This window comes from Pleurodeles waltl, chromosome 9, assembly GCF_031143425.1.
Source record: "Pleurodeles waltl isolate 20211129_DDA chromosome 9, aPleWal1.hap1.20221129, whole genome shotgun sequence".
NCBI lineage: Eukaryota > Metazoa > Chordata > Amphibia > Caudata > Salamandridae > Pleurodeles > Pleurodeles waltl.
In genome coordinates, this window is record NC_090448.1 from 551971933 (window position 1) to 552044021 (window position 72089).

Below are 72089 nucleotides of genomic sequence, written 5' to 3' on the forward strand. Positions count from 1 at the left end.
ACGACAGATCAAATCTACCAGTAGAAATATGGTTGCATCCTAATAAATGCAGAATTTAATGCAGAAGTATTAAGTTATAAAGCAGTTTGTTGTTTCTATTTCCATAGCTTAGAACATCATTTTCTTGGCAGCGAGCAGCCAGTGCTTCCTGTGGTGCAGTGCTATTTAAAGAAAAAACATAGGGCCAGATTTAAGAAAAGTGATGCTGCACCCTGTGCAGCACCACTTTTCTTGCACCCCTTAGTGCCCCCTAATGCCACCATGTGTGAGTTGTATCTAAGATGGGGTACTTAGGGAACTAGCGTCAGAATTTGTGATGCTAGTTCAGAGCTTTGCAGGCTCAGCGTAAAAAATGTTGACGCTAATCCTGTAAAGCTCATTGAGGCCCATTGCAAACAATGGTGTGCCTCCTTTTAACACCTGCTCTGAGCAGGCTATAAAAGTGTAAAAAAAAATGACGCAAAGAAGTGGCAGACTTAAGGAAAGTGGGGCTGCACTCAGACACAAACTCACACATCGATACACACAGTCACACAGCCACTCATATAATATTTCTTACAAATAGTATCACTCATTAGTAGTAGAGAAAGTATAATATTTTATATTTTGTAGTACCTTGGTATATATAGTTAACACTCATAAACTTTTAGAAAAAACTCACACTCACTGGATGATGTCATGAGTGATGTCATATGAGATGCCATTAGTGTTGTCATCAGTGATGTCACTGAACATGTCATGAGTGATGTAATATGTGAGGTCATAAGAAGTGCATTAAGGGGGCGTACGTTATAATTAGCTCATGTAACTATAACTAGCAAATTTCATTGGTTTTGTAAAAGTGAAATGTGAGCCCAACTATAACCTCCCTGTAACCTTGTTTTTTTTCACTGGTTTTTATATATATATATATATATATATGAAACCTAGCGGCCGTCGCCACTAAATAGTTATAGTTAAGATCATGTTTCCATAGAAAAAGCATTTTTTGAATTGCCTATATCTTTGGCACTGTTTGACGAATCCTCATAAAATTTTCAAAAATAAGTGCCCCGGTGCTTCTTGTTGCGCACTGAAAGTTCTGGGGTGATCTGTCAAACGGGAGTGCTGAGTAAAAGAGGGGGGGTCAAAAGAGTTGCATTTACCATGATAATTCCCATAGGACCTTTGAACAAGACTACAGCCCAAACTACTGGACAGAATCACACCAAATTTGGCAAAAAGCTACCTGGCGGTACGCAGATTACACTTTCCCTGATTTGGTGTAAATCCGTTTAGATTTGTATATCTGTGGCCCGACAACTTTGCGAATAATGGCGAGCTTGTGTTGAGAAATGCACAGCTCTGATTGGCCATCTTCAGCTTCAGACGAGTCCCTAAAAAAAAAAACATTTAAAAACCTAAAAGGGGCCAGGTTAGGGACACCCTGACACCTTAGATCTGGTGCTGGGATCCGCCACTTCCTCAGGGCTACAAAAACTATGTTTGCCACCTGGCGCCCCGCAGTCCCGGGGACTGCCACATCCCTGGGGCTTTCAAATAATTTGACCTGGGGAGCCGTTCGGGGACCACCACTTCCACAGGGCTTTAAAGTAATATGATGCACGGGCTGCATGCACCCATGCTGCCCCGGGGACAGCCACCTCCCAGGGGCTTTTCACAAATATGATGCGGCTATGTCCCCCCACCACCTCAGGGACAACCACCTCCCCAGGGCTTTAAAGTAATATGATGCAGGGAGCCACATGCGCCCCCCACGCCCACATCCCCAGGGACCACCTCCTCCCTGGGGCAATGGTCGTTGGAGTTGGGCCACATGGTCCCCCTCGTGGAGCCATAGATGGCCCTGGGGACTGCCCCCCCCACTAGGGCTGGCTCCTGATATGTCTCCGGGTGCTATGGCTCCAGGTGAGCTGACAGCTCCCACCAAGCAAAAGCAAACAAAGGGGGTCATTTTGACCCTGGCGGTACGGGACCGCCAGGGCTAAAACAACGGAAGCACCGCCAACAGGCTGGCGGTGCTTCCAGGCGTATTAAGACTGCGGCAGAAGCGCCGCGGTCGCACCGCCGAGGCCGGCGGTATACCGCCACTTTTGCCCCGGCGGTGATAATCCGCCTGGGCAGCGCTGCTTGCAGCGCTGCCCAGGGGATTACGAGTCCCCGACAGCCAGCCTTTTTCTGGCGGTTTGCACCGCCAGGAAAAGGCTGGCGGAACGGGGAGTCGTGGGGCCCCTGGGGGCCCCATGCAGCTTTTCACTGTCTGCTATGCAGACAGTGAAATGCGCGATGGGTGCAATTGCACCCGTCGCACGGCCGCCACACCGCCGGCTCCATTTGGAGGCCTATGTTGCGGCCGTGATCCCCACTGGGCTGGCGGGCGGAAACCAGGTTTCCGCCCGCCGGCCCAGCGGGGATTTCCAAATGGCCGCGGCGGGGGTGCGGCCGCATTGTTCTCCAACCCCAACGCCAATGCCGTCACGCCCTCACAGGATTTGTGCCAATCCCTCGCCACTTTCTTCCATCGCAAGATCAGCGACCTCCACGACAGCTTCGGACACCAGACCCAACATAACACCACCGAACCCGCACCCCCGGCCATTACCCTCAACAACTGGACCCACAACGACACTGAAGAAACCAAATCCATCATGAACTCTATCCACTCCGGCGCCCCTTCGGACCCCTGCCCTCACTTCATCTTTAACAAAGCCGACGACATCATCGCCCGCACCTCCAGACCGTCATCAACTCTTCTTTTTCTTCTGCTACCTTCCCCGAATGCTGGAAACACGCCGAAGTCAACGCCCTACTAAAGAAACCTACGGCTGACCCGAGCGACCTGAAAAACTTCCGCCCCATCTCTCTTCTGCCTTTCCCAGCCAAGGTAATAGAGAAGACCGTCAACAAACAGCTGACTACCTTCCTGGAAAACAACAACCTGCTCGACCCTTCACAAACCGGATTCCGAACCAACCACAGCACGGAAACCGCCCTCATCTCAGTCACTGACGACATCAGAACCCTGATGGACAACGGTGAAACAGTCGCCCTCATTCTCCTCGACCTCTCGGCTGCCTTCGACACTGTCTGTCACCGCACCCTAATCACCCGCCTCCGCTCCACCGGGATCCAAGGCCAGGCCCTGGACTGGATCGCCTCCTTCCTCTCAAACCGTTCCCAAAGAGTTTACCTCCCTCCGTTTCGCTCAGAACCCACCGAGATCATCTGCGGCGTACCTCAAGGCTCATCGCTCAGCCCGACACTTTTCAATGTCTACATGAGCCCCCTCGCCAACATCGTTCGCAAGCACGACATCATCATCACCTCCTACGCCGACGACACCCAACTTATACTCTCCCTCACCAAGGACCCCGCCAGCGCCAAGACCAACCTACAAGAGGGTATGAAGGACGTCGCAGATTGGATGAGGCTCAGCCGCCTAAAGCTGAACTCTGAAAAAACGGAAGTCCTCATCCTCGGCAACACCCCGTCCACCTGGGACGACTCCTGGTGGCCCACGCCCCTCGGCACCGCACCGACCCCCACAGACCACGCCCGCAACCTCGGCTTCATCTTGGACCCTCTTCTCACCATGACCAAGCAAGTCAACGCCGTGTCCTCCGCCTGCTTCCTCACCCTCCGCATGCTCCGCAAGATCTTCCGCTGGATCCCCGCTGACACTAGAAAAACCGTGACCCACGCCCTCGTCACGAGCCGCCTGGACTATGGCAACACCCTCTACGCCGGGACCACAGCCAAACTCCAAAATCGCCTGCAACGCATTCAAAACGCATCGGCACGCCTCATCCTCGACGTACCCCGCAACAGCCACATCTCCGCACACCTGAGACACCTGCATTGGCTCCCAGTCAGCAAAAGGATCACCTTTCAACTTCTCACCCACGCACAAAAAGCCCTCCACAACAAGGGACTGGATACCTCATTCGACGCCTCAGCTTCTACGTCCCCACCCGCCTCCTCCGTTCCTCTGGTCTCTCACTCGCTGCCGTCCCTCGCATCCGCCGCTCCACGGCGGGTGGGAGATCTTTTTCCTTCCTGGCGGCCAAGACCTGGAACTCCCTCCCCACCAGCCTCAGGACCACCCAGGACCACCCCGCTTTCCGGAGACTCCTAAAAACCTGGCTATTCGAGCAGCAGTAACCCCCCCTTTCCCCTAGCGCCTTGAGACCCGCACGGGTGAGTAGCGCGCTTTATAAATGTTAATGATTTAATGATTGATTTTAATGATTTAATGATTTAATTGGCGGCCGCATGGCGGTCAGATCTTGGCGGGCGGCTGATGCCGCCCGCCAAGGTCGTAATGACCCCCAACGTCTGCTTTCTGACAACGGGAGCGAGTTATAGTTACCTTACGGCATGAGTTATAGTTACTTGAGATAACTCTTACTATAACAGGTGAGTTTCTATGGTCTTGTGCGTTTAAAATGTGAGCCTGACAATACCGTCTCTGTAAGATTTGTTTTTTTAAGTGTGTGTGTGCATATATATATATATATATATATATATATATATATATATATATATATATATATAAATAACCTCCTACTGGCAGGATCATGTTTCCATAGATAAAGCATGTTTTTACTTGCCTATATCTTTGCCAATGTTTGATGAATTGTTATGAAATTTTCCAAAAGAAGTGTGCTGGTGATTCTTATTGTGCGTGGTAAGTTTCAGGGAGATACGTCAAGTGGGGGCTGAGAAAAAAGGGGGGTCCAAAAACCTGCCTTACCCATGTTAATTCCCATAGGAGTTTTGAACATGACTACCGCCTGAATCATTTGACAAAACTACATGAAATTTGGCAGAATGGTAGATTTCTGTATGCAGATTGGGTGTTTGGATATTTGGTGTGAATCTATTCAGTACATTTCAGTGAGATATTAAAGGAGAAATAAATGTGTATATCTAGGGCCGCAGATTTTCATGACGAATTTATGAATGTGTGTGACAGCAGGAATGCTGTTATTGGCTGGCTGCAAACTGACCATAAAGTTGCGCCTGCCATTTTAGGTAACAGGACACGGTCCCCGGGGCCGAAAAATACAATGAAAAGTGGAATAAAGGCGCAGGATGGAGGTCCCCCGACCCCATGGCTGTGATATCGGGGTCTTTAAGGGTCAAATTATGACCTTAAAAAAATTTTTTTTTCCATTCAACGTGATATTCACAAGTACGTCGCAGTGCTCAGCGTGGCACCCTGTGTAACGGTATGCCAAATTTGCGGATATCAGTGAACATTTTTTTTTTAAAGCATTCTCAGATCCATTCATACAGTAAAACATTCACTCATAGAAGCACACAGACACTCATGCACCCACTCACAGACCTACACACAGAGTTAAACACCCACTTTCAGACCGACTCAAACACTCACACATCCACTCAGAGACCCACTCAGATACGCATGCACCTAGTCACAGACCCACTCGGACACTCATGCGCCACTCATAGACACACTCAGACACTCGTTCACCCACTCACAGTCCCACTCAGACCCTCATGCACCCACTGACAGATCCACTCAGACACTTACGCACCCACTCACAGACCCACTCAGACCCTCACGTACCCACTCACAGACCCACTTACTTATGCATCCACTTACAGACCCACTCAGACACTCATACACCCACTCACAGACCCAGACACTCAAGCACCCACTCAGACACCCACTCAGACCCTCACGCATCCATTCAAAGACCCAATTAGTCACTCCCACTTACAGACCCACTCAGAGACCCAGGCACTTACTCACAGACCCACTAAGACTCTCACACACCCACTCACTGACTCACACAGACACTCCCACTCACAGAGACACTCTCACACCCACTCCTACACCCAGAGACACCCTCTCACACCTACTCTCACACTCAGATCGACACTCTCACACCCAGAGACACCCCCTGGCACCTATTTCCACACCCACGGATACAGGACCTATGGCCAACCCCTGCTCACAGACTCACTTAGACACTCGCACACCCACTCACAGTCGCACTGAGACCCTCACGCACCCACTGACAGGCACTTATGCACCCACCCACAGACCCACTTCAACCCTCACGCACCCACTCACACACCCACTCAGACACTTACACACCCACTGACAGACCCACTCAGATTCTCACGAACCCACTCACAGACCCACTCAGACACTGATGCACCCACTCACAGACACATTCAGACACTGACACACCTACTGACAAACCTACAAAGACACTCAGACACCCACTCACACCCCCACTCGCAGACGCAATCAGACACTCACGCACCCATTCACAGACCCACTTAGACACTTACTCTCCCACTTACAGACCCACTCAGAGACTTATGCACTCACTCACAGACTCACTGACTCTCAAACACCAACTCAGACACCCACACAGATGCTAACACACCCCCTCACAGAGACACTCTCACACCCACTCCTACACCCAGAGACACCCTCTTACCCCTACTCTCACACTCAGACAGACACTCTCACACCTACTCTCACACCCAGGGAACACTCATTTACACATATTCTCACACTCAGAGAGGGAGGGGCCCTGTGGCCTACCCCCACTCAGACACTCTGGCACCCACTCACAGTCCCACTAAGACCCTCATGCACCCACTGACAGACCCACTCAAACACTTACGCACCCACTCACGGACACACATGGGGTGGGTGCTTATAGAGGTTGGCCAAACGGCCAGTTATAGGGTCCTGCGTCCAATCTCCGCCACGCACGGGGAGTTGGTAGGATTAACGTATAGTAATTAAAAATACATTACAATAAAAACAAATAGAAATTCTCTGGAAAAACCAAAGGATACAGGGACATTATAGTTAGCCTTGGTTCTGACTGTTCAGGTCTGTCTCAAGTTCTGTGGCTATATTCATGCAAGCCGCCACTTTATTTGCTACCTCAGACACCATTTATTCCTTTTTCATTTTTGCTGTGCAGTCTTCAGTTAATACAGTCAAGTTTCTTATTCATGAGGGATTTAGTGGTGTTATTGATTAACCACTCAAAGGCAAGGGTGTGGAACACAAAAATGGATTATAGTGTATGTTTTACTTTGTTATCCATGTTTCCCAGATGGGCCGTTTTGGTGGATCCTGGCGCTTGAAGTAAGATGAATATCATGCTAGGAGCCACGAGGCTCTTATCGTCAATGCGAAAGATTTAAGATCGGCAACAGCTTATCCATCACCCCCTCAGTCAGAGGGGTTAGTCCCTCACTCCCTCGCCCACCTAGCATACCTCACATTCCAGACCGCGCGCCTCAAAACAAGAAGCGCGCTGTCTGCCCAGGCTAGTGGGCCCTCCAGATGTCCGGGGGAGGCTTCCGTAGCACTGCTCGGTGAGCGATCTGTCAGGGCGGAGGGCTGGAAGAGGTTATATCTGGAGGGCGAACACTGGGGCAAGGGAGGGGTACGCACCGTGCGCTAGGTAGAGGGGTCACTCTTATCTCGGAGGGCAATCTCAGGAGAAGATTAGCGCTGGCAGGAGTTTCCTGCTAACCCTGAGGTAACCCTGACTTGCTGGTGGGAGCAGCATTGATCAATGGGATAGGTTGGAGACCGAAAAAACAGGGACACTGAAGGAAAGGCTTTTGTGTACTAAATTAAACTCACTACCAGCTAATACAGGACCTAAAGCAATAGTATACAATACAAGAATAATTTATTTGCAGGGGATTACAGGTGTTTTAAAGCGTTTGGGGGATAACGGATCTCATTTTCCTTTCAATTTAACCAACACCAACAGTTACTAAACTAGACTTTTCACAAAGGTCTGCCAAGACACAGCGAAATAATCTGACACGAAGGATAGAATGAAATCCTAGAGATGTAAGAAACGAGCAAGCAAAGCAAGAAAGCACTACACTGCAGTGTTACTAGAAAAGGCAATGCTTCAAGTAGGAAAAGGTGAAGGCCTAAAAGGGTCGGTGACTGGGAATCCATTCAAAGAGGTATGCCCTTTGTAATTAAGAGCGTGGCTTAAACCATGTGAACTAAAATCCTGTCACCTGACAGCCATTTGAGATCTCCACTTTAAGTTTTCTGTTACTAAGATCTGTGGAACAGGTGGCCTTCAGAGTGTTTAAGGCCCTCTTGTTCTCTCCTTCACACAGCTTTCTTCTCCAGTCCCTTTCTCTTTCTGAAATACTCCATCGGCATCTCTTACACTTTCCCACACCTGGCACGTATGCAGCTATCAGTCTGTGCACTCTACAGCGAGGCCCAGAATTCGATGTGCATTTTCTCTGTCACCACTATGACCCACTGACCAGCACTGTGAGAAGCTCCCACTGCCTTCTGCCTCACATTCGGAGCTCTCGGCTATGCGCCGTCCTAAACACCCACCCATAGGCTGAACTTACTCAAACACCTGGAGACGACGCTGTTCAAAATATGCTCTACAAAAAGTGATATATTGCATGAAAAGAAACCTTCTGAAACGCATCTTGAAAACATGTTCTTAGGGAATGCAAGATGAAGTAAAACATGTGAAATGTAAATAGGGATTGCATTGCTGATATGGAATACCTTAAGGGTTTTCATAGTCATTTTTGAGAAATGGATCCCTGTTTTTGCTGTTAAAGTTAAAGATACAAATATAAAGCCTGATAGGGACCAGTTTCAAAGTTGCTATTTGTTAGAAATGGGGTCTCTAGTTGGCAGTCGGTTTGCACCCTGTCCAAATAGGGACCCTCACTCTAGTAAGGATGAGGGAGATACCCTCTCAGATAACCCTTTCTCACCCCCTTGGTAGCTTGGCACGAGAAGTCAGGCTTATCTCAGAAACAATGTGTAAAGCATTTGAACATAACACACAGTAATAAGTGAAAACACTACAAAAGGACACAACACCAGTTTTAGAAAAATAGCCAATATTTATCTATATAAAACAAGACCAAATACGATAAAAATCCAACATACAGTAAGAAAAATTTGAATTCTGCAAGATTTACTCAAAACTACAGTTCCTTGAAGTCGATAGCTCCACCTGGGGCTATCATGGCGTCGTGATCAACAAAACCAACAGTTCAGGCCGGCCGCAGCTTTGCGGGCCAGCTACGGTGTTGGTAAAGACCCGCAAACAGTACTTTGGATTTGCAGGGCGTCGTGATCCTCGCGGTGAGCTCTGGAGAGCGGCGTCACTGACATCGCGGTGTCGGTTCCGGAGTCGGTGTAGGAGTCGTCGGGCCCTGGAGGTCACACGCGTTGCAGATCGAACTCCAGGCTGATGAAGTCAGGTGCGCCGGCGTCGATGGCGTTGGGCCTGCGGTGCAAAGCAGGACGATGCCACGTGTGGTGTCCACAGGTCACGGTGCAAGCAGCGGCTTGGTGACGGTGTTCAGCAGCGTCGGTGAGACCAGGGCTGCGGTGTGAAGCGGGGCGGTGCGACGTGCGGTGTCCACAGGTCACGGTGCAGGCAGCGGCGTCGTTGTTGCTGAAGCGATGTCATCGGTAGGCCCAAGCCAGCGGTGCGGGACGGGACGGTTCTTCGTGACCCTCAGGAGCAGTGTCCACAGGCCACGGTGCAGGCAGGATGCCTTGTTACGACATAGGAGTTGATGGTGCTAGCGTCGGTGGACCGGGGCTGCGACGCGGGATGGGACGGTGCTTCGTGTACCCCACAAGCAGTGTCCACAGACCACGGTGCAGGCAGCGGTGCCGGTGTCAGGAGGAGCGTCGTCGTCGGGGATGCCCAGGCTGCAGTGTGAGCAGGCGATGCCAGAGTGCGGGGCCCACAGGTTGCGGTGTGAGCAGCAGCTCGGTGAAGTCGTCCAATGTCGGCGTTGGGGAGACCAGAGTCACTGTGCGAAGCGGGGCAATGCGACTCCGTGTGGCGTCGGCAGGTCATGGTGCAGGCCAGCGGCGTCGTTGGCGGCGTCGCAGTGGCCTCTCCTCTTGAACAGCACAGTTCCCAGTGCTGCAGGTCGAGGAAACTGAAGTCTTTGGTGTCCCTGAGACTTCCAACAGGAGGCAAGCTCTACTCCAAGCCCTTTGAGAATTTTCTCAAGCAGGACACACAGCAAAGTTCACCCTTTGCACTCGTTTCAGGCAGAATTAGCAACTGCAGACCAGTCCAGCAAAGCAACACAGCAAAGGGGCAGTACTCCTCCTTCAGCTCTTCTTCTGGGCAGAGGTTCCTCTTGATTCCAGAAAGATTCTAAAAGTCTGGGGTTTTGGGTCTTCTTCTTACACCCAGTTCTGCCTTTGAAGTTGGCAAACTTCAAAGCGAAGTCTCAGGTGTTTGCGAGATCCTTCCTTGTCCAGGCCAGGCCCCAGACGCACACCGGGGGGTCGGAGACTGCATTGTGTGAGGGCAGGCACAGTCCTTTCAGGTGTGAATGACCACTCCTCCCTCCTCTCTAGCTCTGATGGCTCATCAGGATATGCAGGCTACACCCCGCCCCCTTTTGTGTTACTGTCTAGAGGAGAGGTGTGCTCAACTGTCAAACTGACCCAGACAGACAATCCACAAACAGGCAGAGTAACAGAATGGTATAAGCAAGAAAATGCTGACTTTCTAAAAGTGGTATTTTCAAACAGACAATTTAAAAACCAACTTTACTAAAAGATGTATTTTTAAATTGTGAGTTCAGGGTCCCTAAACTCCACATTTTTATCTACTCTCAAAGGGAATCTGCGCTTTAAGGATATTTAAAGGCAGCCCCCATGTTAACCTATGAGAGAGATAGGCCTTGCACAGTAGAAACCGAATTTGGCAGTATTTCACTGTTAGGACATATAAAACACACTAGTATATGTCCTGCCTTAAACATACACTGCACCCTGCCCCGGGGGCTACCTAGGGCCTAACCTAGGGGTGCCTTACATGTAGTAAAAGGGAAGGTTGAGGCCTGGCAAGTGGGTACACTTGCCAAGTCGAATTGACTGTTTAAAATTGCACACACAGACACTGCAATGGCAGGTCTGAGTCATGTTTACAGGGCTACTAATGTGGGTGGCACAACCAGTGCTACAGGCCCACTAGTAGCATTTGATTCACAGGCCCTGGGCACCTCTAGGGCACGTTACTAGGGACTTATTAGTAAATCAAATATGCCAATTATGGATAAACCAATCCACAGTGCAATTTATGTGGGGAGCACTTGCACTTTAGTAGTGATTAGCAGTGGTAAAGTGCACAGAGACAATAAACCAGCAAAAACAGAGTCCAAAACCAGGAGGTCAGAAGGCAAAAAGACAGGGGGGGCATGCCAAAAAGCTGCCAGGTCTAGCACTATTTAATTAATTTAATTAATTAAGGACTCACCCAACTTGAAGCCTTCATAGAAAGTACTATTGACATGGACATAACATAACATAACTGGTTTTTATTTTTCTGTTTTGTCTATTTTGCTACTACATTCATGTACTTTGTTTCTAGATGCCTCCTGTTTCTGTAGGAAGTGTGCGTCTTCTCCTGCAGTATGTAGAGAGACTCTTCAACTATCGAAGTGCAAAATATTTTATCTAGGTTAATAGGTAGTATTTGTCGCTGGTACTGTTTAACACTGGTTTGAAATGGCCTCAGGTATTATTTCACGCCAACTGGATAACAAAGTTGCTCCTTTAACTCTTCTAGGGTAGTTAGGTCGAATAGCTACCCCCAGGATGTGGTAGTAGAATTGGAAATCAGACTAGTTGTTGGCCAGTGCAGGGATGCCTATGGGTCGCTATGCGCTACAAATGTGCATAGAACAGAAAAGGTTGAAAGAGTAATCACTCTCAACAAAGTCAATTTCCAGTCATAGTTATGTGCACTTCAAACATAGCCCAGTTACACCTCAATCTGGTAAATGTTTGTGAAGGGGGTGTTAGATGTGCTCTTATTAGATCTAGCACCAGGTAGATGTTCTGGGGAACTTGTATCTCACAAACAGATGGTAGTTCTAATATTTTCAGGAAGAGGGTTATCCATGGGTTCCCATTCCTAAACAGAGAACGGTTTTTAGGGATAGGGTAATTCTGCACTTTTAAATCATGATATTGTTCAGCAGTGGTGGCTCCTCTGTTTGGGCAGAGGAGCGTTTCCCCCAGCAGCAGAAGCTGCAAAACCTTTTAAAGAGAACGATAATAAACTATGTTTATTATTGTTTTCTTTGAAAGGGGCTCGCCATGGGGGTGACATGCACTGAGGGGGAGTACTCAGCACTGCCCCTTCACAGCACATGTGTGTTTGGCCGGCCGTCTCAGGCAGGCCAAACACACATGCTCTGTAGGCTCTCTCTCACAGTTGCCGGGCTGGAGAGAGCCTGCACAGGCTCCCAGTCTGCCTGGGAGCACCCTGGCTGGTCGCTCCTATCCAAACCTGACGCTGCTCTGAGCAGCGTCAGGATTGGCACAGGGCAGGCTGGGACCCTAGGCCTGCAGCGAGGAGTGTTGAGGGACAGAGGAGCGGCGGAGGAGGTAAGTGATTACAAAAAATAAAAAAAATAAATGTTTATTCCCTTCCTTCCCCCGCCCCTCCCCACCCCACCCATTCTGCGGCTCGCAAGCCGCTACTGTTGCTCAGAACCATCAGAAGTAGACAAATGTTTCAAATCGTACCTGGAATTAAACCGGCAAGTCTCACACGCAAAACATTACAGAAAGACCTAAGGAAAAAGGTAAAAACTCTTGTGTATCTTTTAGACAGAATAAGGGGTGTTGCAGGCTCCCACACATTCAGGTAGGTGTATGGTGGATCAGGGCAAGGTTCTCTCATCTCACTCATAGTTGTGGAATATCCATTGCTGCTCTTCATCTCACTTGAGAAGGAGATATTGTTAGGTTCCTTATCAGTCAGTTGGCATGAGAGTGTCATAGTTCCAGCTTAGGCTCAGTTCTCGATCCATCTTTTCCATAGATTCAGATAGCATTGCTCTTATCCTTCAGGTTCAACCACCTTCTTACCTCCAGGGCAGCAATGCCTCTGGTTTTACAGGTTGGCACAGCAGAATATATTCTTTCGGATACCGAGGCATTCTCCAAGCATCAGTGAAAGACAGCATCTTCCAAGGACTGTTCCTGGCCAGAAGTCCCTTTCAGAGGATGCCGCAGAGCTTCTTCAGAAGATCAGAAAAAAACACCAAGCAGTGTTCCATAATGGCCATTTCTTATCTAGTTAAAGAAGCATGGGTCAGAAACAAGGGCCAACTGAAAATGTTTTCTAAGTTTAAACTTTATAACTTTAAACAATCTGTGCTCAGTGCATCTTCACAGGTATTTTTATAATGAAGGGAGGAGTGCAGCAACCAGCTGGTTGAAGGAACCTGCGCTATAGGACTGACTGGTCAGAGATTGCAAGCATGATCTATCCTTCTACCTTACATCACCAAGCACAGGACGAAATGGAAGGCCATAGATAGTCATAAGGGTCTATCTTGAGAACTATGGGGCAACAATCATTCAATGTGAGGTTAAGCAATTTTGGCCGATCTTGTAGCAGGGTTGTGACTGCAGAAAAACTGGATTTGCTTAGTCCAGAAGACCTCAGATGTGACCAAAATGTTTTCGTGGATGCTGTTAACCCTCATAAATTAGATACAGAGCTTCTGGGGGAAAGCTACATGACAAGTGTCATGTCCACACCGACAACATGGGTGAGAACCTCCATCTCATGCTACATTTGGCCTGTCCCTATTGAGAAATCATCCACATAGCCTGGACAGGACTGGCAGCGGCTCTACAGCAGCCGTCAGTCCCACAGAGAGCACGGTCAGACTGTATGTGCAAACACCAGCATCCTACAGTTTTTGATATGCATCACATGCAGCACTTCACAAAGGAGGCAGCAGCACTGCAAAACATGAACATGCATGGGAAAAATTGGGTTGGTTTCACTTTAATTCTCATGAGTACCTGGGTGGCCATCTTTATTTTGGTAAATGTGCCTCAGGATTTAAAAGAGAATGCAAGGGAATTTGTGCATGAACTACCTCAAAGGAACGGATTGTGCTTCATTGTCCAGCAACTTAAAAACTACCCTCAGAAAGGAGTAAAGTAGGCTACTAAAGCTCTTATATTGTAACTGTTCTTATGCAAAGCGCTGTAACACCATCAGGTCTAGTCCACTCTACATAGAATTGCAAATAAATAAATAAACGCATATGCATTGAGGGAGGGGACACATCCACAATACATACATATTGCATGTCATATAGCCTATCATATGCCCTCGGGGCATAGTGAGGGAAGTCAGGTAAGGTACACATTAGGTGATTGTTAGGTTCTCACTCTAAGGGATACTTTTAAAGCATTTGCAACAGCACTATAGAAGAAGCTGCAACCAGTTGTTCAGTCACTGAATAACCTGGTGGGTCGAAGAGACACCACTGATCTATGAATAGTGTACCCCTGAGCCAAACATTCTCCACTGGACGAACAACAAAAACACAGAGTGCCTTCAGTAGATTCTCTGATTCTTTGACAAAAAGTAAAAGGCCAGGCCAGACAAAGACTTATGGTGGCAGGATGGCACCACTCCTTAACATGTGAGGGCTTTTGTCCCTAGACATGGTAGTTGGTATTTCATTTTGTTCAATTTGAAGGGCTTTGAAATGAAAATATTTGTTTTCTACTTACTTGAGCTGTATCTGGAATTTTTCAAACAATTCTAGCCAAGTATGGCTAGAATGACATCTCACTCAGCCGGCAATCACAGCAGAGTTGCCAGCAAGAAGCAGTGTGAAATCACATAAAAGGAAAGGCATCTGCAAAGAACCCAGAAAGGCCACACATAGGCAAGACTAAGCCGACTGGGAGACTCATCCAGGAGAATACAACATAACTAGAATACTCAGGACACCTGTTCTTCAAACTTGAAGAATATCTGGCCACGGCCAGAAAAAAAAAACTTGGCATAGGGTGTAGACAAAAACTGGCCAGTACAAATTGAAGCCGATACCCAAAGTGGTCAGAATAAGTAAACTGCGTGCCCTGTGAGGGGAGACAGTCCTCCTACACTGCTTCACACAAAAAGAGGTTTAGGACTTTTATTTTACGCCCATTCTCTAAGGCAATGGAAGTCAGGGTAAAAAAGAAAGAGATAGAACTCAAATTTCGGTGGAACTACCACGAACACACGAGAGAGTGGAAATGTCTGGAATTTCACCAGAAGAAACAACATGGAAAATCGTGCACCAAATTATCATTCATGGGTCACTTTATGTTTTGGTGCACGTACTCTTGCCTTGCAACATTAGTCTCCTTTACTGAATAAATAAAGGCTTTCATGGGGAGCAGTCACACAATGAGAAGCAAGGACTTTCTTTCTAGATTTGACACTGATGATGTGTGGGCACTGCTACATGTGACATAATAAGATCACCCTAAAACACTTCGTACACGTCACACCATAGTCCCTCGCTCTTCCAACCAAGCAAATTTTAGGAGTAGTGGTCTGGCAAACATTTCAGTACTGAAGAAATTCTGTTCCTACCCTATTATATAAATACAATATATTCACTATTCACTAGAGTAAAATATTTTCGGTGAGTGAAGTGTCCTGGCTGACATATGAAGTAGTTGTGAACAACCCATGGTGACCCTCCTTATGGTAAGGATCGAAATAATTATTTTATTAGGCAGTTCACTGGTGCATGTATTGTAAATGCCAGATTACTCTGAATGGTAAAACGGTAAAACCCTTAAAGCCTCATGGGTGAGTGTATCCGGTAATCATGATGGGGCTGGTAACAGAAGTTCCCAGGATTATCAGAACTGCATGGTACAGGCCTTTAATACGAGTGGCCTGGTAATTCCGATGGGATGGTGATTCCTCATTTCTCAGGTAACTTCAAGGCTCCACTTGTAATACCCAGTCATTCCCCACTCTCTGAGCTACTAGAACCTCCAGTGTCAGTAACCCAGAGGGTGTTGAATTACCACCATGATAATGGGGTCGATGTGTTTCTCCCGGAGACCTTGGGTGCAGATGTGGGAAGTGGTACAGAAGCACATGTTCTTGCACGGTACGGATATTCCTGAAAAATCTCGTAATAGGACTTTTTCCTCCTTATTTCCGTACTGCCACCTGAGATATAGCAATAGCCCTGGAACCGGTACATCGGGGTGGGTAGGTAGGGTTTTGGGGTGGAATAACACTCCAAAATATGCCTGACCTGGAATCCTGTCCTTAAATGCAGATTGAGTGCATCGTTCTTGTAAGCCTATGTATTTTTATCAGCATAACATGAACACGTGTGTATATAATGTGAATAATATATCATTTTACTTGAAATTTATAAGGAACAAATCCTGGTTAGAACTTGTGTTTGTTATACTTTTAAGGGAAAAAAAAACATGTCATCACATTTTATCGACCTGAACAATATATGCTGTTATTTAGTCTTGGTAAGGTCGACATGCACATTATATTTTTTCTGTGGTTAATGGTGATGTTAAGGAGTGGTTGTACGCAGGTGGCAATAGTTTAAAATGCAACATTCCAAACTGTGATATCAAATGTAAGTTTAAAACAAAGGTGTATGGCGTATTCTGCAAGATGTAAGCTCATAACCTAGAGATATAAGGCTCTGAAAACGTAGATGTAGCTGTAATGGTGTTACAGTCCACACAACAAGAAATAAAGCTTGAAAGAGAACTCCAACTGCCTCAAGAAATGATTTGCAGCAGGGGTGACACTCGGGTCCAATGATTGGTATGGGAGTTATATTCAGTTTTAGCTATATTTATGCGACATGGCGAGGAAGATTCGCATACAAAATCAAGCCACGTGGTGGGTGTCTTGGAAGGAGCAAAATTGGTAATAATTCTACATCACACTGCTTTTGGCACATTCGCGCCATGTTACCTTTGGGCTGACTGTGCAAAATACTTATCCTCGAGACCCATCTACTTTCCCCAGGTAGTACTTGCCGCAAAATAGTTCCTTTATGGCACCCTTCGGAGCGGGGAGGCTATTTCAAATAGGGTACAGGATCTGATGGCAGCACTCTCAAGCGTGTATAGACGTATATTTAATACTAGTTTTAAGCCAAGATTTCAGTCAGTATGTGTTTATGATTCACACTAGTGTTTTATAGAAGGATAATTATGGATCACATAGTCCATATTACAGATTCATAAAAATAATAATCAATATGCAGCTCGGCGTCATTAGTTCCAAAGTCTTTTGTTACACTTTCGTTTCATAGTTCCTCATATAATTAGGAAATATACACTCCCCATATATGTAACCAGGATGTCTGAAATAGCATTGTGTCATGGGGAAGAGAAAAAGCCAACATGCGTTTTGCCCATGAAGTCGAGTTTTTGTCAGAAATAAAGAAGTGACACAATTCTAATAATAATTGAGTATATTTATAAGTAAATAAAATACGGCTGGGAGTACAGCACAGTTCTGTAACTGAAGACTCACTCAACTCAGCTCTTACAAACAGCGATTTTTATACACCTGGTGGGCACCTAAGTTCCACCTCCTTCATACCTTTACAATTAACAAAAGACCATAATTCTTTCAACGCTATCTGACTGCTTGTTACAAAAATACAGTTATAATAGATATAATACATATATATCTTTCTACATACACAGTGACCTTTGATCCTACCCTTTGAACTCTATCAATATGTCCTCCCTACATGTCTAACAGCCTTTGAGGTTTTACAGTCTGTCTCCCACTTACTGCCAACCTTGAAACACAAACATCTAGTGAGGTGTCTCCCTTTCAGCCTGTCATGATTTACCCCTTCTCCTAACCCTGGTATCAGAAAGTGGCTCAGACTCTCCTTTGTGTATGTATCCTTCTAAATTATCTATGGTATGCAAAGTCGGACTGTGACTGCTTTTACCCTGCACCTGGCCTCTCTCCTCATTCTCCTTTCTGTCCCTGCATCCCTATGTAACCATTGTATTCAAACCGAGGCCTGTACTTTTCACATATCATATACACTTCTGAACATCTATTTTCTATGTCGTGTGTTGACCAGAGTAGGCCTTCTGTTGTTTTCTTGAGGCCTATTACATTCCCCCCTCTAGTTGAATTTTTAACTACCTGCTTACCTTTCCTACCCAGTGTACCTATATCGGTGTATGCGCTCTGCTTCTCCTTCCACACTTTATTAATTACTCTATTAGTAAACATCCCTCCCAGCTTCTGACTACCGGGTTTACAACACCCTACAATAACCTGAACAAGACAATATGCCAATAGGATCATCACAAGAATTGGAAAAAGTCCTTCAAGCAATTCAGGTAACCAGGACGGCATCCACAAAAACAACACTGGAAACCACTCGTTGGAGGCACCCTCCTCTTCTACCATTTTCTTCTGCAGATTGTGCAAAGTCTGCATAGCTTTGTCTGCATCGTTAGCTGGCACATATGTACAGCACGCCGTACCAATCTTGGCACAAACCGCATCTTCCATTACCGTCATCAAGTCTAACACATATCTATGTTGCATAAGCGTCACTCGCACTGCCCGTAACTCTTCTTTGATTGCATTAAAACCATCTTCCGTTGCATTGATGGCTTTCATCAGTTCCCAACGTGTTATTTGCAGCCAACGAGCAGTGGCTTTAGCCTGAATGAATTGGAGGATGCTTCCAAAAAACAACTGGGCATCATTGAACAATCGATATTCTTGTGGAACATCTGCCCATGTTGCCAGGGCCAAAGTATTCAGTAGCTCTTCTCCTCCGATGATGGTGTAACAAAGTCGTTGGACGGCTCATAGGATGCTCAAGTAACTTTGAAACATCCACTCCTGGAATCACTTAGGAGGGGGTGTGCACAGTAACTAAGGAACAGAGACCATTCCATTCTGAAGGCATATATCCATTCTCCACACTGCCAATAATAGTCCATTAAACTGGAGGTGCCCCATTGCACATCATCATTATATCTTATGGTGATGCAATTGACATTTGCCCCTATTGAAACTGTTCCATTTCCCTTAAAACATAAGGAGAAAATAATAGGCGTTTGACCGACTTGAAGAGTTGAAGGCGTTTCTACCCATGTTAAATTAAACTTTGTATATTCTCATCCTATATAGCCTGACAATTCTGTTGTGTGTTAATGTTATTTCCACTCCCTCTCCATAAAGTGAGAGCTCTACATCCAAATACTGCTCCACGGTGCCATTGATAATGTACATATAATGAAGCATTTACCCTAAGATAAGGTGTCTCCTGACAGTCATAGGGCTTAGGTGTTGCTGCCTAATTCTTACATAGAAGAGTAGATTGTGATACCCCTAGGAATCCTTTTCCTAGTATTCTAGCCTTCCACCTATCCCCATTATACCTTACAGCTCCTGTCCTCGTCATTGCTTCTATTTTTATTTCTATTTCCTTACGGTCAGTCAAAACATTCATTATGTCAGCTATCCCTTTCTCATACTGTGTGATGTTCACTAAAAAAATTCCCTGCTGCGGAAAAGATGAAGAAGACACTGTATAACCTTAGAAGATACTTCTTTAGATGAATATAATCTATCTGAATCACTAGCATGTGGAATTAAAGAACATCCTAAACAAGACTCACCTCATTAGTACTTCGCATCCCTACTTCTCCCATATGCTGATACCATGTATTATCAAACAACCTATGATGTATAACATGAGATATATTTTTGTACCCATGTGTCTCTCTTTTCATACCCACAATATTTGAACTTGATACTATACACGAACTAGAATACCACTTCAAACCTGCAGTAAATATACAAAAACATAAACAAATAATAAAACGATCCAGAAAAGTCTGTGAGCTGAGCTAATACTGTGCTCCGCTCGCTATTTGAAAAAGAACAATGCTATTTCTCCTTTTGTTCATTCTTCTCCAAATGTTCCTGTCCCAATGGCGATGTTTGACACAAAGCAGAGGCGAGTGGAATATCCAACAAATGTATCCACGGTTTCCTGCCCTCCACTTTCACTGCAGTGGGGGTGCTCTGGCTGACCGGATAAGGCCCCTCGAACTTGCTGTCTTTCCATCATCTCACAAATTTTCAAATATAAACGTGTTGACCCACAGAAATTGGACTAATCTGCTGGGCTGCGGTGGTGCACTTCTGCTGCTGTGTCACCTGTTTAGAGAAGAACTTAGCAGATTTCAACAACTGAGACAAATACCCATTCATTTCCTCCCCCAAAATGTCAGCAGTTTTGTGAGCTTCTGTCTTTTGCCTTGCTATCATTAAAGGAGTTGGCATAGGGCGTCCACTCACTATCTGATGCGGTGTCAGGTGATGATCACTTCCTGGCTGATTTCTAAGAGCACACAAAGCTAATGGAAGGCAGTAGAACCAGTTCTTATGCAATGTAGCACACAGTTTACTTATTTTGTTTTTTATCAGGCCTTTAAGGCGTTCCACTATACCATTACTTTGGCGACGATGGACAGATGACAATTTATGCTTTATCCCCAGAGAGGTGCAAATGTGTTGAAAAAGGGCGTTAATAAAATGGCTGCCATTATCTGAGTGGATCGTTTCTGCAATTCCCCATCTAGGTATTACTTCTCGTATCAAGAAATTAGCTGCTGTTTTAACATCATTATGTACACATGGTCCTGCCTCGATCCATCTTGAAAAAGGACAAACCACGACTATCAAGTACCTATACTTGTTACATCTATCGATCATATCAATGAAATCTAAATGTAGATTTTTAAATGGATCTGTTGGGCGTGGGATTGTTGATGTAATAACTTTCAATGTAGGTCTTGGGCTGTATTGTTGGCATACTACACATTCAGCAATATACATTGTAATCATTTCCGATAAATGTGGGACAAACCAATCTGCCTGCAATGTAGCTATAAGATATTCTTTAGCCATATGGGCAGGGAAATGCATTTGCTCCAGCGCTGTGTACAACAAAACTTTTGGCATATCCGGTTTCTCAGTACTTTCCTTTCTATAGATGAAATCTGTTGGCGATTGTATACATCCTCTCTGTTCCCACAATTCCCTTTCATGTAATGGGGCCTGTTCCTGCAACTCACTAAAATATAATTGTGCTTTCTCAATATACAAGGGTGGTAATTCAGTATCATTCTGTTGTCTGCTTATCATTTCCAATGTGTTCTCTTCAGGATATGTTTACGGATGTGTTCTCTTCTGGATATGTTTTGGATATGTAATTTGGATATGTTTTAGCTGCCTCCTTGGCTGCCCAGTCTGCCAGAGCATTACCCCTGGAGACAAGGTCTTGCTTGTTTGGATGTGCCACTCATTTTATTACCGCCACCTTAGATGGTAAGGTTAAAGCAGTTTTGCCAATAAATCTTTGTGCATCACTGGAGACCCATCAGATTTAAAAAATCCTCTCCTCTCCCACCTATGGATGCTGGAATGCACAGTAGTAGTAACATATGCTGAATCTGAATACATCGTACCTTCTAACCCCTCAGCATGTTGCAGTGCTTCAATAATAGCCACTAATTCTGCAGCTTGCGCTGAAAAATGATAGGGTAATGGTATTTGACTCACTATCTGCAATGTGTCAGATGACCTCTGCTGTTCAGCTCTTACACCTGCTGCTCCTAAATGTCTAATCCCTGTTTCCCTGTCTATGAAAGAGGATCCATCCACAAAGAGCAGCACGCTCCCCGGGATGGGATCTTCTCCCACCTTACTCTATTCTTCTTGCACATAATTGGCACAGTCATGTACCTGTTCGTCGTCAGTAACTGGGTGCGCAAAGATTGTCGCTGGATTGACTGTATGACATCTAACCACCTGTAAAGATGATAATGAAAGTATTACTTTGTACCCAGATACTCTCTGAGTCATGAGAGTTCTTTTGCCTCTTTGTAAAATAGCGATACCGCATGCTCTACATACAGTGTTAAAGAGGATCCCATCACGATCGTAGTGCTCTTCTGAAATGCTGCTGTAGCCAGGGCTTGATCACATGGATAGTGGCCCTTCATGATAAAATCTAGCAGCCCACTGTAGTAGGTAATTGGCTTATGTCCCATAGATGTTTTCTGAGTCAGTACTGCGGTCACAGTTATTCCATTACAATGACAAAAGAGGTAGAATTGTTTCTTGTAATCAGGTGAACCTAACACTGGAGCATTCATAATCGCTTTCTTTAGCTCCAGGAATGCTGTCTCTCCTTCATCTGTCCAATATGTTTTATTTGTAGTTGCATGTGACTCCTTTAATACAGCGATGCTGTCAATGTAGCATAATCAAACACCCAGTGCCTCACATAATTACAGAGTCCTAAAAACTGCTGCATCTGTTTGGTAGTGGTTGGCTTGGGCATATTGCTTATGCTTTCTATTCTGTCAGGTGTCACCTTCCTCCCATTTTTAGATATCAACTGCCCCAAATAATGAACCTCCTTCTGCACATACTGCAACTTATTTTTATCCACCTTGTATCCTTTGTCTGCAAGCGTGCAGAGGAGGCTAATGGTATCGTCTCTACACTAGTGGCACTACAAACCAAAATGTCATCCACATATTGTTAAAGCGTACTTTTACATTGAATGTTCATTAAGTCCTTTTTAACCGTCCAATAAAAAATACTCAGGGACTCACAAAAACCTTGAGGAAGCCTACTATGGCAATATTGGTTATCTCTAATTGAAATCCGGTCAAATATTGGCTATCGATATGAAATGGAATACTAAAAATGCATTTTTTCAAATCGATTACAGAGAAAAAAGTGGCATCTTTAGGAATATTTGTAAATATAACCGAAGGATCAGGTACTACAGGGAACTCCGGAGTGACAATATTGTTCAGAGAGCATAAATCCTGAATCATTCTCCAAGTTCCCCCTTTGGCTTTTCTTATCGGGAAAATCAGCATATTACATGGTGTTGATCTTTCATATATCACTCCTTGCTCAAGTAACGCCTGAATTGTAGACAGTATGCCTTCCTCTGCTTCTTTGGACAGAGGGTACTGTCATATCCTGGGCAATATGGCTCCAGGTTTCAATGAAATTTTAACAGGTTCAGCTCCTTTAATCAATCCCACATCATGGGGTCCCCTTGTCCATAACACTTCCAGTACCTTAGCCAAATCTCTTTCTTTCCCTGTTGCCTCTGGCACATGCTTTGACACTGTCCTGTACTGCACCTGCATTCTGTGAGAAATGTCCATTTCAAACACAACTGTTCCAACTGAAGGTTGTTCTCTGAACAATTCCTAACCTGAAATATCTCTTAATTTGACCCCAGGATCTGCGAACACTATTGATGCCCACATTCCCTGTCTTTTGTCAAATGCAATGAGCACTGCATATGATGGCCTTAGTTCGACAACTGAAATGTCATGTACAATTTCTTGTTTTGTCATTGGGTCTATGGGTTCACATGGTCTAAATACGAATTCTTTTGGTAACTTAACTGTTTCCCCCTGCAGCGCTGGTGTATGCGCTATCAGAGCGTATATGCCCCTCAAAATAGCCTCTGTGTTCACTGGTTCTGCTCTGACCTGCTGTCTAGAATCTTCACATGCTATGAGAGATAACATCCTACCTGGCGTAACACCAGGTGTATAACACACCATTGATCCATCTTCAAAAAATTAGATGGTCATATTCAATTTGCCCACTGGATCTCTTCCCAGAAGGCTAACGGGTGACTCAGGGGAATATATTAATGGCCCATCGATTTGTTCATCACCCAGTCATATTTACAGAATTAGTGAAAGGAACCCATCTGACAGCCCCAGAAAGCCCTGGTGTGTCCATTGAGTTGCACGAGAGTGGTAATGTTCCTTCATTTATGCAAGATTTGGTGGCCCCAGTGTCAATTAAAAACTGATAGGGGCGACCTTCTATGGCTACTGCCACAGTGGGTTCCTCCTCTGATCTATGGGTTACCGATAGTATTGGACACATAGTTGTTACCTGTGGGCTTTGTCATTGGACATAATTAGGTGTCAGTACTCCAATAGATACTTGGGGCAGTGCGCAAAGGGGGTTACCTCCTCGCACCTCTACTTCTCTTACCTGTCCTTGTGCTTGTCCACCGATGGTGTTAATGCCACCCTGGGGCCCATGTTGCTGCAGCGGCCCCTGAGGTGCCATCCACTGAGCTTGATGGGCCTGGGGGCACTCTTGTCTCATATATGGTTGTGGTCTCCATTGCATCTGCGACGGCCTTGTTACTTGTCTTTGCGAGGTAGGCCATCCCTGCACACATTCATCCATCCTTTTAATTCTGCATTCCCTTACAAAATGACATGACCTGCTGCAATAATAACATGTCTGGCCCCCTTGGTACCATCCTTGCCTTCAACCCTGCATTGCTTCTTGTTCTCCTGTCGGACTTCCATGTCTTCTCACTGTTTCACTCACTACCTGTCCTCCTGGTACTTGTCCTTGCACTGGCGTTGTGGCAGTTGCTGATGGTGCTGTCACAAGTGCTCCTTCTGTACTTGGTTTCTTAAGTTTCTGTTGCACTAACTTAGCAGTAGCTCTCTCTGCCTGCTCTGTTCTCTCTTTATCTTTCTCTTGTTTACATTTAAAATAATGTATTATGTGAGCCTGTATTTCTGGCCATGGTTTGGCCTCAATTCCCACTACCCCATCTAGATTTACCTGTATCTCCTTGGGAAGGCCTCTCTTCAGCACATTATAAAATAGAAGTGCATTCCCTCCTGTATTCTCCCAATTACATCTTACCTCCTGCATCCATTGTTCTTTCATTCTCGTAATGAACTCTGCAATGTCCTCAGATGACTTAATACTTTCTGTCATAAGAGCTCCAATATCTGGCCTATCTGAATATGTTCGCTGCAGCCATCACAAAAATGCTGGCAGACAATATTAAAGGAAGATCCTTCAAACTGCGTATTTGTCAGGATAACTTGAGAAAGGTCTGCTCTAGTAAATATAGTATTTATCCCATCTCCTGCCAGAAAACTCAACAAACTCTTGACATCGCCCAGAGCAAGATTGACTCCAGCAGTAACTTTTTCAAACCTTCCTATCCATTTTCCTGCACCTTCAGACAGTGGGGGCAGTGCTCCCCTTAAAAACGTTTTATCCATCTGTGGCCAAGGCACGTATGTGGTGCCTGTCCTGCCTTAAAAATGAGAGGCAGTTGAGTGATAGGCGAGGAGCCTGTTAACCTATGACTTAACCTCGGTCGGGCCTGTTACTGCATATCACTTCAGTCGGTTTGTCTTTGGCAAACATCTCCCAAACTGCAAGACACTCTTGCATGTGTGGATAATCCCAACCCGGGGCACCCTGTCCCTGTCGTATACAGTCTTCTACTATAGTCAAATCATAGGGTTAAAAAAAACCCTGTCGGGGCCATGGTTTTCTCACCTCTTTTTCAGTACATTGTGCTAACTCATCTGAAAAGGGTTGGCAAAAATACCTACCGTCCTCTTGCTCTGTCGTCTCAATAGGTGACACCCTTCATTTGGTTGTTTTTAGAATGGACTTTCTCTTTATTTATTCCGAGTCTAGCGCTATTAATTGAAATCTTCATATAGGATGGGGTCGAAAGTTATGCAGGCTTCTGTCTCTCCCTGCTGCGCCCTCATTTGTATCAGACTCGTCATCCCAATCCTCAACTGCTGCCTCAGCTCCTGTTTCCCTTCTTGTTTCTTCTAAATATCTATCATATTGTGACCTTTCTACATCTTCTTCCTTCTCTCTTTCCTCCAAAATCCATTCTCCTGCTGCCTTTCTCAATGTATTCACAGACGTATCTCCTAATTTGAGAATAATCTGCCACGTAGTCCATTGCCCTCAAAGAGGGTCAACATTCTCAAATCTGTCTGCCCGCTCTCCAGTGCGTTGCACCCCAGGTATTGCTCCTCCCTTTCTTCTTTTTTCATGCTCTGCCTGAGGACCTGTCAGGGCTAGGCTAGGCATTTTCTCCACCTCCTTCACCTCAGTCTCACCTTCCTCAAATTCGATCCATACTGGATCTTGATATCCGGCCGCTGACCGAATAGGGTAGAGGACATACGGCGGGGTCCCTCTGGAGCCCTTATGTGGATATTTCTTGTGTTTGTGTCACAGTCCGTTCTAACATTGTCAATTGTATGTTTGGCATTGTATCACAGAAAACCCGCCATAACGACAAAATAGCTTCCCTCTTCTTTCTCTTTTTCTTCTCATATTTAGATTTGATGTAACTTAATGTATGTTCAACTATGTTCTCATCAAAAGTCCCTTCCTTAGGCCATGGCTGAGCATGGACTTTGGTATCTCTATACCATTGCTTACAATATCAGTATTTTCTTCTTGTCAGACGAAAATGTTTTTATCATATGTTCCATGGGAGCATCCTTGATTTTTCCCAGTACATACGCGTCCTGTCTATATTCTCTTTTTTACCACCTACTCTTTATGTCCTTTCTCTCCTCTGTATGTGTTCCTTTGTAAATCTCGCTAACCTATAGCACTTCTTCTATCTCAATGTCAAGTGTGGGCACATTTATAAGGGACTAAATAGATTGTTACCTAACACAATACAGGTTACACCCTATTGTGAATGAGAATGATCAACAGTGGCACTTGGGGACCTACCATCCCTTTCGTTCTTCATTTAAACCCCAGACTCATATAAATCTGTAAAAAATGCATCTAGGAGGACTTCTAACACAATAATTTCCTGCGTTATTATGTGAAACCGAAGAGTGTCACAGGGACATGGGGTTTGGCAGTGTGCCCATTGAAATGTTAAAACTATATTGAGGGTATCTACTTCCTGCCACAGGGATTTACCAATCTCACTCGTGAGTGTTTTTTATTTATCTCCACTAAACTTGATATCATCTAGTTTTAATTCTCCACTTTTATTTGCACTGATATTTCCCTCCACCCAGGACACTTCAAGTTTTTCTATCGGGATATCAAAAATATGACAAAGATCTTGTACTCTCTCTTCTTCACTTATTTCCGATTTTATAACCTCGGGCGATAATGCTTGCCTTTTCTCTACAATTTGCCCACTATAACTATGAAAAATCACATTCTTTTTATCATCCTTGTTACACATTGTTAACATCACATATTTTAGTCATTATTATTACACTTTTCATACTTCCAACAAAAGGTCAGACTGTGCTCTGGGTTAGGTCAATGGACACCGACCACTTGGTCCTCCCTTTGTCTCCTGTCAGACTTTACACATTACCTGATTCACTCCACTCCGTACTCTCACTCTCCAGACCTAACCGGGATACCCAGTGGACACTAACTGTCCCTTCCAGGAACTATTTCCTAGGTTATCCACTATCACACACCTACGTCATCCAGGAGCTATTCTCCTAGGTTATCCGCTAATACACCTAGTGTGTCTTCCTGGGGCAATTCTCCTAGGTTATCCACTAATACACCTAATGTGTCTTCCAGGAGCAATTCTCCTAGGTTATCCACAAATACACCTAGGGCCAGATGTAGCAAAGGTTTGCGACTCGCAAACGGGCCAAATCGCAATTTGTGACAGTGCAAAATCGGAAATGGGATGCAAAAAGCCCATTTCCGACTTGCAAAAAGCGATGGGACCCGTTTGCGAGTCGCATCCCTTGCGACCCCATTTTGCGACCCGCAAATAGCAAGTCGCAATTTGCGAGTCGCAAACCTTATGCAATTGTAACTCGCAAATTGCGACTAGTCGCAAAAAGCCCAGTTTGCATGTCCCATTTACCACTAACTCAGAGCAGGTGGTAACCATTACCAAATTATAAAAGGGGACCCAGAAGCCATCTGGGTTACTCAAGATGGCGGAGATATACCTGATAGCAGTGAGGAGGAGAGTCTACGCAGCCCAGCAGAGGAGGAGGAGGGGCCACAGACAGGAGAAGATATATAGAACCAGGCAGACTCTTTTTCAGCAAACTGAAGAGGAGATCTATGACAAATACCGCCTTAGCAGCGCAGCCATTCTAGAATTAATAGATTTACTCAAACCACAGCTAGAACACCAGACTCTGCGTGGCTGCGCCATTCCTACGCATGTGCAAGTACTATGCTCACTGCACCTCTTGGCCTCAGGGAGCTATCAGGGGGTCATTGCTGTGGCAGGTGGGGTATCCCAAAGTGCAGTGTCAAGGTTCCTCAGGGCCTTCCTAGATGCCTTAGTCATGCACATGTCTCACTTCATATACTTACCAAGGAATGAGGCAGAAATGAACAGCACCAAGCTGGACTTTTACCGCATTGCCCACTTTCCCCATGTCATAGGGTGTGTAGATGGGACACACATTCAAATATGCCCCCCTGCAAATCTGGAACACATTTTCCGCAACAGGAAGTGTACCCACTCACTCAACATACAGGTTGTGTGCGATGCCCATTATGTCATCACGGACATCGTAGCTAAGTTTCCAGGCAGTACCCATGACTCATACATTTTTAGGCATAGTGGGATACATCAACACCTGGAACGTGGGGAATTCGGAGACGGTTACCTCCTAGGTAGAGCCACAGACACTTGCAGACATACACACAGGTCACTGTGCACGACTATCTGGACTTCCTAACAGTGTACTTTTGTGCCCAACAGGTGACAGTGCCTATGCTCTCAGGCCTTGGATCATGACTCCGTTTTTAACACCCAGAACTGAATCTGAGAGGCAATACAACAGTGCGCATAAGAGGACCAGGAACCTGATAGAGCGCACCTTCGGACTCCTGAAGGCAAGATTCAGATGCCTCCACCGCAGTGGAGGCGCCCTCCAATACACCCCCATTACCGCATTCAAAATTGTGGTCGCATGCGCCATCCTCCACAACATAGCCACCCGACGTGGGCTACCTCTCACCCCTGCAGACCCAGATCCTGATGATGAAGAGCAAGAACAACCACATCGCCATCATGGGGATAGGAGTCTAGCTAATCAAGGCAGACTGAGATGGGAACACATTGCAACACAATATTTTGGACGGTACGTGTCAACTCCCACCATACTCACCTATTAACCAAAAGATCCATTTGTTAAGTGGAACAAAAATAACTGTTTTATTACTGTAATTAAGAACTATATACAAGTAGAAATTGTCCATGGGCAGGAAAATGCCAACCAGTCATGTGGCACATTAACGCCATGTGCCACAGTTAATGGTCCTGGGTGTTATCTATGTTCTCCTGCCCCTCCTGCCAGCCTGGCTGGTCCCTGCTGCGTCCATGGTGCTCTGCCTACCACTCCTCAGCACCCTGCTGTCAGTGGCAGAGACACTGCTCACGGTTGAGCCCTCTTCACTGTCTTGGGGTGTTTCCCCTGTGGCCCTTGACATTTCCCGTGTCTCCATAAGTTCTATTATGTGGGTGAGACGTCCCAGGCCCCTGGCAACATCCCCAGCAAAATGGCCCATCTCTATTTGCAGCCCAACTGTCCTCCTCGACAGGCCTGTTGTATTAATGGCGAGCCTGCCGATCGATGTGGCCACCCTGTCCAGTCGTTGCATTATTTGGCGATCTCTGCGCCGCCCAGCCTCTGCCTGGGCCAGCAGTCCTCCCGCCAGTTCCCTAATGGCAAGGGCAATGTCCCCAGTGTTCTGGCACATCATGTCCATGCGTCTGTTGAGGTGCTGCATGCTTGCATGGTTGGTTCTCACAAAGCGGTGCAGCACACCACTAATCCTGCCCAAAATTCTGTTCTGCAGGCGCTGACCCCGCAGCTGATGTGCCTCACTGTTGGTTGGAGGAAGTCTCCTGGATGCAGACAGCAGCCCAGATGGTCTTGCCCTGCGACGCCTGCGCAGCGGTGGCTGCCCTGTGCTCCCACCTGTGTCCTCCCTGCCTGTTGCTGGGGCAGCTTCTGGCGTGAAAGTTGCAGCAGGTGTTACTACTGCAGGGATGCTGCTGACGGTGCAGGTGGGGGTGCTGGCGGGTCCTGGGGTGTCCTCCTGGGCCTGGGTGCTTGGGGTGTTGGGGGTGTCTTGCTGGAGACCTGTGGGACATGGGGAACAGACTGTCAGTGTCTACTATCTATTGCACACATCCTATTAAACATTTGTCTATGAACTGCCTATTTGACTACATTTCCCATAATGCATCATTCTGGCAATTTCTACCCTGAAATGGAGCTATTTTGGTTGTGCATGCACCTGTGTACATGGTGGGTGGGGGTTGACATTGATAGGGGTACAGGCTTATCACATGGTACTCACCGGTTGATGTGCTGGGCTCTGAGGTGTCCAGGTCCCCAAATCCACACACTGCCTCCTGGTCCAATGTTTCTTCCACCCTTTCTTCCAGGGGTGTGGGTGGTGGCACAGATGATGGTCCCCCTCCAGTGCCTCTCATCTCCCGGAGCCTTTCAGCCACCCTCTCCTTGGTCCGGGAGCGGAGGTCATAAAACCTCTTCTTAATGTCCTCGATTGTCCTGTGGCTCACACCCAGGGAATTGATTTTATCTTGGATGTCCTGCCAGAGTTTTTTTTTGGTGGCCTCAGGAACATTGAGGGCTGCTCTCCCTAAAAGCTCATCATGGTGCTGACAGCATTCCTCTGTCAGCACCTCCAGCTCCCTCTCAGAAAATTTGAGTTTTCTTTTTCGTGGGGTTCCCTCCATGGCAGCTGCTGTTTGTTCTGTGTGAAGACTGCCAGTTATAAAAGGGTGTGGTCCTCCCTCCTCCCAGGTGTATTAGTAAACTTCCTGGCTGTGATGTCATCATCATGTGCCAGGAAGTGTTTCCAGAGTGTTCTGGTGTGCTTTCTGGAGTGTTCTGCTGCACCTGCAAGCAATTTTCGAGGTAATCGCAATTTGCGACATCTACTCGCTAATTGCGAGTTCGTATTTTGCACACTCGCAAAAAGCGACCTCGCAATCTGCGGACTCGCACAATGCGTTGCGAGTCCGGCTGCGAGTCGCAAAATCGGATCGTTTTTTTTTCTGGCATTCCAAATTGCGACTCGCATTTTGCGAGTCGCATCAACTCGCAAAATGCGAGTCGCAATTTTTATTTTTGCTACATCTGGCCTCTAGTGTGTCTTCCATGAGCTATTCTCATAGGTTATCCACTAATACATCTAGGCCCTCATTCTGACCCTGGCGGTGTCTCACCGCCAGGGCAGAGGGCAGAGGAAGCACCGCCAACAGGCTGGCGGTGCTTCCGGGGCATTCTGACCGCGGCGGTACAGCCGCGGTCAGAAACGGGAAACCGGCGGTGTCCCGCCGGTTTCCCGCTGCCCTGGGGAATCCTCCACGGCGACGCTGCTTGCAGCGCCGCCATGGGGATTCCGACCCCCTTACCGCCATCCTGTTCCTGGCGGTGTTCGCCGCCAGGAACCGGATGGCGGTAACAGGTGTCGTGGGGCCCCTGGGGGCCCCTGCAGTGCCCATGCCAATGGCAAGGGCACTGCAGGGGCCCCCTAACAGGGCCTCACTATGATTTTCAGTGTCTGCCAAGCAGACACTGAAAATCGTGACGGGTGCAACTGCACCCGTCGCACCCCTTCCACTCCGCTGGCTCCATTCGGAGCCGGCATCCTCATGGAAGGGGGTTTCCCGCTGGGCTGGCGGGCGGCCTTCTGGTCTTTTGACCGCCCAGCGGTATTCTGACGGCGGGACTTTGTGTCTTCCAGCCTGGCTGGGATATCACATTTCATTTCTACATCAACATTATCTTTCAAAAAGCCCACACAAACCCAGCATGCACTTACTTCCCCATACTACAATTACCAAATAATTATGCACTTTTAACTAGCAGAGTTCGTAGCCCAACCCCTCCTCACCCTTTAGGACAGCAGCCTCTGGAATCTCGCCTGTCCGCTTGACAGGTGTAATCCTCACCTGGTTTGCGAGCAATGTTCTATTCAAGCGTCACTGGTGGCGGTTCCTTCAGCCGCGGTCCTGGACTTGAGGAATTAGCAGGCTCGCCAAAATGTAGTTGAGTTTTTGTCAGAAATAAAGAAGTAACACAATTCTAATAATAATTGAGTATATTTATAAGTAAATAAAATATGTCTGGGAGTACAGCACAGTTCTGTAACTGAAGCCACACTCAACTCAACTCTTCCAAACAGTGATTTTTATACACTTGGTGGGCACCTAAGTTCCACCTCCTTCATACCTTTACAATTAACAAGACCATAATTCTTTAAACGCTATCTGACTGCTTGTTACAAAAATACAGTTATAATAGATATAATACATATATATCTTTCTACATACACAGTGACCTTCGATCCTTCCCTTTGAACTCTATCAATATGTCCTCCCTACGCATCTACCAGCCTTTCAGGTTTTACAGTCTGTCTCCCACTTACTGCCAACCTTGAAACACAAACATCTAGTGCCATGTCTTCCTTACAGCCTGTCATGATTTACCCTTTCTACTAACCCTGGTATCAGAAAGTGGCTCAGACTCTCCTTTGTGTATGCGTTCTTCTAAATTATCTATGGTAAGCGAAGTCGGACTGTGACTGCTTTTACCCTGCACCTGAACTTTTTCCTCATTCTCCTTTCTGTCCCTTCATCCCTATGTGACTATTTTCTATGTTGTGTGTTGACCAGAGTAGGCCTTCTATCGTTTTCTTGAGGCCTGTTACATCCACCGGACTTTTCCAAGGCAAATGCATTCAAGTCGATTGCAGAGTGTTATGCAGTCAGCTTGGAATCAAAGTGCCAAATTCATTAAGTTCTAGGGGGCATATTTCTACTTTTTGATGCACTACTGCACTAACGCAGTTTTGTATCAAAAAGTTTAGCACCGGCATGCGCCATTCCTGAGCACCAGCGGGGCGCTGTATTTATGGAATGGCGCAAGCCAGTGCAAAGGGTGGCCTAGCATAATAAGAAAATGACGTTAGCCGGGTGGAGATGGCGGTATGGGAGAAGGGGGTTTTGCACCAAAAAATTTCGCTAGGCTGGTTAGAGGCAAAAAAAGCCTCTAACCAGCCTAGTGTCATTTTCTGACGCAAAACCATCCATACCACACGACTCCTGTCTTAGAAAAGACAGGAGTCAAGCCCACCACCCCTATGGCCAGCACCAGGGACCAGTGTACCATGGGCATGGCCACTGCACCCTTTGCCATGCAGGGGGCCCCAAGTTGGGCCCCCGATGGCACTTTAATTAAAAAAAGAAATACTTACCTATACTTACCCTACTTAGCTGGGGTGGGGTCCCCCATCCTCTGGTGTCCCTCTGGTGTGGGTGGGGATGTTCCTGGGGCTTGAAGAGGGCACCTTTGGACCCATTCCATGGTGTTTAAGCATGGAAATGGGTCCACAGGTCCCGAACGCCTGGTCTGACCCACGCATTAAATAATGGTGCAAAGCAAACATTGCACCATTATTTAGCCCCTCCTCGCACCCGTGCGTCATTTTAGCACTGGGGGATAAATATGTGGCTATGGGGTTAGCACCATTTTGTAGATGGGAAAGCCTACCTTGCTTCTCATTGACGCAATGAAGGTTCATGCATCTAAAAAATGATGCAAACTCTAATATTCTGACATTAGACGTGGCTAACATCAAAATATAAAAATGGAGGTAGTTTTGCACTGAATTTGTGTAAAAAAGAAATATGCAAATTCGGCGCAAATGGAGTATAAATATGCCCCTAGGTGTATGGCTACAGTGATCACTACTAATCATACTGATAATATGTTATATGTAAAAGGACTATGGCTCAGGTGTACCAACGGCCTGATTTAGCGTTTGATGGAGAAGGTACTCCTTCACAGTGGTGACAGATTACCCTCTCCATCAAACTAAATGTAATCTGCCTCATTTAGAGTTGGATGGAACTTAAGTATGCCAGCAATGGAGAATTTGGTATGTATCAATGGTTTGCACCCTTATTTCTGGTTTCAAACAATTGTTCTGTTACTGACTCTCCCATGTGAACTGATTTAGAAAGGAAAAGGGGCTCCCTTTGGGACCCTTACCCCTTTTTAGCTGGCTTCAGCATCTTCAGATAAGTAGACAGTAGTCCACGGGACCACTGCTTGTTCTCAATGAAGTTTTCCAATGCAGAAAACATTTTTTAAAGCAACTCTGGTCCCTTTAAGGAGCTTGACTGCCAAGCAAAGCCTTGGGGTCGTAAACAGAAAAAAACCAAAGGGGCATATTTATAGGCCCCTAGCACCACCTTGCGCCACATTAACTTCTCTTTCTTTTGATGTTAATGTGGGCCAACAAGGCCAAAATCCCCATGCCGTATTTACAAGATGGCGCAATGCATGCATTGCGCCACCCTGTAACCCTTTGCACCACATTATGCCTGCACCAGGCATAATGTAATAATGTATGTAAAGGGGACATGCCCCTGTTAGGGGAGCCGGTAAAATGGTGCAAGGAAATCTCTGGGATTTCCTTGTACCATTTATTACGGCACATTTAACGCCTGCTCAAAAGTAGGTGTTAAAAGGGGGCTTCCATTCTTTAGACTGGGCCCCTATGTACTCTGCATGAGTGGCACCAACAATTTGGCGCTACTCCTGCAGAGTACATTAATTGAGTCATTGAAAATGACTCTATTGCCCCCAGCCCTCCGCCATGGTGCACTGTAACACCTGGTGGGGGTAGGGAGGTGCTAAGGGGCGCAGGGAAAGTGGTACTGCACTTGGTGCAGCACCACTTTCCATAAATCTGCCCCAGAATGACTCCTTGGGGAAACTCTCAGGTGTCAGGGCCATTAGATATTTGTTTTACAAAACCAAATTCCATCTTTGGGAGTTTGTTTTTGTAAGGCAAAAGAGTGGGCATAATAGTCCCACGAAACATGGTCGCTGCTCAGCAAACATAAAATTCCTGCAGGGGATCTGCCGCGGAGATCTCTAAGTATGGCAGGTGGTAGTCTGTCAGGGCAGTGGAGTTTATTAGCTCTATAGCCTTATTGGATGGTAGGTCGCTCGCCGTCTCTAAATGAGGTCAAAAGTATTGCCCAGGAAAAAAAGGTTGCTGTAGAAAATATCTTCAACAACGTCTCTCACAGTGTGACAGGAAAACCCAGTCACTCAGACTTGAAAATGAAACCATGAAACAATACCAGAAAGCAGCATGTCAATTCTCATTTACAGCTACAGGCAAATGGCCTTTGGTGGAGTGCTCAAGATGGTGTTGGATTGAATAAGCAAGTTGGAAGATTCAGGTAGAAAATTAAGTTATTCATGTAGATACCACTAAATTGTAGCTCTAGATAAAAACTAAAGGCAGAGAATTTGGCCCACAGGCTTCTAGGAGATACAAGCAGAGTAGCAGATTGCTTTCCTTAGGGAATGTAGATACGGATCAGTGCACATGTCAAGTAGATGTAGTGTTGTCCTTGGCTTTCATGTGACACAAGAGCGCACTTACTGTCCTTGTTAAAGTCTGCATCAGTGGTTGTTGTCCATGGAAACATCGCCTCTATGACACCCTCTGTCATCTCCAACCTTTTCTAGGACAGCTGGGCCTGCAACAATGAAATTAGGCCTTGTCACTGTAGGGACCTGGGAACATGATTTTCTTACATGTCCCACTTTTAAATACCATGCACTCCATATTGTATGCTGCAAGGACTACATACAAGTGACTTATTGGTATTTAAGTTTTTCTCTTGTCAAAAAGAGTTATTTTGAGAGGTTGTATTGCAGGGTTTACCTTCCAGCAGCCAGACTGGCCTCAAATCACATTTGTCTTGCCAATGTTGTATTTGACACAATAGCTGTTGCAATCTATCAGTGGCATTTAACTTCCAGGCCTTGGGTACACTTTCTACACCATATACTAGGGGCATCTAGCTAAGTTAAATTTGCCAATCCAACAAAGATTAATGGGGGAGCACAGGCATTTTTACTCCTGGTTAACAGGGGTAAAGTCCACATAATTCCAAAGCCAGAAGAAATATAGGCGGTCATGCGGTTACCGGCGAATGACCGCCCCGCGGTCAAAAGACGGCAGCGGCCATTCCAACTTTCCCGCTGGGCCGGCGGGCGACCGCCAAAAGGCCGCCCGCCGGCCCAGCGGGAAAGCCCCTGCAACGAGGAAGCCGGCTCCAAATGGAGCCGGCGGAGTTGCAGGGGTGCGACGGGTGCAGTGGCAAAGCAGACAGTGAAAATTTGTATGGGGCCCTGTTACCGCCGCGGTCAGAATAGCCCAGGAAGCACCGCCAGCCTGTTGGCGGTGCTTCCGCTGCCCTCCACCCTGGCGGTCTTGGACCGCCAGGGTCGGAATGACCCCCATAGTGTCCAATGAAAAGTGAAAAATACAAGTTGATCATGCAGAAAACACAGAAAAAAAAACTACACCTACGCATTAGACAAAGCGACTGAGAAAAAACATCAGTAAAAGCTTTATCAATATAAAATGCCTCCACACAACTAATGAAGTTACATCCACAACAGAAAGTGCTCACTGGCACAAGAGAAATACTAACAGCTATAAATCTCACCGCCTTAGATTGAATATCATTCAAAGAACAACTTTGAGTATGTTCTGTATTTTTAATAATTTTTGTTTTCAAACATCAGCATATTTGTTTCTCAAAATATGTTTTCTATCAAACATGAACTTTCAATACTAGGTTTATAAGCCCAGCAAGTCTTGTCATTTTTTTTTTTTTTAAATCTGCATCAAAAATTAGTTTTCATATACAGTCCCCAAATGTCAGCTTGTGATTTCCCTAGTACAAATCAATCATAGTGACAGATTTTGTTCTACTAGCCACAGTATTACTATCGTATTCCAGAGATGCCCACCATAATACCAAAGATGCCTAGACTATGTCAAGGATGCCCACCATTATGTCATGATCACAACTGTGCTGTGGCTGCCCAACATAATGCTAAGAACCATCACATCATGTCAGTCATGTGCACTATTATTACACGTATTTGTGATGGACAGTCACAAGTAGTCCCAGTATACTCACAATATGGCAATAATGGCTGAAATTGTACCATTATGAGCCCATGTATGCCCAAAATAGGTTAAGATTTGTCATTATTATACCAGTGCCAATATTATGTCAGGAATAGTCACAATTGTGCCCAAGAGGAACCCCAAACATTGGGGGGGGACATAAACACTTGGTGTTCCCTGACACAAGGAATGACAGAGACAGTCTTTCAAAGACGAACACAATGCGGCCACATAAGCAACACATAAATAACAGTGCATATGTGGCACATATGCACAGAGAAACTTTAAAACAACACATGTACACGCACACTGTCTGAAATAAACAAAGTCATTATCTGTCTTCTTTATCCATCCAGCCTTTGGTCTCTTTTTCTACAGGCCTGCTAATGCACGTTTATCGCATACTTCCCCTCTGTCTGCATCAGTTTTACTCTTTTGTGACTCCACTCTGGCTATCGATGGCCATTTTTTTCCTAACCTAAGTATTATTATCGCTTGAATAGGACTTTATAAGTGACCAATCTCCATTTCACTTTTCTAAACTGACAATGTAGACAGGTGGTCATGTTGGAAGCTCCACATGGTGTCACAGTGTGTGATTGTGTGTAATTGTATGGCCCTGCAATTGGATTGCTTGACGGCCACTGCAAAAATATGGAATTAGTGCTGTCATCTACAAAATGACAAGAGACTCCGAATTACATACTGTCCGTGCCTGTACTTCAGGAAGCTCTTACAAAGGCACTAGAGAGCTACCAGTAGCTCCTGAGCTACCTGGTGGAGGACCACAGCTACGGCAATACAAATAGCCTATTCCCAGTGAAAGAGGTCCATATAGTAAGTGATGGTATTTCTGACCGCAGCATGCAGTCTGGAATTTTATGAGCAGGCCGCTTGCCCAGCTTTAAACTGACAGCCTCACCCACCTTGCAACCTGTGTCCACCTGAGAAGGCTGGGCTGACGCCTATGGGTGCATGCTACAGGAAGATAGGCATCCCGAATGAGTTTGAGGAGACAGGCTTACAGTTTTTGGCTTAGTTCACAACACATTTGAAGTCTCTGCTTTGATATGGAAGGCTATGTTGTCAGAGGTAGGTTTAAATTCACTCCAGTGTCTTTCCGTATTATTTGAATATACGTATATTGCCTTTATTTTACTTCAGGATTGCTGGACTTAGATGTTAAGCATTTGAGGAGAGGTTCACGGCCTGGGTTATCCCATTTTTGGTGCGCTCACTCTTTCCACGGTTGTGCATTTTAGAGTATATTGATCTGGAAGACTTAGTTGAGTGTTCTCATGTGTCTATTATTGAAGTCCTTAAGACAGAAAGGGGCTTCTGCCTGACTATTGCTGCGAGGCAAGTTACATACTTCAACGGATGAATTAAAGATCACCAATGAATGTTTCGCGTATGAAATATTTATATTAGAATTTTTATTATTTATTAAAGTGGCTTTCAGAGTGTGGCCTAATACAACGCTGTTGAAGCTTTGTTCAGTTTACTAAAATAACACATAAAAAACAGGTCGAAAACAAAGCGAGGAACGGCAAACGAGCTATGGCGATGTCTGTTCCTTTAACACCGAGTTCTTGAATATATATGCAGTTAGCATCTTGCTTATGAAAACATATTGAAGGTGAGATCCTGAAAACAAATTGCTCAGCTTGAGCAATGACGGGCATAAAGTTGGTTTGAATTTTTGGATTTGGTGGTTATTGCAAATTCGAGCATCACACTGGATTTATCATTTGTCAGGAAAATCCGCCGAAGGGAAGAGGTTGTGGCTGATTCAGTGTGCGGGCTTCAGATCACACAACCTAAGCGAAGGCAATCCATGACTACAACTACCCCTTACGCAGGACTTCAAGTGGCAGGGTCAAACACCCGGTAGTAAATACAAAGGCACTTTGAAACGGCTCCCTGTAGGGCCCTACATGGATATCCTTAGCTGTATGTACGCAAACACTAATCAATTTCTACACAATGAATGTAAAAAATGGTAAGGTAATCCATGTTGGCAGTTTAGTTCATATCTATATTTAGCATGGTTTACGTGATCTTGCATCCCTTACCAGTGTTAGCTCTTTCCAGAATGTTGTGTTTCTGTATTTTTTTTCGTGTAGCCTATTACACTTGTATATATAGTGCATACAATGAACTAAGTAGCATCCAGGTGTTTATAATGGGCCATGATTGAGAGCTGTGGACTTGAGACGTGGAATGTAGGTGTGAGTTTCTCAAAGTGCGTGTCAGTGAGTTAAATAGGTGTTCAGAATATATGGTCATCTAATCCTTGGCCTCTCTGCAGATCACAGAGAGCAATGGTCACGTAGTCCAGTTGAAATTGTGATTCCTTGCAAATGCGTGTGAAGGAGGTACACAGTTGTCAAAATATCGACAAGGCACAAGTGAAAGAAAATGCAGTGAGTGGGGGTTTTGTGTTTCCAGTGGTGAAGTGACAGAGATGTGAGGAAGTGAATGGCGAAATTTAGTATAGGTGTTTAATCCATAGCCCTTTTATAATCCCTCCCACTTTTTTTGTCCCACTTAAAGCCCTACCCTTATGGGTTGAAGTTGTAGGGTGATCTTCACAGTGTTATCCCAAAAGGCATAAAAAAGTAGCTAGCTAACTATCTTGCTAAATTCTGCTGCATAAATTGGCTAGACAAAAGAGGGTTGTATGTGAAAGTAACCACAAAGAGGGTGTTGAGTCTGGTGGAGCACTTAACCTCTGCACGAAAGAGGCTTACCTGGACACACAGCCCCCTTGCCCTTACTGTCCCTACAAGTACTTCTGCAAATACCTAGGATATTGTAATAGCAGTCGCAGCTCGCTGCCCTCTGAAGGGGTAGGGGTGAAAACGTACCTCCTCCGTTGCTGCCGCTCCTCTTTCTCTTGTCGGTCCAGGCTGCATGCACAAACTCCTAGCCTGCTGCCAATCCTGACGCTGCTCAAAGGGATGGGCAGAGGGACTGTCTGGCTGCCCAAAGGGACTGTCAGAGGGACTGTCGGGCTGCCCAAAGGACTCATCTGGACTGCTTTTCTGGAAGGACTGCTGCCCTGCTTGTTGCCCTGATGCCTGCTGTCCCTTGACTCTGCTGAAAGGACTCTGCCTTCCCCCTAAGGGCTTGAATTGCACTTGCCTCCTGTTCTGAAGTATCAGGGTCACAAAGATTTCACCAAAGAGAATAAAATCCATGTGCGTTGGAAAATTGAACCAACGCCTGAAGAAACTGATTCAGCGCCTGCCTCATGGCTGAAAACTTGCTGCATCGCATACCAGATCGACGCAGCGCCTGCTCCTTCTCACTACTGTATCAAGGATTTTCAACACATCATCCCTGGGTGTCAAAATGTCACTGCATCGCAGTGAGGAACTGAGGCTGCGCTCCTGGAATTCGACACATCACCTTGCAACATGAAAGGAAGGAATGCATCCGCTGTGCCGCACCAGAAAATCCAATGCATATGATAGCTGTCTGATAATACACTGGCTTTGCTAAGCAAGAGCAGAGCCATGCCTATGAGCTTTCTCCAATTGTCATTATCTGAAATAAATGCACAGATTACTATGTTTAGTTTCCCCATCAACATGAACCAGTACTTCTCTTCATTATGCAGAACCTTTGGATGGGGAGCATGAACTCCATGCTTCCACAATCATTGGCGGTCGCTGTGCTATCTAAGGAGAGAATCACCTTCTGCTGGCGACCATCTTGGTGTGATAAACAAGGCAGGATGATAAGGACAATGTGTGGCCACAGCACACCAATCATGAGAGCCCTGATAACTCCCAATAGTCAATGGTTACCTAGGACAGCTTCATGAAACTATTCTGAGTTGCACCTCTACAGGTTCTTGGTCCAAAACTGAGTCCCTGATACCAATTACCCATCTGGTGACCTTAACAACCTGGAAGGATCACAGATGATCCCACTGCCTCACAATCAAAATGTGGTGCATATTTAATTTTAATTCGTAGTCCACCCATGCAGGACACCTGCGAACTTTGACTGGCCTGACTTGGGCTTCATTCACCATGCCACACCATCAGTTGTCTCACCTTCCATCTCTCAGGTAGCTAGAGAGTACACAGGGAGAGCTTGGTGAATGGATTAAGGACAGGGCAGCAATCTGCACAGCAAGATTAGTTGCGACTTTGGCTTATTCACATTGCATGGCCAATACTCACTGTGGCATATCTTGAGGAGCCTGAAGAGTCACATATAGGAGAAAAAAAATGGAAGGACCAAAATATGAACTTGCATGGTGTAACAGAGTTCCACCACAAACATTGTGAAATAGGGAAGTGGATCACAAGTGGAACAAGAAGCACTGCAGCTTTTCAGTTTTCAGTATCCAAACAGCCTGCTAGCCCCCGCTATCCTCAGTCAGAACATCAGGCCTGGATGCTTTCCCCGATCCCCAGGCTAACATGAATATATCATCAATCCTGGACCAGCTCGGTATAGCCAAGGATGTGAACAACACTCCTCATGATGTGATCATCATCATAACACTAGTGCCTAATAATTTGTAAAAAAAAAAAAAAGAAATGGAGATGCCCAATGTTTTTTTAGAGGTTTGCGCTGGTGCCTCTGACTGTAGGGTTTGGTGTTCTCCTCTCGTAGACAGATTGTTAAGAGACTTGTAATGATATGTCAGCATGAGAAGGAGAATGTCTAATAAAGAACGTTGGTGACAGAATGTGGAAAACAGCTGGAGACGGTTGAGCTGGTCTGTGGTGTGCTAGAGCTGGTTGGGGTGTTCAATAAAGACACTCTCTCAATGATGATAATCATGATCAGCGGTGTAGTAAGCTGGGTTCTGGTTGTAGTACCCCCCACTTTTTTGTATGGTGGCAGTATGTTTGGACTGTAGTGCATTGGGATCCTGCTAACCAGGACTCCAGTGCTAGTGCTCCCTCCCCTAAATTTGGTTGCTGGTAACCTTTTTACATCCACAATTGGCATACTGGTGCCCCCATTTAAGTCCCTAGTAGATGGTACTTAGGTTCTCAGGGCATTGGTACACCAGGGGTCCCCCATTGGCTACAGGATGCATTGTGCTACCCATGGGAGTCCATGCAAACTGTGTCTGCAGGCCTGCCATTGCAGCTTGCATGAAATGGTGCATGCACTCTTTCACCACCAAACCTGGTCACTGCACTTAGAGATTACAAGTCACCCCTCTGGTAGGCCCTTAAGGCCAAGGGCAGGATGCATGTCTCTAAGTGTGAGGGTACCCCTGCAAGAGTAGGGTGCACCTATAGACCCCAGGCCAATTCCTGGACTCTGTAAGTGCAGGGAAGCCATCTTATAGTATGCAGTGGACACTGGTTAACACAAGTGGTCTAACTACATAATGCCTTATCCTAACCTAGGCAAGTTTGGTGTCAAACATGTTGGAATCATGCAACTACATAGATTCCAGTGTTAGTTGCATGATACTATGTACTTTAGGGGTTCTTTAGAGGATCCCACAGTTCTCCCTGTGCAGTCTTACGAGGTCCAGATGCCAGCCCATGCTGCAGCTGACCCCAGACACTGTTCTGCCCACCTGCCGGTGAGCCAGGATCAGGCCAGTGGAGCAGAACAAAGGATTCCATGCAAGGGAGAGGTCTGACCACCTCTCCCTGAGTATTAGGTGTCTGAGGGCTGGTACGGAGTGTCCACTAAGCACACCAGACTGCTTTGAAAGGGAGCAATCAGTGCCCTCCTTGCATACTCTGGTTTGCACTAGTTCAGGATCCCCCATTTCCCACTCTGGTGCAAAACTACACAAAGGACTGGTGAGTGACCACCCCCTTGTCCAGCCCCTCTCCTAGGGAGGTGCACAGAGCTCTGCCAGGTGGCCACTTGATTCTGTCATCTTGGAAATAAGATGTGCAGAGGCCCATGGGAGCATCTGACTGGTTAGGCCAGGTAGGTGACGTCACTGACCCCCTCTGACAGGTGGGTCACTGCAGAGAGCGACCAATCCCCTTTTAGGGTTACATAAGGGCTCCCTCACAAATGGGTCCTGATATTCATTGAGGAAGACTCTCCAAGGAACTCTCTGCAAGATGTCTTATGAACCTGACCTGACTTATGGCCTCTGAAACCACTGCTGGTCTTCGTTGGAACCAAACAAGTTTGCTTCTGCTGGGAAGGCTCCCATTGCAACAGTGTTTCTCCAGATCCTGAAAGAAATCTGGAACATCCAAGGCTGTGCATCCTCCAGGGTCACAAGGACTCTGTTTGCACCAGGAAGCATGAAGGAATCTCCCTTGGAGTCAAGGAGTCACTCCCCTGCCTCCGCAGGCACCTCAAGACAACATCGCCCAGCTGGTGGGGTCTGCTGTCCACAGACACCTGAAGATCCTGCAACACAGGTGGTGAGTCTGTGGGCTCCTCTGGTTCCTGCTTTTCTTCTAACCAACTTGGAAGACTGTGGGCCCCTACTCCTGACACTGGACTGGAACCCCTGTGCACCAAGACTGTTGCACTTGCCAAGGCTTGTTGACTCTTCCCCCCACAAGATTTTCAAGCACAAGAAGCCCCGGCCCCTATTACTCTGCAACTTGAAGATCAGCCCTTGCCCTACAGCTCCTTTGACGTGGACTTCTGTTTTGTTGTGCTGGTGAGGCCTCCCTGTGTCTATTGCCTGTGGGTTACTTGTACGGGCTTTATTGTCTTCTGCTGGCCCTCCTTTGTGCTGGGGGCCAGCTCTGGCTCCCCATCCTGGGTAGAGTCTCCTGGACCTTGCTGATCCCAAAACCTTTGCAAACTCTTTTTCAGCTCCGGTTTGTATTTGCCAGTGCTTATCGGTGACCTGGCTGGTCACTAACCCTCCTATATTCCGATGACAGACAGCTCATAGGTGACTCCTGGAATCTTCTGCAGGACCCTGCAGCTGGACTTCTTCTTCCACCAACTTGCAGGAACTTCACCTTCAGGAGGGTGGGCATTGCCACCTGCCCCAACTGGACACCTACAAGGGTGCTGGACTCTATCCACTTCCTTTGCAGTTTCTCCACATCCAGAATCCATCCCTGGATTCCACCAGCCTGGTCCATGGGTCATGACAGCTGCTGGACAATCGGAGACATCCACTTACTTCAGAGAGAGTCCCTTCTCCCCTCTGCATCCGGGTCCCTGACGTAGGTACTGTTGTATTCTGGGTATCCTGGGTTAAGGGCACTCTCCATCCATTCTCTGGTCTGCTGGTTTACTCAAGGTCCACTGGGAAGGGTCCTGAATTCCACAAACTCCAACCACTACTCTCTGTGTTAGTCTATGGGACAACTGGGTAGGTAACTACCTTACTCCTGGTTGCTGTGGTCACTTAGGGGGTTATTCTAACTTTGGAGGAAGTGGTAATCCGTCCCAAAAGTGACGGTAAAGTGACGGATATACCACCAGCCGTATTACAAGTCCATTATATCCTATGGAACTCGTAATACAGCTGGTGGTAAATCCGTCACATTTGGGACGGATTACCACCTCCTCCAAAGTTGGAATAACCCCCTTAGTGTACTTATCTCTGGTGTTCCTAATTGCCCTCAGCCCCTAGCTAACTATCACATTTACATTGGTCGGGGTCACTGTTTCACATCCCACTTTTTTAGTATATGGTTTGCCCCCACCCCATAGTGCCCTGTATATTTTTATGTTATTTCTGCTGATTATTTTGTGTATACGTTGTGTGCGTATATCTCCAAAGGGGGATATACCAATGATAGTTTAGTAGTAGTGCTGTAATAAAGTATACTTTATTTTTGCAGCACTTGTGTGGTTCTTTCTTGTGAGTGTATTACTGTCTGACTACTGTGGTATTGCAAGTGCTTTACATTCCTCCTGGCCTCAGCTACCCCTAGAGAGCGTTTGCTATTTGGACACCTAGTCAATATCACTAAGGGTTGTCTGGATTCAGTATAGGGTGCCACACCATAAGTGTACACCATAAACTTAGCCAGCCTCCTACAAGCGGTGTTTCTGGAACTTCACACTGGTGACAGTGGACAAGATCCTTTTTTTTTACGAGAGTGTTGAAGACCTCATTGACCTGAGGAGGACGCCTTTGTGATGCAAGTTCTCTCTGCTGTTATAACCCTGATCAGCATCAGCACGGGAGGTGAGGAATCTTGGGTGGAAAGAGTGCACAAGGGTGGTAGAGGGTGAAAAGAGCAGCTTCGCAATGGAGCTTACCGAGTTTCAGTGGCATTTGTGGTGGCAGTGAAATCAGCTCACCCATGTTGAGGAGTGTGGAATGCATGTGCGTTTTATGTAGAAACAATTTAGTGCGCAGGAGTTCATTGCAGCATTGGTAGAATGCAGATGATGAAACGCATGAGCGCTTCATTTCAGGTGAAGCCATCTTAAGGTGGCTAAGATCAGTGGAACGGAAAGCGATGTCAGCACATCAGTGAAGTAAGGGCTATTGCCTGTAAAAATAGGTTTGAACGTGCTCCAAAGTTCAAATGAAGTGTGTTGCATTTTCTGTGAGCAAAGGTGTTGCTAGCCTGTCAGGTGGTAAAGTAAATGGTGCCAGGCACATCAGAGGTGATTATAAAACAGTGCAGATTGACAATCCAAGCTTTGTATAAAATAGAAGCAACAACTAAATATAGCACACCTGCATGATAATTTGCTTGTGATTTGGAAGGCACCTGCATAATAATTAGCCTATCATTTGGAAGATGGCAATTAAGCGGTGATAGACATGCCTGCATAATATATTGCCTGCCATCAGAAAGCTAGTGATTAAACGGTGATAGGCACACCTGTTTGGTGAGCACTCTGAGTGAGAAAATGTAACATTATTGAGGTAATAGGTGATAACTTTGAAGAATACCGTTGTGCTCTCTTTATCAAGATGCAGAACATCACACCTCCTCATTTATTTAAGTAGCCCTGGAGAACTGAGAGTCAAGTGTAGCAAGTGGAAGAAAATCTTTCGAACCTATACAAGGGTGTGCGCCACTAATCTTAGTGCAGAGAAAAAGCATGCACTTTGTTGTACTGTCTGGCGGAAGAGGGTCAGGAGGTACTTGTAGGAGGCTGGCCTGGCTTGTAGTGGGTACCAAGGGGTACTTACACTCTGTACCAGGTCCAGTTATCCCTTATTAGTTTGGAAGAGGTGTTTCTAGCAGCTTAGGCTGATAGAAGGTAGTTATAGCAGAGCAGCTTAGGCTGAACTAGGAGACATGCAAAGCTCCTACTATACCACTGGTGTCATATGCACAATATCATAAGAAAACACAATACACAGATATACTAAAAATAAAGGTACTTTATTTTTATGACAATATGCCAAAAGTATCTCAGTGAGTACCCTCAGTATGAGGATGCCAAATATACACAAGGTATATGTACACAATACTAAAAATATGCAGTAATAGCAAAAGGAAGTAATGCAAGCAGTGTAAAGTTACAGTAGATTGCAATAGGAGCACATAGGTATAGGGGCAACACAAACCATATACTCCAAAAGTGGAATGCGAACCACGAATGGACCCCAAACCTATGTGAGCTTGTAGAGGGTCGCTGGGACTGTAAGAAAACAGTGAGGGTTAGAAAAATAGCCATCCCCAAGACCCTGAAAAGTAGGTGTAAAGTGCACCTATAACCCCCAGAGAGCACAGAAGTCGTGATAGGGGGTTTCTGCAAGGAAGACCAACACCAGCAAAGCAACAACAGTGGATTTCTGGACCTGAGTACTTGTGAAACAAGGGGACCAAGTCCAAGAGTCGCGACAATGTCGAGAGTGGGCAGATGCCCAGGAAATGCCAGCTGAGGGTGCAAAGAAGCTGCCACTGGATGGAAGAAGCTTTGGTTTCTGCAAGAACGAAGAGGACTAGGAACTTCCCCTTTGGAGGATGGATATCCCACGTCGTGAAGAAGCTTGCAGAGGTGTTCCCATGCAGAAAGACCGCAAACAAGCCTTGCTAGCTGCAAGGGTCGCGGTTAGGGTTTTTGGATGCTGCTGTGGCCCAGGAAGGACCAGGATGTCGCCACTTGGATGAAGAGACAGAGGGGGCGCCCAGCAAGTCAGGGAGCCCTCACAGAAGCAGGCAGCACCCGCAGAAGTACCAGAACAGGCACTTGGAAGAGGAGTGAACTGGAGTCCACCCGAAGACACAAAAGGGAGTCCCACGACGCTGGAGGGCAACTCAGAAGGTTGTGCACTGCAGGTTAGAGTGTCGGGGACGCAGGCTTGGCTGTGCATGAAGGAAATCCTGGAAGAGTGCACAGGAGCCGGAGCAGCTGCAAATCACGCGGTACCCAGCAATGCAGTCTAGCGTGGGGAGGCAAGGACTGACCTCCACCAAACTTGGACTGAAGAGTCACTGGACTGTGGGAGTCACTTGGACAGAGTTGCTGAGTTCCAGGGACCACGCTCATCGTGCTGAGAGGGGACCCAGAGGACCGGTGATGCAGTCTTTTGTTGCCTGCAGTTGCAGGGGAAAGATTCCGTCGACCCACTGGAGATTTCTTCAGAGCTCCTGGTGCAAGAAGGAGACAGGATACCCCCAGAGCATGCACCACCAGGAAACAGTCGAGAAGGCGGCAGGATGAGCAATACAAGGTTGCAGTAGTCGTCTTTGCTACTTTGTTGCGGTTTTGCAGGCGTCCTGAGCAGTCAGCGGTCGATCCTTTGGCAGAAGGTGAAGAGAGAAGTGCAGAGGAACTCTGGTGAGCTCTTGCATTCGGTATCTGAAGAATTCCCCAAAGCAGAGACCCTAAATAGAAAGAAAAGGAGGTTTGGCTACCTAGGAAGGAGGATAGGCTAGTAACACAGGTAAGAGCCTATCAGAAGGAGTCTCTGACGTCACCTGCTGGCCCTGGCCACTCAGAGCAGTCCAGTGTGCCAGCACACCTCTGAATCCAAGATGGCAGAGGTCTGGGGCATGCTGGAGGAGCTCTGGGCACCTCCCCTGGGAGGTGCAGGTCAGGGGAGTGGTCACTCCCCTTTCCTTTGTCCAGTTTCGCGGCAGAGCAGGGCTGGGGGATCCCTGAACCGGTGTAGACTGGCTTATGCAGAGATGGGCACCATCTGTGCCCATCATAGCATTTCCAGAGGCTGGGGGAGGCTACTCCTCCCCAGCCCTGACACCTTTTTCCAAAGGGAGAGGGTGTAACACCCTCTCTCTGAGGAAGTCCTTTGTTCTGCCTTCCTGGGCCAGGCCTGGCTGGACCCCAGGAGGGCAGAAACCTGTCTGAGGGGTTGGCAGCAGCAGCAGCTGCAGTGAAAACCCGGGAAAGGCAGTTTGGCAGTACCCGGGTCTGTGCTAGAGACTCGCGGGATCATGGAATTGTCTCCCCAATGCCATGATCTTAGACATGTTACATGGCCATGTTCGGAGTTACCATTGTGACGCTATGCATAGGTAGTGACCTCTGTATAGTGCACGCGTGAAATGGTGTCCCCGCATTCACAAAGTCTGGGGAATTTTCTCTGAACAATGTGGGGGCACCTTGGCTAGTGCCAGGGTGCCCACACACTAAGTAACTTTGCACCCAACCTTCACCAGGTGAAGGTTAGACATATAGGTGACTTATAAGTTACTTAAGTGCAGTGATAAATGGCTGTGAAATAACGTTGACGTTATTTCACTCAGGCTGCAGTGGCAGGCCTGTGTAAGAATTGTCAAAGCTCCCTATGGGTGGCAAAAGAAATGCTGCAGCCCATAGGGATCTCCTGGAACCCCAATACCCTGGGTACCTCAGTACCATATACTAGGGAATTATAAGGGTGTTCCAGTATGCCAATGTGAATTGGTGACATTGGTCACTAGCCTGTTAGTGACAATTTGGAAAGCAGAGAGAGCATAACCACTGAGGTTCTGGTTAGCAGAGACTCAGTGAGAAAGTTAGTCATCACACAGGGAACACATACAGGGCACACTTATGAGCACAGGGGCCCTGGCTGGCGGGGTCCCAGTAACAATTACACTAAAACAACATATATACAGTGAAATATGGGGGTAACATGCCAGGCAAGATGGTACTTTCCTACAGTACTTGAAAACCTACTAGACTTAAGCCCTAAGCAGGAGCATAGTTAAAATGAATGCGAAGTTTGTATGTATAAACTTGATAAACACTATTTACTGAAAACAAGCACCCTAATGGAGAGGTACCATTTTGGGTTTAGGGCGCAAGGTCAAGATGAGACCATGGAAGAATATGTTACCAGCTTGAGGAAGCTTGCTTCTACATGCAAATTTGGGCCGGCAATAGAAGAGAGAATAAGGGACCAATTTTTGTCAAAGTGTTATAATGCATGAAGAATTGTGGCTTAAAGATGAACCACCTCAGATAAAGTGGTTAATTTAACAAAAAGGGTAGAACACATGGTGAAATATGTGAAGGAGTTGAGTATTGCAAAGAAAGTAGAACAAAAGGAGGTGCACATAAGTACTGACATGAGTCTGATAGATAAGAAAAAGGTAGAAGACAAAGAGCCTGTAAGTAGGTTTTTAGGTGAATGTTGCAGATGAGGAAGGTCAGGTCACAAGGTGAATTCCAGCAGTTGCCAGACATGCAAAAAGGAAGGACATTTTAGCAAGTGCTGTAATATTAAAACTGCTAAAAGAATGACACCGAGAGAGGCAAAGGAAATAACACAAGAAGTTAATTTTCAAGTTGAGATGATAAACATAAAAGATAAGAGTAGTCACCCAAGTGATAGGGTTCAAATCAAGGAGACCATGACTTGCATGCAGTTTTACTCATGTTTCCAAGTCACTATCATCTCAAAGTCAGTGTTTGAAGAAAATTGTGAAAGAAAAGTCGAGTTAAACAACATGGATATAAACACAGGTGGGTATGATGGGCTCCCGATAGAAATGCGATGTACTTTGAGGTGCAGTTGAGACTAGGTACACACTCATCCTCAGTGAAAGTGTCTTTTCCAGTCAAAGGAGATGAATTAACAGGTTGGCCGCACCAGCAACAACTGGATGCCAAACTTGATCCCAATGCTGATCCAAAGGTGCAGATTCAGTCAATCTTTTAGGACAATATAAATATGAAAAGGAATAGAACAAGTTGTTTGAAGATTCTCTGGGTTGTTTAGTGGGATACAAAGCATCAGGTAAAATCTAAAAAAGTGCTGTACCTGTTATGGCTAAAGTAAGACACATACCTTTGTGCATGCAAGAAAAGTTGATGAAGAGTTAGAAAGAGTTAGAAAAAAGGAGTGATTGAAGTAGTGGAGACCACAGAGTGATTGTCTCCTCTATTCATCACGAAGAAAGCAAGTGGAGGCATTAAGTTATGTGTAGATGTGATAGTGTTAAATCAGGATGCTGTGGTAGATAACTTTACCGCACCAAATGTAGCTGAAATGATCATGACACTAAAAGGAGAAAAATACTTTACAACTCTAGATCTTGCTTCTGCATACCATCAAATTGAGCTTGATGAGGAGTCACAAGATCTGATGGCATTCATAACGCCATTTAGTGCCTATAAATTTCAAAGGATGCCTTTTGGCCTCTTTTCAGTGGCCTGTGTATTCCACAGAGTGGTTGAGAAAATGTTGAAAGGAGTGGAAGAGATACAATGTTACCAGGATGATTTACTAATATTGGGTATGAATCACAAAGAACATGTTGACAAAGTTAATTTGCCACTAAAAAGGTTGATGCAAGCAGGATTAACTTTGAGGAAAGACAAGTGTAGATTGGGGATCTCCAAAGGAAATTATCTCAGACACAAGATATCCGTTTTGGGTATATTACCTAAAGAAGATATTGTAGTTACTGCTCAATTTGAATCAGCCAAATAGTAAGAAAGAACTAGTTTCCTTTATAGTAACGGTGGAATAGTACAGTAATTTTATAAGAGGTTTTGCTGAGAAATCAGTGCCATTGAGGAAACGTTTGGTAAAAAAAACATTTTTTTTGTGGTCCGAGGCTTGCCTGATAGAATTTGAATCTTTAAAGAGAGATTTAGAAAAGGCACCTAATCTGCAGACATTCATACCTGCAAATGAAACAATTGTGATAACTGATGTAAGCTCCAAGGGTCTAGGAGCTATTCTGATACTGATGAGAGAAGGGAAAGACCAGCTAATTACCTGTGTCTCTAGAGGGTTAAGACAGCAAGGGCCAGATGTAGCAAAGAAACATTTTGCGACTTGCAAATAGCGAGTCATAGCGACTCGCTATTTGCAACTCGCAAAATGTTATGCAGAACGGTGTCTCAGACACCGTCTGCGAGTCGGTATGGGGTCGCAATGACCCACCTCATTAATATTAATGAGGTGGGTCGCAAATTTCGGCCCCATACCGACTATGGGCACTCGCAAACATGGAGGCCTGCTGTAGTCAGCAGACCTCCGTGTTCGTGACTGCTTTAAATAAAGCAGTTTTTTTCTTCTCTTTGCAGCCCATTTTCCTTAAAGGAAAACGAGCTGCAAATAGAAATAAATACCGAAACCTTTTGTTTCGGTTTTTTTCAGAGTAGGCAGTGGTCCATAGGACCACTGCCTGCTCTGAAAAAATAATTTTGTGAGCATTCACAAAGGGTAAGGGGTCCCTTGGGGACCCCTTCCCCTTTGCGAATGAGTTACCATCCACTTCAAGTGGATGGTAACTGCGAGTTGATTTGGGACCGCTTTCGCGGTCACAAATCAACTTAAATCGCGGTGCGAGTCGCAAATAGGAAGGGAACACCCCTTCCTATTTGCGAGTCGGAAACACATTTTGCGAGTCGGTTCCGACTCGCAAAATGTGTTTCTGCATCGCTTGAGGGCTTTTGCACCTCACAAACGGCGTTTTTTGCCGTTTGCGAGGTGCAAAAGAGTACCTACATCTGGCCCCTTGAGAATAATTATTCTGTCATTGTGAGGGAAGCTCTGGTGATCTATTAGGCATTAAACAAATTTAGGAATCTAGTTTGGGGAATGCCAGTTACAGAGTGTCCTGATCATAAAGCCCTGAGAGGGGTGTTTTTGAAAAAGGGTGCAGATCAGATATCCTCAAAAATCAGGTGATAGATAATCTTTCTGCAAGATTTTGACTTCTCTGTGGAGTATGTTCCAGGCATAAAAAATCAACTAGAAGATTATTTATCAAGGTTGGTTGAGGTGGGGAGTGGACGTTGTACAGACAATGATTTCGAAGAAGAAATTAGTCCATGTGAAGTGACTGATGGTGTGATTACAGAAGAGGAATGGAAGTCAGCTCTTATGCAAAATGAGATTTTGAGTGCAATGCTGGGTGAGTTGAAGAAAGTGAAGGGAGATTGGTGTAAACTAGTATTGAGTTAAAAAAAAAGAATTGGCAGTTGATAACAGCTTATTGTTAAGAGGGACAAGATTGATTAACCAAGTTCATTGAGGAACAGAGTGATTGCATTAGCTTACGTAGAAGATCTGGGGTTTGTTAAAATAAAGGGAGGTTGAAGTCCTGTCTTTGGTGACTGGGAATGGATGTTGAAGTGGAGATTGTGGTCCATGAATGTGTGGAGTCTCATCATAGCAATATTTTTCTTAGAACTAATGAAGTACGAATGGTGGTGTGTGAACTACCTAAACATCCCTGGGATGAGATATGAATAGACATTATAGGTCCTTAGTGGGGAACTAGGTACAACATATCTGATTCTCTTACTAGATCTAAATTCCAGATGGGTGGAAGTGGAGTGTGGATGTTACATTAGCTTCACAAGTATACTGATGTTTTTAATAGGCCTGGGGTAGTGCATGTAGTCACGCTGTGCAGAACTCCATGAAGTGGAAACAAACTCTGCTATGCTACACAGAGTTCCACTAGCAGGGGGAATTCTCCGTCACACCCATGAGCGTTGGGTTTCACGTCAAATGCAACACAAAGTATGTGCTTTTGTTCAAAATTGCGCGCAAACGGCACCATGTGAATCGCAAGGACGTGGCCATTTTGTTTTTCACTCTGTTTATGGTGCTGGGCCTGGTTTTTTTCATCCCTGATTTATCTCTGCAATCCTTCACCCTCCTAATTAATGTACCCCTTATTTTTATTTATTTTATTACTGTCTATTTTTGTGCCTCTGTATTTTTACATATTTGAATTTTTTTATGACTTTTTGCATTTTTGTTTATTTTTCCCTCTCTAACCTTCCTTCTCCCTATAAATTATTTTCCAAGCACCATGGCAGAGCACGGTAGCGCTGGCGATCAGGAGAACGGCAGTGCCAGGCCCCCCTGGACAGCCAGCAGCCGCCTACTTTGTGGATGGCAGTGCCGCCAAAGGGTGCAGCCTTGACTAATCTTTTCTGAGGAGGAGATGGTGGCAGCACCACCTCCCCTCCATGCTGGCAGCAGGCAGCAGACCAGGCACAGTTACCCCTGCAGGAGTGTCGGCTACATTTAGCAAAGGTGTTCCTGTGTGCCAGTTCCACCACCCAGGTCCAGCACACCACCCAGCAGCTGATGCACCACTGCATGGATATTATTGACCACGAGCAGGAGCTGCTATACCCCCTAGGCGTCAAGATTATGGGGCTTGGTGAGAATTATATCATTGTGTTTTTGTTCTACAATGCAAACTTTTTTGCCCGAATAGCATGCAGCTTGCACTCAGAGGTAAGTTACGTTTAGTTTATGTTAAGAATATTATTTATCATGTGGTCCATTTAGAGCAAGGCAGGTGCTTGGCACTACATCATCATACTTATAGGCACTCACTTTGGCTGATTATTTAAGAAGCCATTGCAACTCAGACTCCTCTTTTTGTCCTCCCGTCTCCATAATGAATTGATGATATCAGTGAATTAGTGGTCTCTGTGACTTTATGTAGCTCACATATTCCCAAGCAATTTCACAGTGATGCGAGAATGCATCGGTCCATAAAGGGGGTTGAGAAATGAGAATAGAATTAAAGATTATTCATTGAAATGCATTAGTTCCAAATGTATTTTTTGTTACGGAAATTTGGAATAGGGATTTTAGGAGTATAGCCAACTCAACGATAGTCGATCATACTAGTACCATAGGCGATCTGATTTAAATGCAATGTTATTGCATTGCCTGTTATATAATACTTTTGTGGCGATTAACGGTTCCACTAATGTATTTTTTTAATCTCCTTTATTTCTTACATCAGCACCTAAGGTCAAAAAGAGAGGCATTATGCACGCGTGTCCAGCAGGAGCTGGGGGGCGACGACCACGAGCGCCAATGCTGATGCTCTCCTCATGCCAGTAAGTCCTATTATTTAATATTATTATTATTATTATTATTATTTCTCTACCTTTTACCTGTCCCCACTTTTATACTACTTTTAATTTTGTCTAGTTTACTTTTTCTTTTTCACGGTCTCCCTTGTCTTCCAAACTCCCTCATCCAAGTTTTATTAAATTCCTGTTATCTCTGTCTTATCCTTTTTTCTGTCTTTCATTTACCATTTTGTATTCCACCACTTCATTACACTTCAATGATTCTGAGTCATCATCATCGATCATAGGCTACAGCTCTGCCCCTCCAAAGGTTTTGGTTGGCTTGACTACCTGGCTTTTCTAACATTCCAACAAAATGCCCAGAGTAATATTTTTGATAGAAGATACTGCAGTGCTAACCAAATTGTAAAAATGTATTGTGAGTGCATTTGTTTGATTAAAAGAATTAAGAAGGGGAGGTGTGCCTGACATCTAAAAACTCTATACTGTTTTTTTCTAGCCACACCCACCAGTGCAACGAGGGGAGCCGGCTTAAGTTCTGCTGTTGCAAGAGCAGATGGAGCACCATGGCAGCAGGGATGGGTGATGGTAACTCACATTGTTTTCTTATTGACAATTACTATTACTAACTAGCTACAAGGGCATTGTTATGATCGGATTTGTGAAACCCCTGCATTACAGCTACAGCAGTGGTTGGGTTACTTATGGCCTCTTCTACCTGCAATTCAGCAAAAGCACACATAATGAATGCTAAAGATGATGGCTGACGGAAACGTGAAAGAACAGAAGATTAAAAGAAAGAATGGGTGAAAAGAGTGAAAGTAAAGGATGCGTGGATGGATGAAGAAGGATGTGTGGGTGAGTATTGGGTAAATGGATGGATGTTTGAAAGGATGATTGAAAGAAAGGGTGGATACAGGGTACTAAATGGATGGATAAAGGAATGTGAATTTGGGTGAAAGATTGGATGTGAGAAAGTAAAGCTTGAATCATAGTGGCTATGGGTGAATATAGTAAGAAGAATGAAAGAATTGCTTGGATAAATAAAGAAAGGAGCTTTTCTTTAGAGGGGCATGCTGCTCACCTACTTCACTTACTTTTTGTGTTTTATCATTTATGGTTATCAAAGCTTCAATAAAAAGTGGAAGGTATTTTAATTTGTGTTCTAATCCCTTGACTCACTGTAGTTGTAATGAGGCAGATATTTATCCGATTATCATTCATAAACTCCCTCCCTGTTCATGGCATTTTACCACCCATGACCGAAGAAGTGAAGTGCATTATTCCCATAACAGATTTATTTTACACCGGTTCAGATTTTTCCTTTTTGGCTTTCGCTATACAGTGACTGAATAAGCCAAAGATTAGGCACATGATGAATCCCTGATCAATGAAGCCCCTGTATTCTTCTATAGCAAACGCTCTACCTACCTGCCTAATCCCTTTGTCTTACTCTGTAGTAGAGTAAGTCAAGTCTCCTTTACTTACTGCAAAGCAAATTAATTTGAAGGAAAGAATTTGTGATGGTGGGATAGGCTAGTGAATAAAGTGGGACTAGTAAGTGCCCGATTTGATTTCAAGTTGGCATAGAGGATACTCTGTGAAGAATGTGCCAAATACAATCTATATAGCCCATTCCTTTCCCTGTAGTGCAGGGTGCCATTTTCTCCACGTCTACTTACGGCAGACAGGATAAATATATCCACATTTTATACATGACATGTTTCACGTATCATATTTATTCATCTGCCTCTTTGGAGTCAGGGTAGAATAGTGAAAGACATTTGGTTGTGAACAGGGCCTTTGGAATTAAAGATAGATTATTTTCAGCTACAGCTTCCCCAGCTACAGAAAGTAGCAAAGTACTCTAAGCTTTGGCTAGCATGCCTCCAATTATTTGGCACAACAATTTGTACACCATGGTGCATAATGCCTCACTCATCATAAATCAGAGGTAATTTATTTGTATTGTTCCACTAAATGTGTTGGTTTAGTTACTAGAAAATCACAGTTTTTTAAATCTGATCTTATTCAGCCTTAATTCTTTAAAATTCTAACCATAATCATATCAAATTCCAATGCCTTCAGAGTACCAGCAAAGTAGTGCTACTGGGCCACCCAATACCTACTTTGAAGAAGTATTTGTTCAGAGAGTTGTTTACCATTTTTCTTTTTTATTCTCCTTTTTCTTAATATAGCTACTCCTGCTCAATGATCACCACCAACCAGGCAGGAGGTAGCAGCCAAATACCAGCAGCTGCCTCAGATCCAGGGCCCAGCAGAGCATCACGCAAGCCGCAAGCCTCCCGGCCAGTACATCGCAGGCGCTTCTGCCAGCAGTCAGGGTTCCTGATTGCTCCTGCTGCTGCACCCTCCTGCTTCAACAGAGCATTGCTTACCCGCATCCAGAAGCGGATGGACCACATGGAGAGCTGACTCCTCAGCATTGAGCAAAGCCCAGACCACCTTCAGACCTAAATTGACTGTGCCTTCTTCTAAGCCCTTTTTTAAAAAAAATGTGTTTTGTTGGGAGGGACTTTTTGTGAGTGAAGAGAGTGAGGAGAGTGTTGGGATGGACTTTGGACTTTTCATTGGACTTTTGGGGACAGGATTATTATATGTGCGGGAGAGGGGTGGGACTGTTGTGGGTGGAGAGGGAGTGTTTTTGATTTGTAAATAATTAAAGGGGATTGTTTTTTTTTAATATGCACCTCAAATCTTTACTTTGCTGTTTTAGTTTGCACTGCCGTCTTTTAGTGTAGCCTGTTTTTTCAATCTGTTAAAAACGTGTATGCCATTTACACCTTTGCTCTATTGCCCTCTGCAACTATATATTGACCACTAGGGGATGATTGTCATTGCCTATTTTGCCTACGTAAACCTAGTACACACAGATAACATACTTTTTCAGTTAGAGTTAATTACTAACTAAACAAGTTCACTTCAATCCAAAGTTCCTCTCTAACCTGAATAGATGAAGTGAGGGAGTCTTCTTACTGCAGGGTTTTTCCTAAGGTGACATCTTAATGAGGAGGTAGGAGTATCAGTAGTAGCAGGTTAGTGCGCTACCAGAGAAGACAGAAGGTGCCACTCCCACCTATGCGAACTCCAACTGAACGATTAATCAAAGGGTTATCCATCACTGTCAACTAGTTTGAAAGAAAACAGAGCGTTAGTGGGTCATATATCATAACTTTTGGAAGACTGAGACCAGACTACCACAATGGCAGCATTAGGCACACAACAAAGAGGACCTGATATGACATTACAATTTAGCAATATCAATTTCTTCTGACCAATGGTTGGGGGATATAAAACTAAACTTAGGAAATGAAGTCATGGAGTCAGGAGAAGTAGGCTCAGACTCAAGAGTGGTTGGACTAGGTTAAACATTTACAGAACACACACACAAGGCATGAATGATGATGTTGATGGGGCTGCTTTGGAATATTGCTCAGGTAATAGAAGGTCATGCAGTCAGTTGGTGTCGCTTTCACCACATCCGCCCAACAAGTTTGTGTTTCATTTATGGTGTAAAATTAAGTCACACTTCAATAAATCACACAGTCCGGGGGAAGAGGGTTAGGGACTTGATGAATGGATGGGAAAGGGAGTTTGGGGAAGGGTGTGATAAAGGCAAACACTACACGAAAAGAAGCCACAACAATATTCACCCCATCATCAATCTGTTGTGGAAGGAAAGGAAAGAATAAGTATGACACAGTTCAGTTAAGTGCATTGCAAACAGTACTCCTGCCTCAGGGAGACTCCCAAATAGTATATCCTAAATGTTATGTCTTCTTGTTTTGAAATATACAAATTATGGAAGATTGAATTTAACCCATTTACTTCTAAAAATTATGATTTTTAAAAAGAAACATGATACTGTATTCCCATATTGGGCGATGCATCTTCATTCTTCTTGGTATATCCGTCACTCTTGGGTGCCTGTCTAAACCTGTCCAGTAGGTAAGCTGGAGTTGTGAGCTTTCCACAAGTTTTGTTCATGCAGGAGAGGACTAGGAGAAGGCCTGCATATTGAAAAAACAATAGCTGTATTATAGAGTGAAAGAAAATAACACAAGGAAGCAAGGTAAGCTTCATGAGAGTCAGGAGTGTACCAAGTAGATTCAGAGGCAGAGCAAGAACAGAAGAAAGGACTTTCACTTTTGAGCCAGCAATGCATAACATACATACTTAGCAGTATTTCCAAATCAACGCACCTCTCTCCAGTTCACAGAGCTGAGTGTGTACTAGGTCTCAGAGTCTTCGCTATAATCATGGTTTCTCTTTGAAATTGATAACTTTCTGCTTCTAGCTGTTGAGTAGTCCCTCCCTGAGTCCTTCCATCCTCCTCCTCCAGATTCTGAGTAACTCTGCCCCAGTCCCAAACTGAGCAAGGTAGACCCGTGAAGTGCACTGATGTTGAAGAACAAATAGAGAAATAGAACTGGAGTACTTTGTGTAGATTTGTGTTTGGTAAGTAAAGTGGCTGGTCTGTGCTAAGGAACCAAAAAAAAGGAATGGACCATGGAGGTAAATTTCACTATGTTTGAAATGCTAATTACTCTCAGGAAAAATGATCACACATCGCAAACATTGCGAATCATCAGAAACAAGTTTGCAAATTTGTTGAACTCCCTCCCTCACTGTCAGTCACCACATACATCAGTCAACACTCACAAATTCACAATCACTCAAAAAGTCAAAAAGTCACAACTCATTGGTGCAATATTTATTTAGTAGTTACCTCTTCCAATCCAAGCATGGTGTTTGAACAAAGTATCTCTTCTTTGATGGCATCAACACATTGGAATTTGGCATTGGCACTGGGAGTTTTTAATCAATGATCTTCTAAGGGATACCTTGTAAGTGAAGTAAAAAAAAAATAGGATAGGCAATGGCATGCGAGGGAGGCAGGCATCGTCTCCAATGTTCTGAAGGGTATGTGGGGGCTTCTTCACTGCACATGTGTCCAACTCCAATCCGGGCTTTTATGTGACTATAAAATGGTGGGGCAGAGTAAATCTGACACAAACATAATGTTCCACTAGCATTTTTTTGCAAACAAAGAAAGAAAAAAAGTTAAACGAGAAATAATTTAAAAGTTCTATGGTGGCACTGGCATACTCAGTTCGGGAAGTATAGTTCATCCTCAAACTCTGGTGGTTCACCCATAATTTGGTCAGCCAACACAATTGATTCTGACCAATCATCCTCTTCCTCCTCCTGTGGTGTTTTGGGAACAGTGTAAAAATGTGCTATAAAATGCTGGTTCTTTTTAATCATGTTTAATCTCTCCACATTTTGAGGCAAGACACTGGTCCTTCTCACTGTAACAACTGCACCAGCTGCACTGAGCACATGTTCAGCAGATACTCTGGCTATAGGACAAGCCAGAAACTTTTTTCCAGCCTGCTGAGCTCTGGCCATTGATGCATCTTCCCATACCAATGCACCAATCGGTTTTGATCCACATACACCTCTTCTGGATCATCCAGATACTCCTGGAACATTCTCTGAATGGTCATTGTAGCTGCCACTGGCTTGACCACTTTTGCCTTCAACTCTGCACTGGACTTAAGACATGCCACTCGAAACCAAGCCAATGCCGAGGTTATGTCTGATTCTTCTGTTGCTGTTGTCAATGGTTTTCTGGTTGGTGGGGTTGGCGGATGTGAGACAAGACTGCCCTCTCTGGAAGTTGAAGGCGGCACCCCAGAACTGTAGAGTGGGACTCTAAGTGCCAGCCGTTCTTCCAGTTCTTCTGCTTGCTCAGCAATCCATCTCTTGTATTGTGAAGAAACCACTTCAGAAACAGGAATGAAAGTGGAAAGACTTTTTGTGTAGCGTGGATCAAGTAGAGTGGCACAGGTGTACTCTTTGGAGGAGATAATATAATTTTGCGGCCTTTTATTGGAAGTCAAGCGATAGCTTAAGCTGTGAACCAAGGCATGCGCTTTGGGGTTTTAGTTTGCACCCCTGAATGCAAACTTTTCCGACACCTTCTTTAGCTGCTCCTGTAGCAGATGTAATAACGGGATAGCTTGGCCTGTGGTACTGTCTGCCTTGCTAACTTCCCACGTGAAAACCTCAAAAGGGAGAAGGATCTGTGGGAGACATTTGACTAGGCCCCATTTGTCCACATCCATGGTCATAGCTTTCCCAATTACATCAGCTTCTCTTTGAAAGACATAGGGGGTCATTCTGACCTTGGCGGACGGCGGAGGCCGTCCGCCAAGGTACCGCCGTCAGAACACCGCACAGCGGTCGAAAGACCGCGGCGGTGATTCTGACATTTGCCCTGTGCTGGCGGGCGGCCGCCAAAAGACCACCCGCCAGCCCAGGGCAAATCAACCTTCCCACTAGGATGCCGGCTCAGAATTGAGCCGGCGGAGTGGGAAGGTGCGACGGGTGCAGTTGCACCCGTCGCGTATTTCAGTGTCTGCTGGGCAGACACTGAAATACTTTTTGGGGCCCTCTTACGGGGGCCCCTGCCGTGCCCATGCCATTGGCATGGGCACGGCAGGGGCCCCCAGGGGCCCCGCGGCACCCCCTACCGCCATCCTGTTCATGGCGGGAGAGCCGCCATGAACAGGATGGCGGTAGGGGGTGTCAGAATCCCCATGGCGGCGGAGCGCGCTCCGCCGCCATGGAGGATTCAGACGGGCAGCGGAAAGTCGGCGGTACACCGCCGACTTTCCGTTTCTGGCCGCGGCTGAACCGCCACGGTCAGAATGCCCAGCGGTGCACCGCCAGCCTGTTGGCAGGGCTACCGCCGACCTCCGCCATGGCGGTAATTACCGCCATGGTCAGAATGACCCCCATAGTCTTTGATCAGTCTGTACTGCTCAAACGGTTGTTGCAACATATAATAAGCTGAGTTCCAACGTGTTGGCACCTACTGTACTAGGGCTTTAACTGGTTCTCTGTCACCACGTTGAAAAATCTGCAACTGTTTCTGGGCCTTAAAAGAAAGGTTGAAGTGAGTACATATGCATCTGCAAGTGGTCAGTATTTTGCTGACTATGGGGGTCATTCTGACCCCGGCCGGCGGCGGAAGCCGCCGGCCTGGCTGGGACCGCCAGAATACCGCTGCGCGGTCAAAAGACCGCCGCGGGTATTCTGGGTTTCCCGCTCGGCTGGCGGGCGACCGCCAGAAGGTCGCCCGCCAGCCCAGCGGGAAACACCCTTCCATGAGGATGCCGGCTCCGAATGGAGCCGGCGGAGTGGAAGGGGTGCGACGGGTGCAGTTGCACCCGTCGCGATTTTCAGTGTCTGCATGGCAGACACTGAAAATCTTGGTGGGGCCCTGTTACGGGGGCCCCTGCAGTGCCCATGCCATTGGCATGGGCACTGCATGGGCCCCCAGGGGCCCCACGACACCCCATACCGCCATCCTCTGCCTGGCGGCCAAAACCGCCAGGAACAGGATGGCAGTATGGGGGTCGGAATCCCCATGATTCCCCAGGGCAGCAGAAAACCGGCGGTACACCGCCGGTTTTCCGTTTCTGACCGCGGCTGTACCGCCGCGGTCAGAATGCCCAAGGGAGCACCGCCAGCCTGTTGGCGGTGCTCCCGCGGTCGTTGGCCCTGGCGGATTTTACCGCCAGGGTCAGAATGACCCCCTATGTCTTCTTTTTAAGAAAGTCTTGCACAACCAGGTTGATGCAGTGCACCAAACACTGGACCCTGAAATAGCTACCGTCTGCCATGGTCTGGGCAATGTAACTGGCATTGTCTGGGCAGCAGACCAATTTTGAAGACCTCTACGTCGCAGCCATTCAGACACCTTGCTATTAAATTCATCCAAGATGTTGGCAGCTGTGTGTGATTTCTTCATGGCAAACATGACTACTGTTGCATGCCGCCGAACGCTCTTAAAAATGTCTTCAGGGCCAAGACCTGTAGATAGTGTAATCAGTCGCCTGACTGTCTGTTGTCAGGTGGATAGTGTGGACAACACTTTGCTGCAAAGCTTGCCCAGGTACAGATTGTTGTAGGTCTCTGCTAGGGCCTTAGAAATATGAGAGCTGGTGGTGCTGCGTGTGCTACATCCCTTAAAGCAAGTTGGATAGTAATGTCGGACTCCTCTATACCAGCTTCCACAATGACTGGCTCATCGTCATCATCCTCCTTACCATCATCCCCTTCCATTATACTAAAGCTTTCTGGAAATGTTCTTTTCCCTAGCCTCTCCTGGCATCTCCGTGACTCTGCCAGGGTCCACTCCATGCCCCTATCATCGTCATCATAAGTGGTGCTTGGAGAAGATGGCGAAGTAGTACCCTTCCTTTTTCTTGCTGGAGAACTGGGAGCTATTGATTCTAAAAGAGGAGGTTCTTGCTCAGCAGGAAGCTCGACCTCCTGCTCTGCTCCAACTTCAGGAAGATCTACTATTACTGGCTGCGGTTGCCACCCACTTTGCTCTGTTTTCTGAAACAATTTGGTACTACTTTGCGAAAGGGACAAATCCAATTCAATGTCACAGCTCGTTGGCATCGCCATGATTGCAGTGGCTGTCTCAGTGACAGACATGGACTTGGGCTTATGCTGGGGTGATGTTGTTGATGTAGGAGTGTTGCTCCCAGGTCCCTCCCCGGAGGCCAGTAAGTCAGGCACACAGCTCCCAAAAAAGTTTGCGGTTGGCACACCAGTGGCGGAAAGCTGCTTCTTCTTTTCAGTGGCCACTTTCTTGGGAGCAACCTTTTTTGGTGCCATCTTAAGCTCTATGTTAGCAATGGTACTAGGATGCACAAGCGAAAGAGTTTGGAGGATGGAAGTACCTATAAGGACTTCTCTTAGGTAGTACTGTGGGTGATGTGAGGTCTCTTCTATTGTGCACCTTAAAACAACCAAGCAAGAAAAACATGTAGTTAGTGAAACATGGCATTGTTGCAGTTTGAAATAGTACAGACAAATGCAATCTTAGCGTGATTGGTTACTTATGTCATAAATACCAATTTAATCAAACATTGTAAAGTCTAATAACACCACCACACCATACAAAAATTGCATTTCAAATCAGACAGCACAATATGCAAATCTAGCTATTTGCTTTATCTCCATCTGTTTTAAAGAAGACACCTGTGGTAGTCAGAGAGGTGCATGGATAAATTGATTGATCCTTCAAAAAACCTTATGGCAGCAAGGTGGTCCAGGAGAAATAGAATGTAAATTAACAAATGAATTATGCTGTTGATTTGTCTGCAGTGCTTTGCAGTCAGGGTGTTGTAATTTAGTAGCAATTAGATTAAGCATTAGCAGAAGACATCTTGTATTTAGCAACTATTGTGAACATTTTGCGGAATCCATTTGTATTCATGGCAGCCATTATCTCTGCCACATGCTGCCATGTGCTCGCCATCTGCTCTGTCCTACCTTCCTGTTAACTACTCTTGAAAATCTGTCTAGTGACAAGTTATATTTAGCATCTCTCACTTTCGCACATGACCAGTGAGATCTGCAGCTGTTAGTAATTAGTAACAGACAGTAATGTGTCAACTAGTCCTTGAAAACTGTTAGCCCCTCCTACCTATTGACTGTGCATTTCCATATGACCTTATATGTGTATAAGTCTTGCTTCTATAATTGTATCACCTTCTTTTTTAGCCCCTGCGTGGGTATAAAAGGACCATGCTCTCTTAGTTCAGTGTGCTACTTCAAACATTACCGAAGGGTGCTGTTTGAACTGTAGTACCACCTCTTGAGGTTTAATAAACTTTGTTTCTTATTTCAGTTTCTGTGCCAACTTCTTCCTATATGGTCTGAGGACTTTGTGCAGAGAAGGGCGAACCCCTTGCACTAATAGGCCTTGCTGAGGATTACTTCGACAAGGGTGTCCTGGTGGAAAATTAATTACACCTAAAGAAACCAAATGCTATGTGTATTTGTGCGTCTTTGATGGATGGATGCGTGGATGGAGGAATGTGGATAGGTGGATCAAGGAAAAACGCAGCATTGAATAAAAATGTAAATTAAAAAATTATGACATTTAAAAAAAACTAAAATACAACAATTAAAATAAAATAATGAAAAAAATGAAAATGAAAAATCAATATAAAAAAACTAAAATAAAATTAAAAACGAAATAGAAAATAATTTTAAAAACTAAAAACTAAAATATAAAAAAATAAAATAAAAAGAAATTTAAAAAGGTAAAAATAAAAATAAAAAATGAAATAAAAATTTAAAATACAAATTAAAATAGAAAATTAAAATTAAAAATTAAAATAGAACAAATAAAATAGAAAAATAGAAACTTAAAAAACAAATAATAATTAACGATTAACAAAGGACACGTGCAAGCCTATGGCAAGGGACACTGGCTGGATGGACAAAATAGCTGCCAGCCAGCCACATGGTCAAACAACAACAAAGAGAAAGGAAGCATGGCAAACAAAGGACACATGCAAGCCTATTGCAAGGGACACTGGCTGGATGGGCAAAATGGCTGGCAGCCAGCCACATGGTCAAACAAAAACAACAAGGAGCAAGTAGGCACGGCAAACACATGCAAGCCTATGGGAAAGGGACACTGGCTGGATGGACAAAATGACCACCATCCACATGGTCAAACAACTACAACAACAACAAGGAACAAGGAGGCAATGCAAACAAAGGACTCATGCAAACCTATGGCAAGGGACACTGGCTGCATCGACAAATGGCCACCAGCCAGATGACCAAACAACAACAACAAGGAGCAAGGAGGCATGGAGAACAAAGAAAACATGCAAGCCTGTGGCAAGGGGACACTGCCTGGATCAACAAAATGGCTGCCAGCCACATGGTCAAACAATAACTGAGAACAAGGAGACATGCAGAACAAAGAACACAAACAAACCTATGGATAGAAAATGGCTCCTGGCCACATTGCACGGAGAAGAAAGAGAAATAATGAATGATAACAAACACACACAGACTTAGACACACACACTGTCCATAGGAAGCATGATGGTGGTAACACTGAACAAAAGTGGCCAACATTAATTCAGCAATGCAAAACATAAAAGCTATAAAATACATTCTCCCACACCATCAAATATTATCCCTGAACATATACCCTCTTTGCAAAAAAAACATGAAATGCAAACATTAGGCACCATTTTTAATTAAGCCAATGCCATACCTGTCCTAAATACATTTTTTAAAACATATACCACTGAAACATTTGTTTCATACACTGATGACTACTAGTGCTGGCTCCTACTGACCACAAGGCCCTTTGGAAATCTAGGCTACATATTAAAATAATATTGCAAATGTTACAAACATGTATACAAGGTACTGAGCTGTGCAACACTTTTCCTTTACAAAAGGTGAAAAATCAATGAAATGCTAAATAAATAATAGCTAGGCCTAATACTAAAACTCCAGGCTACCCACCACTGTAAAATTGAAAATTCTAATTAAAGTACAAAGAAATACTGGTGCATGTCCAAGCAAACAAACAACACCCTTATACAATAGTTTTTTAACTTACTTGTGTGATTCAGTGAAAACAAAGGACCAGATGTATCGAAACCCCATTTTGCATTCCCTTAACAGACAGTTTTAAGAAATCGCTATTTAAGGATTGCAAACTGATATGTAACAAAATAGCGAGTCCCTAATAGTGATTCCTACAGAATTGGAATTGCTATTAGGGAATCATTCATTCCTATGGGCTTGAAGGTCCATAGGTGTGAATTGTTTTGCATTATCTAAATTGTGATTTCCTATTAGGAAATCACAAAACCGGGAAATGCAAAACCAAGGGTGCTGAGGGCATAAGGCCCCCTTAAAGCACCCCGGAAATAATGTGTGCACATGTAAAGTGCACCGTGTCCTAGGTGTATGTGTGCCCTACATGTCACACTAAAAATGCATTTCTAATGCATTTTTTAAAATTGCACATGGTTACCACCAACTTGGAGTTGGTGATAGCACTTGTTAATAGCATTTCTTAAATGTCAATTTCAATATAGGAAATGCTTATTACATGTGCTTAGGGAATCGCCAATAGGACATTCCGATTTCCTATTTAGGGAATCGCACATTGTGATTCCCCATCTGGAGTCCCAATATTAGGGAATTGCAAAAAATTGTGATTCCCTAAAATTGCACTGAATATGTCTTAAATGTATCCGTAAAGGCTATTTTGCATTCCCAACGGTCAAATTTACAGATTTGCACAGATTGTGAATGCAAAATGGATTGATACATCTAGCCCAAAGTCCTGAAATCCAAAGGTATATTCAGGAGACAAAGGGAGTGGTCCTTCCACCTCGAAATCCAAGTGAAAAGTGACAGGAGATGGCCAAAGCACTGGGAGGAACCTGCTGGACAGGAACAGGAAGTTGGAGTCTGACGCACTTCCTTCCTGTTAGTAAACAAAAAGCCTTCTTAATCTGAAAAACGTATTGCAGGGTCCTTTGGAGAAGAAAATATAGTCCCAAACTTCTTTTTGACTAGATTTAGAGCTAAAGTTCTCTTTTTGGCTAGATTTAGTGGCATCTGAAGTAGAAAATCAACTCCAGAAATAAGTTTGCGCTCTCGAACGATAGTTTTGGCCACCGGCGCAGCCGGAAGCAGTGCGAGCGAATGTGAAGTCCCGTGTGCACTCGCTAGTGGCCCAAGGGTATTGTGGTGCTTGCGAGAGAGCACCAGAATCCAATCTTGCAAGCGTGAAAAAACTATGCTCCATGCCAGAGTGTGGAATTTGGGAACTCTGCACTACTCTATGTAGCGTGAAGTGCACGCATTCTCCAAACTCTGCCAGAGTAGTGGAGTCCTACACCCGGGCCTAGTTTTTAAATGACGTTTTTAAAAGAGAAAGCTTCACCAATGCTTTTCTGTCTGATAATGGGTATCAGTTTTGTTCAAAAGAGTTTTTAAAAAGATAGAGGGGAGATCCACAAGAAGTGTTCTGTGTATTACCCTGCGACCAATGGTGCTGTGAAAGGTTGAATAAAACTCTCAAAGATAGCTTACAATTGGTGAGAGCAAATGGATTAGCTCTGAGACAGATTTTGCAGGAAAGGATTAAAGCATATAGAATGACTCCTCACTCTTCAACAGGAAAATTCCATTTGAATTATTTAAAGTTAGGTCACCAAGCACATTGTTGCGTCCTACGTGGATGCTATGGAACAATGGTGTTAAGGACATGGCGGTGGGGGATTGGAGAGAAAAAAGAAAAACTAAATCAAGAGAAGAGGAAACATTGGTATGATGATGAAAAAGAGTAAAGGAGGTGTTGGTTAGAGTAAGGGATCTTGCTAAGATTAAGGCACCAGTGGGTTGTGCAGCATTGTCTAAATACACAAAAATAGACAAGCTCACAAACTTGTTAAGAAAATCTCAGTGAAGGTAGATAATGGAAGGGTGTGGAATCTAAATCACATTGTAACAGTGAAATCTGTGGAAAATGAAGAACAGTCTAAAAACATGAGTAAAGACTTAAATCCTCCAGGTCACAGTGGAAAAGTAGGCCAAAGTGGTATTTCATACAAAGGAGAACATACAGTTCAAAGAAAATAATATAAGGACAAAGGAACGTCAGGAATATCTTAATGATTTGGTAGAGAAGTAATGTTTGTTTTTCTTTTATATATGTATTTTTGGACATTGTTCAAAGACGTATGGGGAATGTAGGTTGTGGCAAGATGTCAGGGTATTGTGTTAAGTGTTCAGAGGGAAAATATGTAAATAATAGGTTTAAATATGGGTTACACAATGCAGTGAACTGTGAGTTATGTGATAAAGTTTTAGATATGTCATTGTGGGGTTCAAAATGAATATCATAAACAGGGGGTTTGTGTGGTATTCTCCTCTTGTGGGCAGTTTGCGAAGAGACAGATAATTATATGTCCGCACGAGAAAGAGAATATCTCATAAAAATGTTGGTGATAGAATGTGGAAAACAGCTGGAGACGGTGCGTTATAGCCGGTTGGGGTGTACAATAAATAGACTCTCTCTTAACAACGATAATCGTGGTCAGCGGTGTTATTGGATCCTCACACAAGGATAACGGATACCAAGGTTGCCTAGTCTTGTTTCCACCTCATGCCTCTTTCTTGCACAACTCTCACATCATACTTCTTTATCTCTTTTGCAGGCCTTTGCCACTTTTGTCCATCTTTATCTTCCTCCTTCTTTTTTTCCCTTTTCTTTCTTTCTCTCTCTTGTGCTGGATCAGTGTGATGATGAAAATTATGTCCTGGGCACCAACATTTTGTAGTTGTCCTACTGCTCACTTTCTATTCTCCCACTATACATGATATAAAAAAATGATACTGAAAATTGTGTGGACTCGTGATGTGTGATGGTGTGAGCAAAAGAACAAGTGTTGTGTTTTGATGCGCACTTTGTCAGCCAGTGTCACAATACACAGAGCTGAACAAATACTATCCAAATCCCATACAGTAGATATTGCTGTGCAACTAACATACAGGAATGTCAGAAAATATATTATAGTATAGAGGGCTGTGGGAAAGGTGTGATAAGAAAAAAAGTAGCATTAAAGGGCAAGTATGGTAGAGGGGCTATAAAACAAAATAAGAGGACACAAGAGCAGTAAAAATAGGATCCTAACTCAAGGAAGGAACTAAATACGTGGAGGAGAAAGCATTGCATGAAAACTGAGGGACAATACCTAATATTCAACCAAATATTGCCAAAAGCCCAATTAACAATAATAAAATAAATGCAGAAAGCAAATAAGTAGTGCATCACCATCACATTGGCAAAGACATAATAAGATGGCAGACAGAAAAGAAATGAGCAGGGCTGGCAGACAGTGAAGAGAGTTTGGTAGATTTGGATGATGGCAGCAGGTCGTCTATAGGACAAATTGTGGGAAGAGGCAGCTTGAAACTACTGATGAGAAGATAATCCCTCTTCCATAATCTGGTCAACTTCCCCACATCTCTTGTGTGTTTCAATACGGTCATAAGGTAGTCCTGCTGCCATGCTAACACATGCTTAATTACTTCCTCAATGTCTTTTCCAGTTGGATGGTGGCCAATGAAGTAGGAGAAATGTAAGAGGTTGTTGCAGGATGGGGTGATTTTGGTGACTTACCCGTCAACTCCATGGTATCATTGGGCCCAGGTGAACTGCTCCCTGCACTTTCCTCTTGGGTTTTTGTGGTGGCAATGGCCACCACATCTCCCTCATTGCCCAAGTGCTAGAGACACCTTGTAGTAGCCCTAGTTTCCTATTACGAAGGCACAGGCTAGACTAAATTTCTTCCTTTTTCTCCACATCCATCTCTTCTTCTTCTGTGTTGGTGGCAACCCACCCACCCTGCTCTGGTCTCATGATGGTCCTCCACCTGGCTTCTGCCCACTGCAGGGGAATTGAAAGAATGCCTCATCAAATGACATGTCAAGCACAATTTTCAACAATTTTCAAGTACAACATTATACACTTCATGAGACCAATGTGGATGTACAAATCTGCAATGCAGCATGTGCAATAAGCCCTTGCTCTCTGGATGACCACTGCCTTCAACCAACGGTTTTATATATGTCTTTGATATGATTAGTCTCATTTCATAAATTATTATGTCTCATGAATTACACTTGGACTTACAGGAACAGCCATTCATGGTGGTTATGCTCATTGCAGAGAATCCCACAGACCCCCAAACATGTCTAATGTTTGCAGGTAGGGATTTTTTGTAATTGTCACAAAATAAGTATTTCACATGAGCCAATTGGCCATACATAATTGAAGGCAATATGGCTATTAACTTAGCAAAACATCAGTTCCAGTAGAGGAAATGCTGAGCAAAGTACACTTGTGCATTACAGAGAACATTCCTCTAACATCATGAGGGGTTAACGGTACCCATCACCTTAATGATGCTCCTTTTCCTGCATCTGAGCTTGGGGAACTCTTCATGTAAGTCCAGGGCCTTCAGCCTAGAGCAGCGTTGGGAATCCACCTAGTGCTTTCTGAGAACCCAGCCATTTCAGTGTGATCTCTACCGCAATACAATTCCTTGTGATGTCCTGCCAGATTCAAAGCCATACTTTGAGCCTCTGATCTTGCCCCTGCCCCCACACAACTGACAATACATTTAAATTACCTCCACTTTGCCACAATCTCAACTTGCCCCGTTCTCAAATTTGTGGGCTTTCTCAGTATGTTCTTCAGTCATTTTAAAGGACACAGAGAAACCCAAGCAGTAGGATGGACATAGATGAATGAATGAATTAAGACATTTTTTGTAGTAAAGGGTGCTCATGGTGCTGGGGTGAACAAATACTGATAGGTGGGAATGAGCTTATGTACTGAATAAATATGTTTTGAGGTCTTTGTAGAGGGCTAGATGCAAATGGCTTGAATTCAGATAGAGTGAAAGTTTAGCCAGTTAATAGCTAGGGAGGTTAAAATATAAGGAATTACAGTAGTCCATGCAAGAGATAAATAGTGCCTGAAGAAGAGGTTTACAGGAGCAGCCTAGAAAAATGGAGATGATTTGTTTTGTAGCACAAAGCATGAGGCAGCAAGTTGAAGACACCATGTCGGTTTTATTGGAGAATAAAAGCTTATTGTTAAAGAGATATCCAAGATTACAGACAAAGGGTCTGATTTAGATCTTGACGGTAGTACCACCAATCTGCCACGTAAATTGACGGTCCCAAGTACTCCGTCAAGCTGATGGTGTGCTGTCTGCCGTATTTAGATTTATGTCTGTTTAACCACCGTCCACGTCCATGGAGTGTACTCTGTAATGCCAGCTGCATCCCACAGCCAGTGGGATAGACTCCAATGCTGACAAGTAGCACACCATCGTCATTAGGATGGTGGCATTGTGCCAACAATATTTAGACAACACAAATGAGCTGGCCGTGTACCAGTGGTGGTCTCATGACAGCGGGAGTCCGTCGCGGAACCCATTCAGCATTTTACTATGGCTGTGGCTATTAGATGAATGTTAGCACCCAACACGTATTGTATATTGGACAATTGTGAACACCTGCAAAACACACTATAAAACGCACTCCATCTCAGACCATTTTCCTTTGCCATTCCACTGCCGACCACCATTCTGAGGAATATCTTACCAGGCAATTTTGTTTTCCTATTCTCCCTCTGTTTTTTCAGTTTTTTGCTTTTTACTTACTTTTCAATTCACTCTAGGGACACTAGTACGTATTGTTTTCTTATCACCATGGTAGGGAGGAAGAACCCACATTTTACAGAGGGCAGAATTGACAGTCATGCTGGATACAGTTATTAAAGTAGAACCTCAGTTGTTTGGAGTACAAATACAAAATACTACCATATCTCTGAAAAGGCCAATGTGGAACAGAATAGTCAACAGAGTCAGCAGAGTGAATGTTGTATCTAACAATATGCGCACACAGGAGGAAATTAGGAAGATGAGGAATAACCTGCGGGGAAGAGTCCATTACCTGGCCTCCAAGCATTACGTGGAGGCCCAGAGGACTGGTGGTGGTTCTCCCAGCCCCCCACTACAACTGTTTTCCTGGGAGGAGAAGATGTTACAGATTCTGCATCCTGAAGGCTTGACAGGAATCCCTGATGGAGTGGAGACTGGTACGTGATACCTATGTATATCTCACTAATCACAAATGGAGTCCTTGCCCTTACCTTAGCTGTTCAGAATGTTTCTAGACACCTATCATACCTATATATTGAAACTTTATTTTCCAAAATACCTTGTGTTATCAAAATAAGTAGCAGCATGGTTGTTACAATCTATTTAACAATTACCCATAAGTAATGTCAGATTGTGCGCTGTTCTCCAAGGATCACCCCTTGCATTTGCCTAGTCCTTTGCTGTATCTCAATGTAGGTTGTTGTACTTAAACAGACGGTTAAAAACTCCAACCATATACCCACCCCAAGCCCCAGGAACACGCCCACACACACCAGAGGGCCACCAGAGGATGGGGGCCCCATCCCAGGTAAGTAGGGTAAGTATAGGCAAGTAATTTCTGTTTTTATAAGAAAGTGCCATTGGGGGCCCTACCAAGGGGTCCCTGCATGGTAGTGGGTGCAATGGCCATGGCCAGGGGACACTGGTCCCCTGCGCTGGCCATTGGAGTGGTGGGCATGACTCCTGTCCTTTATAAGACAGGAGTCATGTGTTATGGATGGTTGTGCTTCAGGAAATGACCCTAGGCTGGTTTCAGGCATTTTGC